Source organism: Sturnira hondurensis, unplaced genomic scaffold (genome assembly GCF_014824575.4).
Source record: "Sturnira hondurensis isolate 20B ecotype Veracruz unplaced genomic scaffold, ASM1482457v3 Scaffold0022542, whole genome shotgun sequence".
NCBI lineage: Eukaryota > Metazoa > Chordata > Mammalia > Chiroptera > Phyllostomidae > Sturnira > Sturnira hondurensis.
Window position 1 is genome coordinate 340,349 of NW_028095173.1, and position 72,089 is coordinate 412,437.

Here is a 72,089-nt window from a genome sequence, read left to right on the forward strand (position 1 = left end):
TATAATTGTAGGACATGAACCTGATTCCAGTTGCAAAGTAGTGACCGATGTATACACACAAAATCTCCAAACTGTAACCTTCCCCAGTTAACTATACACTTAACTTTCAAATTGCTTAAGATCTATTAGATATAAATTTCAAAACCATTCACTTTTATTTATTGCTTTAGTGGTGGTGCAATCTAAGTGGAGAATTCTAAGGGTTTTGGTGTAATGTGCTTACTCAACGTGTAGTTGTTGGATGCCTACTAAGTGCCAAATATGCTGCCATGAGCTTTCATGAGAGCAGTAGATAAGGCACACCTCATCTCTGCTTTCACAAAGTTTATAATCTAGCTCATGAGGCCAACATGGAGCAACATTCACAACACTTGCAAACATTGTAAGTTCTAGCAAGTTCAGCATGCTGTGACAATGCGTCATAGGAGATGTCAGCTGCCTGGAAGTTCAGGCAAACTTCCTTGGAGGAAGTTACATTTCAGCTGAAACAGGCTGCCATCTGCTTGGGGTTGTACAACTACTTCCACACCCAACATGCTGACATGTGAGTGACTCAGAGCTTGGGTCCTCATGTGTAAAATGAGGACAATACTCACCTGGCAGAGTTGTGGGTGATGAGAGAGAACACAGGTAAAGCACCTCTTGTAGTATCAGGCATGTAGTAAATACATCAATGTAGGCCTCAAAAGAAAACTGAAAAAAAAAAAAGGTCTGGCCAACAGCTAAAGATAAATGTGCAGAGAAGAAATTTGGGAAAGATTACAAATTCAAGGGACAGCCACTATCTCACACTTGTAGGAGGCTCTATGTGCTGAGTTTCAGATGTTAGAGTATTTAATGCTTCAAGGCTGTGCTAACCAGGTTTTCATGAAACGTTGATAAGGAACTTTTGAAGTGCTCTTTCCAGCTGTAGGCTAGCCAATGCCCGGGTCAAATTTTTCAGGCAAAAGTAACATTCCTGGGAAACAGCTCTCCGGACAAAGCACGTGCGGGTTAATCCGAATTTGGCAAGCTCAAGTAACGAACAAAGTTTTATAAACAGGGTGAAAGAGCAAGCGATGAATGCTCAACTGGAGATTTCAGTTAAGGGTCGAAAGACTTGGCGCCACCTGGATGGGTCGTGGAAGAGGGAAACACTGGTGTTCCCAGCGGAGCGCACGTGGATGCCGGCCGTGGACGCCCAGCGCTCCTCCCATGACGCGCCTCCCCAGGCCTCCTGGGTGTTTGGATGGTGGCCATACCAAATGGGTGTGGGTGACTTCGAAGGTGGACTTGATCACCACTGAAGGGAAGGATCGTGTGGAAGGCCGTGGCAGTGAGAGGGCGAGGCGGAGCAGTAGGAGGGATTCGGGCAGGAGGGGGAGGGTTGCTGGGTGCAGTGGGTGGGGTGAGGCGGAGAGAGCTGGTGGAAGAAAAAAGGGCGCTGAGGCGTGGGTGGAGGAAGTGCGCCAGGTCTCCAGTCTTGCTGCGCCGCTTGCTGGTGGGACAGCTAGGTGAGCCCGAGATGCTGCTGCGCTTGAAGTTGGGGCTGCAGCCGCCGCCGCCGCCACCGCTGCTGCTTCTGCTGCTCCTGCCCCTGGGGCCGCTCGGTGCCTCCTCCCCCGGAGTCCTAGCTGCACCCGCGCAAACCGAGGACGCAGTGGAGCTGGACTTTTCAACTGAGCAGCCAGTGCACCTGGTGAGCCCTTCCTTCCTGTCGTTCACCATCGACGCCAACCTGGCCACGGACCCGCGGTTCCTCACCTTCCTGGGGTAAGTGCCGGCCTGTGGGTCCCTCTCCCCCTGTGCCCTCTCCTGGCCCCCTGACATTCCTGCCTTCCCTGACAGCCACTCGCCTCCTCTCCTCTCTTTTGTCTCTTTTGCCACACGGAAATTCTCTCTCCCTCCCTCCCGCCATTCTCTCTACCTCTGTCTCTCTCATACCGTCCATACCGCTCTTTCCTCCGGACTTCATTCATTTAGTAAGCGCCAGCTAAGGGCCAGGTATTAAGGGGAAATTTAGGAAAGAAACTTCCCAATTGCCCAGCAATGCGCCCGGAAGAGGGACCCGGGCAAGTGCACCGGAAGGGCTGTGAGCGCTTGAATTTGTTCGCACCGTGTAGGACAGATAAGACTGTGGACCATTTAGGCTTCAGTCTCTTAACTCTGTTAAGAAGGGTTAAAAATTTTTTTTTGAAAAGTCAGTTGGAAAAGACCTCAAAAGAGAATAAGCTTACTTACTCCACATGTATCCTTTAAAATTATACACAAAATATAGTATGTACATTTTAAATAATTCTTTAAAGAGCAATTTTAGGTTCACAGCTAAATTAAGCACAAGGCACAGATTTCCCATATTATACTCTTTTAAAAATCTAAATATAAATAAATGAGACCTGGGAGACTATTTCAGCACCTCACAGAGCCTTAATAAAAAAAAGATGTCTCCAAGGTGAGACTACAAAATTACATTGCTTTATGGGCTGTAATTTTTTTTTTCGCATAGGAGAAAGACCAAACCTGGTGCAGGTTTACTGGCCTCTGCCCCAGGGGTGCAAGCTGATCCCAAAACAAAGAGCTACAGGGACAGTCCCAGGTCACCTAGGCCACTCACCTAGGTCATGAGAGCCTCCAGAGAAAGCCACACTTCAGCCAAGCCAGACAGCTGGGTATCTTGCTATTGCCAAACACCTACATGCTGTCCTTCCTGTGCCCACACTGTCAGCTGCCATTACTAATTTCAGTCATTTATTCTGCAAATAAAAGCAGGTAGCCTACCTGCTAATAGATTGATGGTCAGATCACCTTGGCCTCATTCCCAGACCTGCCAAAGCTGGTTGGCTTAGTTTTTACCGGTTGCTTAGCAACTTGGAGCCTCAATTTCTTCACCTGTAGAATAAAACTTTCTTGCAGGATTGTAATGAGGATTTGATGACATAACAAGTAAGTACTTAACACAGTGTTTGACACAGAATGTTCACAGTTTAAGCTAACTGCTTCTTGGAAAATGGCAAGTATTTGACAACCATTCACCAGTTCTTGCTGTATCTTTTGATCATAGTTAGCCTCCATCTTTTCACCTGTGGCAGGAGAGGGTGAATTTCTTGAGGAGGAGGAGTCCCCATTTTTTGCCCTCTTCCCTAGGAATAGGAATGTGATACAGGCAGTGGCTGGTTGGGAGACTCTGGATTACTCTGGAGAAACTCTGAAGTATAGGGCTACATATCTGAGGACCCCAAGCCTAGCTTTGGAGGGGCAGGGAGGGATGATAAGGGAAGAGGGGCTGTGAGGTACTTGAGTGAAAACAGAGGAATTAAGTAAATGACCATTTAGTGAAATGTTGGAACTCAGTTTCTATTCTGCTGCTGGTGCTGCAGCCTCTGAGAAAACAATGCTGCTTTCTCCCCAAGGAAGGGCATTTGGGCATACCTTCCTGGAGAAACAGGTCCAAAAATAAAAAAACCTATAGTATGACTTTTGGGGTCCAAATCACTCTGCAGTTAAGCTAACCAATCGCCTAGGACCTCAGCCCCCTACAAACTCAGAACTTCCAGGCTGCCCAACTTAGTGAGGATGATACCTTCTCATTTTAAACCCATCTCTTAACATCCCATAGCACTCTTTCTTCCTCCCTGGCCCCCACCTTTTTGTTAAAGACTGGAGGATAATGAAAACCAAAAAAGCCTAGCATGCAATAGACAAAACCATTTTTTGATTTATAAAACACAGTGTATTCCTGTTTATATAGGCTTCTCTCCAGGGCTGGCTTCTGGCCACTCTAGATTCCTTCTATAGCAGAGGCTATCTTCAATGCCTGCTCTCCAGAAGCATCTGCAGTCACCCCCATACTACTCCCAGAGGAGGCCTAAAAGACCACAGCTCAGAGAGACAGGAGCACCCTCCCTTTCTCATCTAAAACCTGCTTCTCAAGCAGGATCTGAGGGTCCAACTCCCCTCGATGGTTAGCACAGTGCCCAGAGTGGCCTGGCCACCTCAGAAGACAAAACATTTAGCTTCCACCTCAGAATACAACACCAAGCTTTAAGATATTTTTTAAGGCAACAGAGTAAGATGTGGACTTAAAAAAAAAGATTGTCTGGAACCAAATTGAGACAGTTGATACAGTTAAAAGAAGCACCAACCTGACAATAGGAGAATCGGGGTCTAAACCTCTCAGGTACTTCCAAGGAGGCCTAACAGAAAATAATCAGATGGCATGGCTCTGTTTCCTGTGATGGCAGATTTTTTTTTCTTTCACATTTGCAATTAGAAAACATAGAGTACACAGAATGTAAATGCCAATGATAGAACAATATAGAATTTTAAAGGACCATCTTTTCAATTTGCCTTTTTCCCAGAGGTAACTAATCAACAACCCAATCAAAAACCTCCTAAGCCTGATTCTTTGCGGAGCTCTCAAGAGGCCATGGCCCTTAAAGATGGGAGAGTTGAAACCAGCACTGCTCAATAGGCATAGAATGTGAGTCTCATCTGCGAGATACATGTGTAATTTTAAATTTTCTAGTAGCCATGTTAAAAAGAGGTAAAAAAACTGGTGAAATTGATTTTAATAATATATTTTATTTAAATAAAATATTATTTCAACATGCACTTAATATAAAAATATTAATGAGATATTTCACATTTGTTTTCAAACCAAGTCTTCAAAATCTGGTATATAGTTTACACTCACAGCACATCTCAAATTCAGACTAGCTACAGTCAAGCAGTCAGCCACTAGTGGCTAGTGGTTACCTCATTAGATGGTGGAGTCCCCGTTTCAATCAAGCCTGATTCACTAGTATAAGGTGAAAACTGAGCACTGAGTCAGTGACAGAGAGGCTGAAACTACAGGGGAGTACTGTGATGCTAAACAGTGATACCAATAACAGCTGTGCTTACTTTTCATAAGGATTTGCTTATTTGTCTTCAGCAAAGTTCATCACTTTTTGCCAATTTGATAAATATTTATTAATAATAACTTTTGATAATCAGATTCCTGTATCTCCACTGACAAACTTGCTGTCAATATTTGGAAAAGCACTTATTATCAATCTCAAGTGGAAGCATTTTTTAAGTATATTTTATTGATTATGCTATTACAGTTGTCCCACTTTTTTCCTCCTATTTATCCTCCTCCACCCTGAACAACCCATCCCTCCAAAAACTCTCGCCTTTAGTTCATGTCCATGGATCATACATATAAGTTCTTTGGCTTCTCCATTCCGTATACTATTTTTTTTAATGTATGAACAGTTTTTTTTGTTGTTCAAGTACCGTTTTCTGCATTTTCCCTGCACCCCTTCCCACCACCCCAGCCCTCCCGCCTTGTTGTTGTTCATGTGTCCTTTGTGATTCTTTCTGTAAACCCTTCCCCCTTTTCCCCCTTTATCCTCTCCCCTCTCCCCTCTGGTCACTGTCAGCCTGTTCTCAATTTCAATCCCTTTGGCTATACTTTGTTTGCTTGTTCGTTTTGTTGATTAGGTTCCTGTTAGTAATGAGAGCATTCCCTATACTATTCTTAGCTTCCCTGTCTATTTTGTACCTGCTGATTATGTTTCTTATTCCCTGTAACTTTTCCCCCATTTTCCCCTTCCCACTCCCGGCTCATTACCCTCCATGTGATCTCCATTTCTGTGATTCTGTTCCTGTTCTGGTTGTTTGCTTAGTTTGTTTTGTTTTTGCCTTTGTTTTTTTAATAGGTTCAGTTGTTGGTAGTTGTCATTTTACTGTTCATAGTTTTTAATCTTCTTTTTCTTAGATAAGTCCCTTTAACATTTCATATAATAAGGGCTTGGTGATGATGAACTCCTTGAACTTGACCTTATCTGAGAAGTACTTTATCATCCCTTCCATTCTAAATGATAGCTTTGCTGGATAGAGTAATCTTGGGTGTAGGCCCTTGCCTTTCATGATTTTGAATAATTCTTCTCAGCCTCTTCTTGCCTGTAAGGTTTCCTTTAAGAAACCTTTCCTTTAAGAAGGTTGCCTATAAGAAATCAGCTGATAGTCTTATGGGATTCCTTTGTAGGTAACTCTCTCCTTTCCTTTTGCTGCTTTTAAGATTCTCTTTATCTTTAATCTTGGGTAATTTAATTATGATGTACCTAGGTGTGTTCTTCTTTGGGTCCAACTTCTTTGAGATTCTTTGAACTTCCTGGACTTGCATGTCTATTTACCTGCCAACTTGGGGAAGTTTTCCTTCATAATTTTTTCAAATAAGTTTTCAGTTTCTTGGTCTTCCTCTTTTCCTTCTGGCACTCCTATGATTCAGATGTTGAAATATTTAAAGTTGTTGCAGAAGTTCCTAAGAGAAATCATTTTTATGATTTCTTACTTCTTCATTCTGTTCCAGTTGAATGTTTATTTCTGCCTTTTGTTCCAAATCATTGATTTGAGTCCTGGTTTTCTTCACTTTACTGTTAGTTCCCTGTATGTTTTTCTTTTTTTCACTTTGTATAGACTTCATTTCTTCCTTTATTTTGCAGCCATACTCAATAATTTCTGTGAGCATCCTGATTACCAGTGTTTTGAACTCTGTGTCTGATAGGTTGGCTATCTCCTCATCACTTAATTCTTTTTCTGGAGTTTTTATCTGTTCTTTCTTTGGGGCCATATTTCTTTGTCTCAGCACACATGTTACATAGTAAGGGGCAGAGCCTTAGGTATTCACCAGGGCAGGGCAACCCACGTCACTGCATTGTGACACTATATGTGGGGAAGGGATCATACAGGAACAATGCTGCTTGCTCAGCCTTCACCTCAATTTCAGTCACTTTCTCTGATACCCATAAGCAAATTGAACCCTCCTGGTGCTGATTCCAGGTGGGTGGTTTCGTGTGCCTTGTAGGACCCCATGGGTCCCTCCAACAGACTCTCCTATAAGACTGGGAGTTTCTCCCACCACCACAACCCCCACAGGTTTTTATAGTCAGAGGTTTTGAGGCTTTATTTCCCTGTGCTGGAACCCTAGGTTGTATAGTCTGTCTCGTTCTCCAGTTGTTCCTCCCAGTTTAAGTGCATTGCATGCAAATGTGGGACCACCCACCAGGCACCACCGCACTGCCTCACCTGCTCAGTCCACCAGCCATTGCTTTGCCACGCATCCTTTCTACCCCAGCTGCCCAACCCCACCCCTCCTACCAGTCTGGATGAATGTTTCTTCTTTAACTCCTTGGTTGTCAGATTTCTACACAGTTTGACTTTCTGGCAGTTTTGGTTGCTTTTTGATTTTAAATTGGTTGTTGCCCTTCTTTTGGTTGTGTGAGGAAGCAAGGCATATCTACCCATGTGTCCATCTTGGCTGGAAGTCACAAGGTTTAACTAATGTTGAAAGGGCCATAGGCCCTCTGTGTACCTGTTGCTGACAGAAAAACAAAACAAAACAAAACAAAGGCAGAAAACTGACAACAATCAAAGTCTATAGCCATGTATAGACTCACATTTTATGACTTCTGAGAATGTCAGAAAATGTCAGCCTTACATTTTCTACCCTTGACTGAGTGCTCATTCCCTCACACCTTCCACTGAGTTCCCTGGAGCCCTTTGGGTGTCAACCCTGTTGTTCTATCCTCCTCACAAATAGTCCTGATACCTCCTTGCCCTAGCAGAGCTGGACTCTTCTTTGAAGACCCAGTACAGAAGTAGATATGATTCCTTCTCTGAAGTAGCCTTTTGGTATAGAAGCTGGGTAATCTCTCATACCACAGTCCTTCTCCCATTGCTCAGTGTAGCTTCTAGTCAGCTGCCACTATTTTGTTTGTTTATTTTTAAATTCCAGAGAAAGAGGAAGGGAGAGAGAGAAAAACATCAAAGTGAAAGAAACATTGATTTGTTGCTTTTCATATGTGCCCCAACCTGAGACCAAAACCATGACCTAGGCATGTGCCTTGACCAGGAATTGAATCCATGACTTTTCAGTTTACAAGACAACGCTGCAACCAACTGAGCCACACTGGGCAGGGCAGTACCCACCAGTCTGAATTCCAGACTGCTGTGGTTTAAGTCCCTATTGTCTTGGTATCTGGGGCAAATTACTTAGTCTCCTTTTCTTCAGGTTCCCTGTCTGTAAAATGTGGATAATAAGGACATCACCTTATTGGGTTTTGGGGGGATTAAATGAAATAATTTATGTCAAGTGCCCAAAACATTCAGTCTATACTAATTTGGTGCATGCTAAAGATGACTGTCATGACTCCACTTCAGGTTCACTGTCTGCATGTCTGGCTCACATCCTCTGCTCCTTGTCACCACACTCTGCTCCCCTCTCAACTCACTTTTTATTGATGGAAGACAGGCCACTGATCTCAGTTTCCTCTCCTCTCCCACATTCCACCATCATCCTGAATGACTTCAGATGCCCTCTATTTCTTCACACCCACTCAGGATTCACTCTCTTAGCTCTTTTACTCTGTAGATTTCACCACAGCTATTTTTTTAAGTACCTTCACTGAGCAGCCTCCTCCTGTCTCTGCTTATTCGATATCTGACTTTGGCTTCTTGATTTATCACATGAATAGCTAGTGTGATAACATCCACAAAAAACAGCCTCATGGTTCCTGCTAAAACCCCAAACCTAGCTTAGTCTAACTATATTTTCTTTCTTTGGAATCTATAGGATGGCCATAAAGTCTAGAAATGGAAAATATTAACTAATCATGAATTGTTTTTTTTTAAAGACTTTATTTATTTATTTATCTTTAGAGGAGAAGGAGAGAGGGAGAGAAACATCAATGTATGGTTGCCTTTCGTACGTCCCCTGCTGGGAGTTGGCCTGCAGGGAACCGGCCTGCAACCCAGGCATGTGCCCTGACTGGGAATCGAACCGAGATCGTCTGGTTCGCAGGCCCGTAATCATGAATTCTAATGCATATTAACAAACCACCTTTATGTAATTACCAGTCTCATTGGCCGCCCTGTATAGCTGAGCTATGGAGTTCTTGGGGGTGGAGAGGACTCTGCCAGCCACAAGGATTGATGTTGTACTGTAAAGCTGTGGCCTCCAGACTTACTTATCCCTTAGTGCTACCTCTTAACTCTTCACTTCCCTGATTCTCTCACTCTCCACTTCCTTCACAATTCTGAGCATACTTCCATCTCATAACTCTTAACCTTAGAAATCACCATTTATTTTTCTCAAAGAAAATGAAGGCAGTATATAGGAACTTCTTTTCTTCTGGCCATCAAACCTACCAACATACCATGGCTGTGTCCAGCTTTCTTCTCTTGTCTCTTCTTAGACCAGTTCTTATATAGCTCTCCTCTGAATCCTGCCCCCACCTGCCTCCCCAAGGACTTGGCTCTATCAGTCATCTCTTCTTTTCCCTGCATCTTTAACCTCTTTGCTTTTATTGGATCCTCCCTCTCAGCATAGAACATTGTCAAGCCTTTCTCATCTCAGACTCCTCTCTGCACATGTGCCTCTGCAGTAACTGCCCTCACTCTCTCCTCCCCTTTGCAGCCTTCCTTGCTGCCCATTCTTTCCTGTCCCACCCTCATGATGTGCCCATCAGTACATTACAATATCAATCTCTCCAACATCATCAATGACCTTCTTTTATTGCAAAATCCAATAAACAACTTTCAATCCTTATCTTTTTTGGTCTCTGTCACTGGTTGAATTTATGGGGTCCTCCCAAATTTATATGTTGAAGTCCTAACTCTTCACACCTCAGTATGTGACCTTATTTGGAAAGTGTCACTGCAAACTCAATTAGTTGAGAACTGGTCACACTGCAGTGGAGAAGGCTGTAATCCAATATGACTGATGACCTTATAAAAAGGGGAAATTTGGAGACATGCACACAGAAAGAATGCCTTAGCTACTCTTGTAGCTACTACAAGGAGCTACCAGAAATGATGAGAGAGGGCTGGCACACGTCCTTCCCCAGTAACTTCAGAGGGAGCATAGCCTTGCCAACACCTTAACCTCAGATTTCTAGCCTCCAGAACTATAAGACAATAAATACCCCTTGTTTAAAACACCTAGTTTGTGGTCCATTGTTACTGCAGCCCTAGCAAACTGTTGTGAGGATTTAGCAAGGTTGATCATTGAAACACTTTTTCACTCCTTTGGGTCTGTATCACATCCATTTCTGAGGGTTTCCCCACTTCTCTAACTGTTTTTCTCCATCTTTTTTTCTAGCTTGTCTTAAAAGTTGATGTTCCTCTGCCCTTTTCATTTCACATAGTATCCTGAGTGGTCTTAACCACTTTCGTGGCTTGAGTTACAATTCATGCAGTGTTATGCTAGGAAATGTTTAACAACTGCCTCTCTAGGAGGAGGGGAAATTGCTGTAGGCTTGAAAAAAAATCCTGTGTTATAAATAGTCCCACCATGGCCAATCTCAAACTGTCAACAGCTTAACAATTGATTCTCAAACTTAACAATTGGCTTTCACAAGCTGGTATGAGCCAGTACAAGCTGGCTCCAGCACACCTTGGCTTCTGCATCAGACATAAGCAACTTATTTTCACACATAAGGTAATATAAAAATATCTGCCGACACTTCTTTTCTCTAACAAACTGCTCCAGAAATGGAATATCTGCAGCCATGTTTATGTATCCTTTCGTTATTTCCATGTCACTGTGGCAGTGGTGGGTTTTTTCCCCTTTCTTTTTCCTTACTTGATGAAAATATCTTTGATCAGTTTTGTTTTCATGACATGTTTTGCAGCTGTTTCAATCTGGTTTTTGTCACAGGACATCAATATTTTATTCTCAAAACAAGAAAATATTCCATTGCAAAGGAAACAGACAAAAAGATCCTGAATACTGATGCGTCCAAACATGTGATTTCTCTTACTTGGCAGGAGCCATAGTACTGGGCTTTAATTTTGCCCAGAAAATAGCCTTTGTCTGGCCCCACTTGCCCTTTCAGCAAGCTGGACCCAATTGTTCATTCGCTTAACAAACACTTATCATGTACAAGCTGTGTGCCAGATGCTTCCCTAGATGCTTTTCTAGGCACAGTAGAAATTCCAATGAGCCACACATGTAAGGTCCCTGCATTCACACAGCTGACATCAAGGATGGGTCTTGGATAGATAGTAAAACAAGGAAACAACGAAGGAAGCTAATTTTAGAGAGCAGTGGACGCCGTGAAAGTAATAAAGGCATGGTAACATGACTGAGAGTGACCCAAGGTGGTAGAGTCACTACTACTTGAACCTAGGCTCTGGTACTCATGCATCTGACTCTGGCTGTGCAGATATATGTCTTGTGACGCCACAGTGCCTTCTATCTGGTGCTAGTTTTCCCTCCACTTCCCAGAAAGCCCCAACCTCTCCCCAGCTTACAAATACCAGCTACACAGATTTAAATGAGGTTTCTCTATCATTAAACACAATCAAAATATCAAGGACTAGAATCAGTGCCTGGCCGAAGGCTGTGGAATAGGGTCAGCCTGGAGTGACTCTGAGGAAGTTCCTTGTATCAGTTTTAGGTCCATGTCTCCACACCTGTGGGCTGGGGTTACTGGTCACTGACTCTTAGACTGAGGACTCTCCTTTCTATACCTCACCTCTGTGTCTTCTGAACTCCAGACACACATGTGCAAGGGCCTGATGGAAATGTGTTTCAGTCTGCTGAAAAGGTAAGTGTTCTATTGGCATCTCAAATTCTGCAAAACTGAGTTCCCCCGACCTTTGTCCCCAACTTTAATCTATCACCTATTCTTCATCTCAACAAATGATATTACCTTCTTCCAAGATGCTTCCCAGGGGTAATGCTTGACTCTTCTCCAATATTCAATTAAGCACCAAATCTGGTATTTCTTCCTCCACATGTATCTTGATTTACCCTCTTCTCTCCATCCCCTCTGCTGTTACCTTACCTCAGCCCATTACGTTTTGTCTACATTAACCTCACTCTTGGTCCTTCTGTCCAGCTATTTACACCGTAGCCTCAGATTCTTTTCTAAAAGAAAAATCTAGTGAAGACACTGCACTGCTTTAAATCCTTCCATAGCTCCCCATTGCTCTCACATAAAGTTGAAACTTTTAGACATGGTGGCCTACAGGCCCGCGGTGATATGGGCCTGCTCCTTGCCGGTTAACCTCTCCCAGCAACTCCCTGGCCCCAGTGTCTAGGCTCCAGCCACATTTGTCAGCTCTTCAGTGGTATCATATGTTCTTCTGCCCCTGGTTATTGCAGACTTTCCCCGACACCTGAAACACTTGATTCAATCCCACTTCAGTTTCTCTGATCTGGATAAGATATATTTCTTTTGAATGTCTAAAAGTGGAGCCAGTTCCCCTAGAAAACCTCCAACCCTTACCTCCAGCCCAAAGTCTGGGTTAGGATCCCTTGTATGTTCTCATCGCCCATTTACTTGTTTGTCTATATCTAGGTTATTGATTACAGGAGAACAGCAGCTATTTCTGTCTTGTTGGCCATTGTACCTACCAAACTAGCATAATGCCTGCCACGAAGTGGGCCTGCAATGAATATTTATTGAATAAATTAATGGATGGCTATATTTCCTTTAAGTATTTTAGTTTCTTTACCTATTCTTAAAAAAAAACAGAAACACACACACAAAACCACCTTGTATAAATTAAAATATGTACTTATGAAAACTGGTAAAATACAGAAAAGCAATAGAAAAAGAGTCTATCATCCATCTCATCACAAAATAGTAGTCATTGTTATCTCATTCTTGTATATAGTTCTTCATTGTTGAAATTACATTGTGTCTACAGTTGTTCATCTTATTGTGGTAAAATATACCAAACATAAAATTTAGTATTTTAAAGTGTGCAATTCACTGGCATTAAGTATGTCCACATAGTTTTGCAATCACCACCATGACCCATCTTAGAATTTTTGTCTTCCCAAACTGGAACTCTGGGCCCATTATACAATAGTGCTCTATTTCACCTCTCCGCAGTTTATTTTTGTCTGGGATTGTAGCAAAGTGGAATCGGCTTTCTTCAGAATCCTCACTTAGTCCACATGAGCACTTCCATTTATTTTCTAGGGATTTCAAGGATCCCATGGTAGATACAATCCTTCCTAGAGTCCTGGTGCTATCAGGTGTTTGTCAGGGCAAGTTCCAGGTGAATGACATTGCTGCAGTCTCACTTTGTACTGTACTTCCTTGTGCCAGAACCCACATATGTGTAGGGGTCCATGAAAATATTTTAAGTTCTATCAAGATCCAGGCGCAGGTGGAAACACTGTGCCTTCTCCCACAACCAAGTTTGAATTGAACAAAGGTTTAGTAAACAAAGACACAACCAAAGAACAGAAAATTGAACTATACAGAAGTCAGACAACAACAGACCGTTCAACCCGACAGTAAGAGGGGCGGAGCCAGCATTAGAGCAGGGTCAGGCAGGAAGAATCCCCCGACCCCAGGCGCCCAGGCAGCCAGGGTAGCATCAGGCGGACCCAGTGAGGGTGCAGGGTGGTGGACTGGCCTGGGTCACACATTTGTGCGCAGATAAACCAGCAAAGGAGTGAGCAGTGAGCAGTGAGACAAACCACGCAGGCCCCAGCGGCGGACCCAGTGAGGGCACAAGGTGGCAGGTTGACTGTGGTCACACATTCACGTGCAGTGAGACAGACCATGCAAGCCCCAGCGGCGGGACGCAGCAGAAGGGACCACCATTGCTCCCCTTTGACCCTACCCCCACATACAGCGTCACAACCCAGTGACTGAGTTGCCCCGCCCTGGTGAATACCTAGGGCTCCGCTCCTCACAAATAACAGACGCAAACAGTCCAAAATATGGCTCAAAAAGAACTCAAAGCCCCAGAGCCAATAACTCTAAGCAAAAAAGAAATAGCGAACCTCTCAGATGCACAGTTCAAAATACTGGTGATCAGAATGCTCACATAACTGGTTGATTTAAGTCACAAATTAGAGGAACATATGAAGGCTAAGCTAATTGAAGTGAAGGGAGACGCACAGGAAACCAATAGTGATGGAAAGGAAACGGGGACACAAATCAATGGAATGGACCAGAAGAAAGAACGAAACATCCAACCAGAAAGGAATGAAGAAACAAGAATTCAAAAAAATGAGGAGAGGCTTAGGAACCTCCAGGACATCTTTAAACGTTCCAACATCCGAATTATAGGGGTACCAGAAGGAGAAAAGAAACAGCCACGAGTGGAAAACTTATTTGAATAAATAATAAAGGAGAACTTCCCCAGTCTGGCAAAGGAAATAGACTTCCAGGAAATCCAGGAAGCTCAGAGAGTCCCAAAGAAGTTGGACCCAAGAAGGAATACACCAAGGCACATCATAATTACATTACCCAAGACTAAAATGAAGGAGAGAATCCTAGAAGCAGCAAGAGATAAGGGGACAGTCACCTACAAAGGAGTGCCCATCAGACTGTCAGCTGATTTCTCCAAAGAGACCTTACAGGCAAGAAGGGGCTGGAAAGAAGTATTCCAAGTCATGAAATCCTAAGACCTACAGCCAAGATTGCTTTATCCAGCAAAGCTTTCATTTAGAATGGAAGGACAGATAAAGTGCTTCTCAGATAAGATCAAATTCAAGGAGTTCATCATCGCCAAGCCCTTATTATATGAAATGTTAAAGGGACTTACATAAGAAAGAGGTGATGAAAAATATGAACAGTGAAAGGACAGCAAACTCACAGTTATTAACAACCACACCTAAAACAAAAGCAAATTAAGAGGACAGCTACGTCAGGAGCGGAACCATAGAAATGAAGAACACATGGAGGGTTAGCAACAGGGGAGTGGGAGGAGGAGAAGGGGGGAGAAGGTACAGAAAATAGCATAGATGGTAGGCAGAAAATAGATAGGGGGCAGGGCGAGAATAGTGGGGGAAATATAGAATCTAAAGAACTTGAGACACGTGGTTATAAACTAAGGGGGGGAGGATGGTGGGGGAGGGAGGGTGTGGGTGGAGGGGATTGAAGGGGGGGAATAGAACAACTGTAATGGTATAATCAATAAAATATATTTAAAAATTAAAAATAAAAAAAGAATTGCTCAAATTGGAGGTACCAATGGTAGGAATTGGAATTCTTTTATGTAATTCTAAGTTATTTGACTTAAATTTAAAAGGATGGTTTTCCTTGGGAAGGGGATGGTTAGGGAAAGAAGGAAAAATCCTATCATTCATGAATTTGTCTGGGAAAATAAATTTTTGAAGACAGTCTATTTTTGAAAGAAACACAAAGTTATCTTTTCTGTACTTTCCAGTCTCTTTCTCTTCTCCTCCAACAATCATAAATGACTATGTTTTTTTGAAAGTACCGAATGATATCCTACTTGTCAAGTTAAAAGTATAAGGTTTGGCCAGAGTCAGTGCTCCAAGCTGCCTCCAGGGGCCTGGAAGGGCAGCCTTGCAATTAGAAAGGCTCAGAGTGAGATGATTCACCCCATGTAGCAGTATGACCTCTCCCTCCAGGCCCTGTCAAACTAGATATTGAGAAACAGGTCCACCAAGAGAGAAGGGAATAAACATGTTTGATTGGACTGCCCTGGGAAAAAATCATTTTAATTTCTTGCTTGTCTTCTTAATAGTTCTCCAAAACTTCGTACTTTGGCCAGAGGTTTGTCTCCTGCGTACCTGAGATTTGGTGGCTCCAAGACAGACTTTCTCATTTTTGATCCCAAGAAGGAGCCAAGCTTTGAAGAGAGAAGTTACTGGCAATCTCAATTCAACCAGGGTAAACCTTTTTAAAGATTAACCATATATTTTCATTAACTTAAGTCCTGGACATTCAATAAGAGAGTCAGGGCTCCTGAATGACCTGTGGAGGCACCCACACAAAAGAAGGAAGCAGTGGGCAGGTTTTCTCCTCCTGATGTTTTCATGAAATGTGACACCTTACAAAAAAAAGGTGTGTTTGGGCACAAGTGAGAGAGTTGTGTGTAAATAGAACAATGATAGCAGCTGAAAGACAGAACTATTTAGAGGGAGCTGTAGGTAGAAATGCCTCAAACTGAAGAGAGTATTTCCAGCTGAAGGCACAGCAATGGATTTGAAACCATTTTATTCTGGAAAAAGAATGTGGACGAAAGGTATGGGAAGAGGATGTGAGATATACTCTGCTTCTAAAATAGATTTTAAGACTTAACTTATAGGACAGTGGTTCTCAAACTTTGTTGACTATGCTACCTGGAGTGACTTTGAATATGTTGATACCTGAGTCCCAACCTTGGTTCCAAGTTCAGCAAATTTCCCAGGTACTGTATTTTGCTGTGTAGAATGCACTCCCACATTTTTAGTGCAAACTTGCAGAAAAAAGTCTTTTGTTTTAATTTTTTAATTCAATTTTTTGTTTATTTATATTTAGATACCTGATTTTTATATTGTAAAGGAATTTTAGCATTTATATTTGAACATACGGACATCATTATTGCTTTCTAGAGTTACACTTTTAATGCATAAGCATAAATAAAAGAATTAAAAATATTTATATAGATACAGAATTATTATTTTCCATGTAAAATGTGCATCCTTAGTTTTCCCTAAAAAATCTGGGCAAAAGGGTACACATTATATATAGCAAAAATTTTTTTTAAATATTTTATTTATTTTCAGAAAGAAGGGAAGGGAAGGAGAGAGGGAGAGAAACATCAATGTGTGGCTGCCTCCCACGCACCCCCCACTGGAAACTGGGCTGCAACCCAGGCATGCGCCCCTACCGGGAGTCAAACTGCGATCCCTTGCTTCACAGGCCGGCGCTCAATCCACTCAGCTACACCAGCCAGGGCAATATATGGCAAAATTTATAATATATATGGTAATTCTGACATGAGAAGTCTTTTGGCTTCACCTGAGAAACCTTCCCTGGGAAGCCATGAGGGTTTGCCACATGTTTTTCCTGAAGTGCTATACAGGCATCAAATGGAAGTTGAATCATTATCTTAATAATTATAAAAATATGTACTTTATTGAATGATAATATATGTATAATGTATATATTAATGAATAATATTTCATTTTCACATAATACATATTTTCCTGCCGTTTATTTTCTTCATTTAGCAGGTATTTAGAATAGTTGCCCCATAATTGGGTCAAAATCAATAGAACAGTAATTGGAAAAAAATTTAAAAAGCAGGAGAGTTCTCCTGGGACAATGCTTTGGAATAGTTTATGTTTAGACTTGGCCCTTTCCCATCAGTCATAATGTGTTCAGAAGGTCTCACAAGTTTAGAGCAGAAACTGTCCTTTGCTCATCAATATTCTTCATTCTGTTTGGGGTCAGGAGGTGGAGGGCACTGGAATTATCCAAATGCCTCTGAAACATCCTTTGTGAGGGTAGAGATGGAAAAGGCACTGGCTGCCAGAAAACCAGAGTGTGCAACTTCCCAGAAAGGAAGTCGTCGGTGGGTCAGCCAACCCTGGCAGCAAGTGCCTGGCAGCCCTGTTGTCTGGTGATAAGGAAGCACAGTCTGCCTGAAAGGGTACTGGTGGGTTTTCCAAGTGCACGTGTTGTGGTCTTAGAAGCTTTGACGATACCAAATTTGGAAGGAAAAAAGTCAACATTTGCTGTCCTACCATTATGGCAAGAAGATATTGCCGCAAATCAGATATAGGCCATGTAAAACAAATTTCTATGTATTTTTGAAGGTGAACCTTAGGAATACTGAAGTATGCTTTCTTCAGAGAGGTTCTCTGGTAATTTCAAGTTTCTGAGGAGCTTTCTGAACTGTAAAATGACTTGAGGTTGTGTCCAGTGTTCCTGTGTCCAGTGTTTGGCCAATGTTTCTTAGGAAACGTGCCCTTTGTTCATGGTAACTGGTTAGCCAGCAAACTTGACTTTATCTACCTAAAGAAATGTAGGGGTTTCAACTTTATCACTTTGAAACAGTTATCCTAAATTGTCTTTCATTTGCAGATATTTGCAAATCTGGATTCATCCCTTCTGATGTAGAGAAGAGGTTACAGTTGAAATGGCCATTCCAGGAGCAATTACTACTTAAAGAACAATATTACAAAAGGTTCAGGAACAGCACCTACTCAAGTAAGAAATGAATGGCACCCTGCAAGTGTCCCAGCTCCTAAACTATTTGGAGCTTGAACGTGAACTTGAATCTAATGAGCCCTACCGCAGTATGAAGCTGCATAATACTAAAATATTATTAAGACTTAATGGGAAATCCTGAACCCAAAACTTCTGGCAGGGGCGGGGTAGGGTTTATTCACCTGCCTTTACCTACTACCACACAGTGAAATATGCAAATCATTTACTCACAATCTAATAATAACCTTAGCTTCTCTGAAGAACTGGGAAATCAAGGAAGATATGGATACATTCCTCATGTAAAATACAAAAGTATAAAGAGCAGAATGTGAAAACACTCACACCTTGTTGTCCATTCTCTCTCCCCTTCAAGAAGCAACCCCTGTGAAGAGTTGGTGTATCATCAGGCTGGGGAATCCTGGGTCTCCCCAGATAGGCTTGGCCACCAAGCAGCTTTCTCTTTTTCTTTCCTCTTTGGCTTTGCATACTCAGGAGAAGCTCACTAACCAGGAATTTATTTCCATTCACTGAACCAGTCTTCAAAATGGGATGATGCTGTCATAGAGGGCTTTGAAGCAACTGAAACAAGCAAGCCTTTTTTAACTGTAAAATATATTATTTTCTAAAAGTTGATGTTTTATACTCACCTAAGGGATGATGTTGCCCCAGACCTTGGTTAAGGAAATAACTTGCTCAGATAGTCTACAACTGTCTTCTTTTGACTTTTGAAAAATAAATGATCTTGAAGTTAATTTGGAATAGACAGTATTTCTTTTTTAAAGTATATTTTATTGATTATGCTATTACAGTTGTCTCATTATTTTCCTCCCTTTTATACCCCTCTTGCCAGTACTCCCATTCCCTCCAGCATCCCTCCCCCACCCCCTTAGTTCATGTCCATGAGTTGTACATATAAATTCATTGGCTTCTCCATTTCCTATACTATTCTTAACCTCCCCCTGTCTCTTTTGTACCTACCAATTATGTTTCTTATTCCCTGTACCTTATCCCCCATTCTCCCCTCACCCCTTCTCTGCTCATAACCCTCCATGTGATCTCCATTTCTGTGATTCTGTTCCTGTTCTGGTTGTTTGCTTAGTTTGTTTTGTTTTTGCCTTTTTTTTTAGGGTCATTTGTTCATAGTTGTGAGTTTGTTGTCATTTTACTGTTCATAGTTTTGATATTCTTCTTTGTCTTAAATGTGTCTCTTTAACCTTTTGTATAAGGGCTTTGTGATAATGAACTCCTCTAACTTGACCTTATCTGAGAAGCACTTTATCTGCCCTTCCATTCTAAATGAAAGCTTTGCTGGATAGAGCAATCTTGGATGTAGGTCATTGCCTTTCATGACTTGGAATACTTCTTTCCAGCCCCCTCTTGCCTGTAAGGTCTCTTTTAAGAAATCAGCTGATAATCTTAGGGGAACTCCTTTGTAGGTGACTCTCTCATTTTGTCTTGCTGCTTTTAAGATTCTCTCCTTATCTTTAATCTTGGCTAAGGTAACTATGATGTGCCTTGGTGTGCTTCTCCTTGGGTCCAATTTCTTTGGGACTCTCTGAGTTTCCTGGACTTCCTGGAAGTCTATTTCCTTTGCCAGATTGGGGAAGTTCTCCTTCATTATTTGTTCAAGTAACTTTTCTACTTGTTGCTCTTCCTCTTACCCTTCTGGTACGCCTATAATTCAGATGTTGGAATGTTTAAAGATGTCCTGGAAGTTCATAAGCCTCTCCTCATTTTTTAAAATTCTTGTTTCTTCATTCTTTTTTGGTTAGATGTTTCTTTCTTCCTTCTGGTCCACTCCATTGATTTGAGTCCCAGTTTCCTTCCCATCACTATTGGTTCCCTGTACATTTTTCTTTATTTCATTTAGTTTGGCCTTTATTTTTCATCTAATATGCAACCAAATTCAACCAATTCTATGAACATTCTGATTACCAGTATTTTGAACTGTGAACCTGATAGGTTGGCTATCTCTTTGCTGCTTAGTTGTATTTGCTCTGGAGCTTTGATCTGTTCTTCCATTTGGGCCATTTTTTTTGTCTTGTCCCACCTATTATGTAGTGAGGGGCAGAGCCTTAGGTGTTCACCAGAGCGTGGCAACCCACACCACTGGTTTGTGACGTTGTCTGTGGGGCAGGGGTACGAGAGGGAACAATGGTGCTTGCTCTGCTCTCTGCCCCATTTCAGTCACTTCCCCCACTTCCCGCAAACAAATTGGACCCTTCTGGTGCTGATTCCTGTGTGGGTGGATTTATGTAAGTCCTGGGTTTGTGTACACCTTTCCAACAAACTGTCCTGTGGGGCTAGGAGTTTCTCCTGGCACCTCAACCTCCACAGGTGTTTTCAATTGGTGCTTTGAGGCTTTGTTTCCCTGTGCTGGGACTCTGGGTTGCGTGGTCTGTTTCACTCCCCAGTTTCACCTGGTTTATGTACACGCAAATGTGGGACTGGAAGTGCCACGCCCCTCTACAATCCACTACCTCGTTGGGTCCACCTGCTGCCACTTTGGCACTGGTGGTCCGCCAGCCACCCTGCAGGGATCTCTCTCCACCCTGGCTGCCTGACTTCACCCCTGCTATCTGTCTGGATGAATGTGTCTACTTTAACTCCCTGGTTGTCGGACTTCCATACAGTTCAATTTTCTGTCAATACTGGTTCGTTTTTTTGTCTTTAGATTGTTATTGTCCTTATTTTGATTGTGGGAGGAGGCACATTATGTCTACCTACACCTCCATCTTGGCCAGAAGTCTGTTCTTTCATTTCTCAACTAAGCTCAGTAAGTTCTGTGAGCATCTTGATTACCAATGGAATTTGAATTCCACATCAGATAGGTTGGCTATCTCCTCCTCACTTAGCTCTTTCTTTGGGGTTTTGCTCTGTTCTTTCATTTGAGCCATATTTCTTTGTCTCAGGGCTCCTGTGAAGTTGTAAGGGGGTTGGGCCTTAGGTATTCTCCTTTGCTGCATTTTGGTGCTTTCTCGGGGAGAGGGGTTAGAGAGGGGAAAATGCAGCTTGCTTTCTGGGCTCTAGCCCCATTTTCCAACAAACTGTCGTGTGGGACTGGGAGTTTCTCCCACCATGGCAACCCCTGCCATAGCCCACAGTCAGTTTTGGTCTCAGTTTCCCATTCAGCCAGCCCTGCCCGCATGGTCGGCCACCTCGCCCCAGGTATTCTTAGTTTGCCTGTCTGCTCCATCCACCTCCTACCAGTCTGGTTGACTGTTTCTTTAATTCCTTGGTTGTCAGAATTCCATGCAGTTTGATTTTTCTAGCACTTCTGGTTGTTTATTATTTTTAGATTGGTTGTTATCCTCCTTTTAGTTGTGTGAGGAAGCAAAGGGTTTCTACCTACGCCTCCATCTTGGCTGGAACTCTGATTATGCAGTGTTTTGAACTCTATAACTGATAGGTTGGCTATATCCTCATCACTTAGTTCTTTTTCTGGAGTTTTAATCTGTTCTTTCATTTGGGCCATATTTCTTTGTCTATGCACATCTGTTACATTGTAAGAGGAGGAGCCTTAGGTATTTGTTAGGGTGGGGCAACCCACTTCCCTGCATTGTGGCACTGTATCTGGGGGAGAGGTCAGACAGGGAACAATACTGTTTGCTTGGCTCTCCTCAGCTTTTAGTCACTTCTCCCACTACTCACAAGTGAATTGGGCCCTTCTGGTGCTGAATCCCAGGTGGGTGGGTTTGTGTACATTCTAGGACCCAGTGGTTCCTTCCAACAAACTCTCCTGTTAAACTGGGAGTTTCTCCTGCCACTGCTACACCCACACGTTTTTACAGCTAGAGGTTTTGAGACTTTATTTCCCCATGCTGGAAACATGGGTTATGCAGTCTGTCTTGCTCCCCAGTTGTTCCTCCCAGTTTATCCACACACGACTGTGGAACTGCCCAGTCTGCCAGCTACTGCCTTGCCATGCATCCTCTCCACCCCAGCTGACTGTCTCCGCCCCTCCTACTGTGGTCTGGGTGAATGTTTCTTCTTTAACTCCTTAGTTGTCAGACTTCATACAGTTTATTTTTCTGGCAGTTCTATTGTTTTTTAAAAATTGGTTGTTATCTTTTGTTTGATTGTGCAAGGAAGCAAAGCATATGTACCTATGCCTCCATCTTGGCTGGAAGCCAGCATTTCTAAAAGTAGGTTATTGAAAGTAAATTATGTCTGTAAGATTTTACTGTACATTATTCAGATTTCAGTGTATTCCATGGACTTTTAATTTTTGTGTTTTTTCATGTATAAGATACAGAATAAAACACAATACATAAGAAATCAGAAAATATGTTAGATGCTAATAGATAATGTAGTTTTCTAAATTTTTTTGCATTTTAAAATGGAGGGGACTTGAATTTATTTTGGTGTATGGTGTAAATTGGTGCTCAAGTTTCATTTTTTTGCACGTAGCTGTCCAGTTCTCCTAGCACCATTTGTTGAAGAGGCTATCTTTACTCCATTTTATGTTACTGCCCCCTTTGTCAAATATTGACTGTAAAGAGTTGGGTTTATTTCTGGACTGTCTGTTCTGTTCCACTGGTCCATGTCTTTGTTTTTATGCCAGTACCAGGCTGTTTTGATTACAATGGCCTCGTATACAGTTTGGTATCAGGTATTGTGATCCCTCCTACTTTGCTCTTCTTTCTCAAAATTGTGGCTGCTATTCTGGGTCATTTATGGTTCCATATAAATTTTTGAAGTGTTTGTTTTATGTCTGTGAAATATGCCAGTGGCATATTAAAGTACTAGTGTCTAGTACTAATAGGTATTGCATTGAACCTGTAAATTGCTTTGGGTAGTATGGACATTGTGATGATGTTAATTTTTCCAATCCACGACTCTCTTCATTTTCTTGAATTCTTGTTTCTTCATTATTTTTTGTTTGGTTGTTTCTTTCTTCCTTCTGGTCCACTCCATTGATTTGAGTCCCAGTTTTCTTCCCATCACTATTGGTTCCCTGTGCATTTTCCTTCATTTCACTTAGTGTAGCCTTCATTTTTTCATCTAATTTGTGACCAAATTCAACCAATTCTGTGAACATCCTGATCGCCAGTGCTTGGAACTGTGCATCTGATAGGTTGGCTATCTCTTCGTCACTTAGTTGTATTTTTTCTGGAGCTTTGATCTGTTCTTTCATTTGGGCCATTTTTTTTTGTCTTGTCCCACCTGATATGTATGAGGGGTGGGGCCTTAGGTGTTCACCAAGGCAGGGCAACCCAAGTGGCTGGGTTGTGACGCTGTATATGGGAGTGGGTTCTGAGAGGGAACAACGGTGCTTGCTCTGCTCTCTGTCAGATTTCACTCCCTTCTGCTGCTTTTCCCAAGCAAATTGGGCCTTTCTGGTGCTGATTCCCATGTGGGCGGGATTGTGTAAGTTCTAGGACCCCGTGGGTCTCTCCAATGAACTCTCCTGTGAGGCTGGGTGTCTCTCCCGGCACCTCAATCCCCACAGGTGTTTTCAATCAGTGTTTTGAGGATTTATTTCCCGGCTCTGGGATCCTAGGTTGTGCGTTCTGTCTCATTTCCCAGTTTCACCTGGTTTATCTGCATGTGAATGTCAGACCACTGGCCAGCCAGCTGCCTTGTGAGCTGTGCCTTGCTTCACAATCGCTGCCTTGCCCCAGCAAGGGGCAGACCCATCTGCCCATTGCCACCCTGCACCTGGGGTTTGGTAGCTGTTGCCTTGCATGCCAGGTTCCACTGCTGTTTTTTTTTTTTTTTTTTGCCTCAACCCCTCTGCACCCAGCTGCTCGATTCTGCCCTTGGTACGGGTCTGAATGAATGTGTCTATTTTAACTCCTTGATTGTCGGACTTCCATACAGTTCAATTTTCTGTCAGTTCTGATCGTTATTTTGTTTCCAAATTTTTGTTGTCCTTCTTTTGGTTGTGCAAGGAGGCACAGTGTGTCTCTACCTATGCCTCCATCTTGGCTGGAAGTCTGTAGTCTGAATAAATATTCTAAAATACAACAATTTCAAGTTTTTTGTGCCATAATCAACCCTCCCTACCCCTGATGCCCCTTCCCAGTCATTCAGTCTGTAAGAGGGAGAGTGGAGCCTGGAGCTCAGGACTTATGAGTCCTGACCCAGGACACTTTCTGCAATATGTAAGGCTATAATATAGCCATGACTAAGGTAGTCCCAGGGCTTTTATAACAGACCATAGTAATGACACTGCCACTGAAGATCTATGTGACATTGGGCAAAGCACTTCATTTCTTTGGGTGTCAGATTCCTCATAGAAAAATGAGTGTGGAGGTTTGGGAGGACCCAGTAATCCCAAAGGCCCGTGCTGTCTGAGACTATGGCTCTAAGATCCAGTGGAACGCTGGACCACAGGACTCAGAGAGCTTTGCACACCCTGGTGTCTATAACTCTGATGACAGGCAGCAGTTTTGAAGAAGTGGGTGACACAGCAAACATCAAAAACACCCAGAATACTTGCTTAAGGTCATTTCTGCCCCTTAGTTTTAATCAGCAATATTAAGTCTAAGGTTTCACTAAGAAATTCAGCCTGAAGACCTAGAAAAAAACAAAAAAATACAAAACCACTTTTAAGAAGAAAGGGTATAAATTTGTCAGATAGACAGACATTTATTTTCTATACTAGGAGAATTCTAGAGTGAACTTCTATTTAACAAATGACTCTAAATACATGTGAAAATCTGAAGAAGTTCTTCAGCATATGATAGCTGATTTAAAGATAATGCTAAAAATTACATGTTGCCACTCTCAAAAGGTGATTATAGACTAGCTAATAATTTAAAAAGCTGAGTTCAAAAGTTTTCAAACTTTTGTTGCACTTTAGTGACTTAGTAATTTTTTTCACAGCATATCTAGCTCCCCAAAATACCTAAGAATTTCAATTATTAAGCTGTTACTAGGTTATTATTAGGTCCTAACACACTGATAGTAACAATTCTTATTATATCCAACAGATGTGGATGTGTTTCTCTTGCAAACTTCAAAGATCTGCCATGTCCCTGTGAGTGGGGTTGACTGGTTGAATTTTGGATAAACAATCATTTTTTAATGTATTTCTCAAGCATTGCATAGGACATACACTAAAAATTATTCATTATCAATCTGAAGTTCAGTTTAACCAGATACCCTATGTTTTTATATATATTTATTAAATTTAATGGATGACATTAGCCTATAAGATTATGTAGGTTTCAAGTGTATGTTTCTATGATACATGATTTGTATCTTGCCTTGTGTGCCCACCACCCAAAGTCAAAGCACCTCTGTGACCATATATTTGGCCCCCTTTACTATCTTCCCAGCCCCCTTTTTCTCTGGCAACCACCATACTCTTGTCTGTGTCTATGAGTTTTTATTTGTTTATTATTTTTGTTTGTTTATTTGTTGCTCTCAGTTTTATATCCAACATATGTGTGAAATCATGTGGTTCTTAACTTTTTCTGTCTGACTTATTTCACTTGATATGGTATTCTAAGGTCTATCTGTGTTGTTTAGTATTTTTACTTGCTGTATTTTTATTTGCTAAATCTGGTGACCACACCAGTTAATTCACTGTGCCTCTCCAGATGCCTTGGTACACAGTTTGGCAACTGTAATTCTATAGCCCTAGGCCAGTTTTTTAATGTAAAATTTTGTATTTAGAATTAATAAATCATATGCATAAATTTTTCAAAATGTTTTAAATATAATTAAATTTACCTAAATATTTTGTGATGGGTTTGTAAATAAGGAGGTTTAGATTATGAAAAACAGGGTTTATGTTGACTGACAAAGTTCTGGCCTTTGCATGTTGAGCACTAAGCCAGTGCAGAATGATTTTTCCCCTTCACCTGAGGTCGCTTGGACAAAATCTGAGTGCCAGACCAAAGCTTCCAGTACCTCCATGGGACTTAATTCAACAGCTAAGGAAAATGAAGTTGCACTGATTTTTGTTTATTTTTCTAGTCCAATTTTATTATCTCCTAGTCATAATTATAGTTGCTCATGAGGACAATAATTCCTTTGATTTAACAGCAGAAATAGTAACTCACTATGAAGAACAAATCTGGAGACCTTCATCAATTTATAGTTAGGTGCCAGCCCAACTATTAAATTACGTTTTTCTTCTAGGAAGCTTAGTGGATATACTGTATACTTTTGCAAGTTGCTCAGACCTGCACTTGATCTTTGGTCTAAATGCTTTACTACGAACAGCAGATTTGCAGTGGAACAGTTCTAATGCCCAGCTGCTCCTGGATTACTGCTCTTCTAAGAGTTACAACATTTCTTGGGAACTAGGCAATGGTAAGTATACCTGGGCACATTTCATTAATGAGATTTCCCTTTGGCATTATTTGCTTCTATTTATGACATTCTTTTTTAACATACTTGTCGACACTTTTGTGCAGTCCTTAGCAGTGCAACTTTCAGATGGCTTAAGGCAGAAAACTCCTTTGCATATCCTAGAATTTACTGCTAATCCCAGTTTATGTTACATTTGAACTCAAGACAACTTGAAACCAGCAACTTCCACAGCTCCCAGGTTCCCTGGAGGTTTTCAGGGTCACTTAAGACTATTGTGCTTGGCAGGCTGAACTCAGCAAGACTCTAAAGGGGGAAGTTTGCTTTTACACTTCCATTCCTTTCTCTGTTCCTTGATTTGTCAGTTAATTTCAGCAGCCCCATTTCAAGCCTCATGATATGCTAAAAGTTAAAAATGCTCAAGCTAAAAGTTAAATATGCTCAAGCTAAAAGTTCCCAGTATAGAATCCAGATCGAGGTCCTGATTGTCTTCTTCTTCACTCTTTTTTGCAAGGAACTTAATAAAATCTTACTAAAGTGCAAATGACTAGCCACATTGATCCAAACATATTTATAATGTTTTCCACACATTAACCAGTGGAACCAAAGATAAAATGGGAAATGAGATGTAGTAGTGTGATGGGCATAGTTCTGAGCACTTAATAAGTATTAATTTATTTTATCTTTTAACCACCCTGAGGTGGATACAATTATGACCATTTTGACAAAAGAAGCCCAAAAAGTTTAGCTGAATAGCTTTGTGATGCTGTGCAACTCTTAGAGGATTCTTAGAGAAATTAAAATTTGATCCCAGGCAGTCTGGCTTCAGAGTAAGGTCTCTGCTCTCTTGTAACTTCCTTTCTGAAGGTAGGGAGTCAGACCAACAGGAAGACAAGCCAAGAAATGATGCGTGCCTGTAGTGGTATGTGTTATGATAAAATCTAGAAGCAAATTTTGTGCTTGAGTTGCTGAGGATAGCTAACAACTTGGAACATGAAAGCAGAATAGAAGGACAGAGGCAACTGTATCTTAGCTAGATGATGAACAATTTTACTGTAACAACCATATGAATAATAGGTCATCTGAACCCATCCATGTCCATCTCCATACATCCCTCTCTCCCTCCCTTTCTACCCTACATATGCCCAACTCTGCTCCTCAGAGTGAGATAAAAGAAAGATAATGTGTTTCCCTCTTTTAGGGCCCATTTTGAAAAGAAAAGATCTGGTTTCCAGGATGAAGCTATATTTGGGAAGTAGTTTGGACACTCTCTATGACTCCCTCCCATCTCTTCAGCTTTGCTAATTCTAGGCTCATTTGCACATATAATTTGTGAGTGAATAGGCTCAGTAAGACTTTTTTAAATCATCACTTACTGATTTTAGAGAGAGAGGAAGGAAGGAAAATAGAGGGGAAGAGAAACATTTATTGGTTGCCTCCCATATGTGCCCTGACCAGGAATTGAAGCTGCAACCTTTTGGTTCACAAGATGACGCTCCAACAAACTGAGCCACACCAGCCAGGTCATGTCTTAGTAATACTTTTTATCGCATTGTAGAAACTGCTTTTGAAATGTCTCCTCAAAGCAAAAAAAATTAGGTTATTAAAATACTAAACATAAATTTTTCAGCTATCCATTTGTTTAATGTCCCCATCATTCATTTCAAATAGTTTAAATACCCCATCATATTTGTTACATAATTTAAGGTTTTATTTTTCTACAATATCTTCTTAATAACTAGAGGTTCAACTTTCCTCACTTTGGATTCTAAGTGTTTATAATTTGAAAAATGCTTTGTTGCTTTTAAAATATGCTGCTGATATGTTTCCTGGTAAATAAGAAATCTGTACATAGCGATTATTTTGAAAATTTCTCTTTCAGAACCTAACAGTTTCCAGAAGAAGGCTGGTATTTTCATCGATGGATTGCAGTTAGGAGAAGATTTTATTAAGTTGCATAAACTTCTAGAAAAATCTGCTTTCAAAAATGCAAATCTCTATGGTCCTGATGTCGGTCAACCTCGAGGAAAGACTGTTAAGATGCTGAGGAAGTAAGAGCTTGAGGAAGCAAAGTCACTTTATATATTTATTTATTTATTTATTAATACATTTTATTGATTATACCATTACAGTTGTTCTATTCCCCCTTCATTTCCCTCCCCCTGCACACTCCCTCCCCCACCATTCTCCCCCCTTAGTTTATAACCACGTGTCTCAAGTTCTTTAGATTCTATATTTCCCCCACTATTCTTGCCCTCCCCCCTAACTATTTTCTACCTACTGTCTATGCTGTTTTCTGTACCTTCTCCCCCCTTCTCCTCCTCCCACTCCCCTGTTGCTAACCCTCCATGTGTTCTTCATTTCTATGGTTCCACTCCTGATCTAGCTGTCCTCTTGGTTTGCTTTTGTTTTAGGTGTGGTTGTTAATAACTGTGAGTTTGCTGTCCTTTCACTGTTCATATTTTTCATCTTCTTTTTCTTATATAAGTCCCTTTAGCATTTCATATAATAAGGGCTTGGTGATGATGAACTCCTTGAACTTGACCTTATCTGAGAAGCACTTTATCTGTCCTTCCATTCTAAATGAAAGTTTTGCTGGATAAAGCAATCTTGGCTGTAGGTCTTTGGATTTCATGACTTGGAATACTTCTTTCCAGCCCCTTCTTGCCTGTAAGGTCTCTTTTGAGAAATCCGCTGACAGTCTGATGGGTACTCCTTTGTAGGTGACTGTCCCCTTATCCCTTGCTGCTTCTAGGATTCTCTCCTTCATTTTAGTCTTGGCTAATGTAATTATGATGTGCCTTGGTGTGTTCCTTCTTGGGTCCAACTTCTTTGGGACTCTCTGAGCTTCCTGGATTTCCTGGAAGTCTATTTCCTTTGCCAGACTGGGGAAGTTCTCCTTTATTATTTGTTCAAATAAGTTTTCCACTCGTGGCTGTTTCTTTCCCCCTTCTGGTACCCCTATAATCCGGATGTTGGAACGTTTAAAGATGTCCTGGAGGTTCCTAAGCCTCTCCTCATTTTTTTGAATTCTCATTTCTTCATTCCTTTCTGGTGGGATGTTTCGTTCTTCCTTCTGGTCCATTCCATCGATTTGAGTCCCAGTTTCCTTTCCATTGCTATTGGATTCCTGGACATCTCCCTTCATTTCAATTAGTTTAGCCTTCATATGTTCCTCTAATTTGTGACTATAATCCACCAATTCTGTGAGCATCCTGATAAACAGTGTTTTGAACTGTGCTTCTGAGAGACTGGCAATTTCTCGGTCGCTTAGAGTTATTGGCTCTGGGACTTTGAGTTCTTCTTGCACCATCTTTTGGGCTGTTTGTGCCTGTTCTGTAGCAGGATCGGAGCCCTAAGGTGTTCACTAGCGCAGGGCAACTAAGTCGCTGGGTTGTGATGCTGTATGTGGGGGCGGGGTCAAAGAGGGACCTTGTCTGCCACCTGCCGCCTCGGCCCTCACTGGTGCCGCAGCTGCTGCCATCACCGGGCTCACACATTTAGTCCCACTGCACGCGAGTGTGCCACCGCCTTCAGCCCTTGCCCCCAGGGGCCTGGGTGGTCCGTCTCACTGTGCGTGAATGTGCGACCATGGTCAGTTTGCCCTGCACCCCAACTGGTTCCGGGCTACCTGCGTGCCTGGGTCAGGGGACCTGTCCTGCCCACTGGCTCTGCCCCTCTTACCGTCCCCGTTGAATGGTTAGATGTAGTTGGACTTCCGTATAATTCAATTTTCTGTCCTTTGGTTGTGTCTTTGTTTCTCCAAACCTTTGTTGTAGTCAAACTTGGTTGTAGGAGAAGGCACAGTGTTTCCACCTATGCCTCCATCTTGGCGGAAGTCCCAAAGTCACTTTTTTTAAAAATGAGATTTCTCTGTTGTGTAGAATTCTTAGTAGTCCACCTGTTATTAAACAGTTTGCTACCCAATTAGATGGTTTGCTGAAAGAGAAAACATTGACTGGCTCCAAATACCAGGGATCTGGGGCAAATCGTGCCTGTGATAAAATTTGTATCTAAGCTAGGAAGTTTGTGTTTGCCTGATCCTAAAGTAGTAAACATCCCATTTCTGAGGACTCAAATATACACAACATTGTGTTTATGAGAATTTAGTGATAACATAATAGATTTTTTTTTCTAGTTTCCTGAAGGCTGGGGGAGAAGTGATTGATTCAGTTACATGGCATCAGTAAGTATGTCTCCTGTTCTTAGTACTGCAAAATACTGCTAGCTGTACTTATTATTTAGTTTCAAAAAATTATTTCCATTTAGCTCCTAATAGGCTTTTTAGTTCAAGTAAGAATCATATAGTGTCTTAAACAGTACTGTACTAGAATTTTAATACTAACCAAACAAAAATTTAAACTTATTTTAAATAATGTGGTTGTTTCTACATGATCAGGGCACACTCTCCTTTAACCCATGGAGCAGATAAGTAGCTAAAGCCAATATGCTTGCCAGAGGACAAGTGACAATAAGCCACATGTACCTGCTCTGGTGACTGTGTCTTCTCAAGATAGAGTAACTGATCCCTTCATTCTATCTTGGTCTCTCTATACTAAAACTTCTGCCTTTTTTTCACCACAGGGAAGTTGGAAGGGGTAGTAAAAAGTGCAAGTTCAGCCAATGAACTCTAAAATAGAAAGTAAAGGTTGTTATTTTTTCTGTATATTTTCTAATAATTTAGCTATTACTTGGATGGGCGAACTGCTACCAAAGAAGATTTTCTAAACCCTGATGTGTTGGACACTTTTATTTCACCTGTGCATAAAATTTTTCAGGTAATAGTCTTCTTTTCTTTTTAATGTAAACCCAGAATCCTTATTCTATGGTTTAGCTGGTGCTACATTCTATATCGACATGAATTTATGTGCATTCTAATTTTAGAGAACAAGCACTAGTCTTACTCACCTTCAATTTCCCCTTAGCATCAGGTCTTATCCATGTACATTGATGAGAAATTTAAAATACATCCCCTGGCTGGAGTGGCTCAGTGGGTTGAGCACCAGCCTGTGAACCAAAGTGTTGCCAGTTTGATTTCCAGCCAGAGAACATACCTGGGTTGCAGGCCAGGTCCCCAGTTGGGGAAACACGAGAGGCAACCGCACATTAATGTTTCTCTCCCTCTCTTTCTCCTTCCCTTTCCCTCCCTAAAAAGTAAATAAATAAGATCTTTTTTTAAAAATTAAAAATGCTTCCAACAATAATAACAATAAAAAATACTTCTAATAGCCTTTTGGTAGAATTAACTTTAGTAGGCCATGAAAAGGGGATTATTTACATTTCTTCTACACCTAGTATTCCAGTAAAAGTACATTGCCCAAGTCCTAAATGTCTGTAAACATATTTTGTAACTACTTTTGACAAATGGGTCTGGGAATACAAGATTTTGAATATTGTTAATCTTCAACACCATAACTGGTCAGCTTGTTTGCAGTTACCATGGAGATGTTCTTATTCTGTAGGTTGTTGAGAAGACCAGACCCCACAAGAAGGTTTGGTTAGGAGAAACAAGCTCTGCATACGGAGGTGGAGCACCCTTGCTGTCCGACACCTTTGTGGCTGGTTTTATGTGAGTGAAGTGGCACTTGCCTCAGGGAGCAGATTGCAGCATGAGTTTTAGTGTATTAGAGTTTTAGTGTATTTGGTTGAAATAGCTCACCAGCCAAAAATCTCATCAAACATGGTTCCTGTGGATGAGCCCAAAAATTTGTGCCAGATTTTGCAAGAAAATGATTTACTAAAAGCTTTTTGGGCATCTTTAGTGTGTATTCCAAATTAATCACTGTATGAATGAATTGCTTTAGAAGTTTTGTTCCTTAATTATGGCCCATGAACATGCCAAGGATTCCTCTTCTAAAGAAGTACTTTGTAAAACAAAAATACATTGTAAAGTAGTGTATCTAGAGCCCTGACTCTAAGAAACACATTTAGTACAGGTTATACAGTATTTATAGATTTCCAGCAACATTGGAGCCTGATGTGTGTATGAGGTCACACCAGCAGGGCTTCCAGTGAATTTAAAGATTTACTAAATCACCTCCTATGCCAATCACCACAAACTTGATTGCTTTAAACAGCTGGTTACTTTGTCAGCGGTGTTAATACTATGATGGTGTCTTGCCCTTAAGATGCTTTATAATTATTAAATAAAGCTAAATTTTTTATTTTAAGTTTTTGAAAAACAACAACTGGTTAACTCGCATTTCATAATTCTTTTTCCCACTCTTAATTTATAGTTCTATGCTCTCCCATCGAGACTTATCCTCTTTCTTCTCCTACCTATATTCACGCAAACCCAGAATAAAGTGTAAATTGTTTATCATCATAGGGGCGTGATGAATAGAGAAAAGAATGGAAATGTTTGTTTTGCCATTAACTAAGGATGAAGGGCAGGAGGTGTCCATAAAAGTTTAAGTGTGATTCTATTTATTTTACATTTCACTACTGACTACAAGCAACCCTGTAGTCCTTAGACCTCACGTGGTAACTGGGGGTACACGCAAGGACAAGGAATAATTAATTACTTATAGAGGTGGGAATTTGTCCACTCTGCTTTGTGGATGTTGCCTTACCCTGAAGGGGATAGTAATGCCACTTCAGTGGCATAGTAATAGTCTTCTAGGATTTGTTATGGGAGCATGTGAAGGGAAGGGTAGTCTCCATTTCATTTGAATAACTTATTTATAATGAATGCCAGTTTTCTGGTTTCCTATCAATTCCTCATTGATGAATAAATTAGAATGGTCTATAATTAGAAATAAGTTATTTTGCTTTCAAACGCAAAGAAAGCTGGGTTTCACTCCATTGCAGGTGGCTGGATAAATTGGGCCTGTCGGCCAGACTGGGCATAGAAGTGGTGATGAGGCAAGTATTCTTTGGAGCTGGAAACTACCACTTGGTGGATGAAAACTTTGAACCTTTACCTGTAAGTGGCCACTATTCTCCTATTTCTGTGATTAGAGTATACTGAAGACCCCTTGTATTAACCACCCATGATTGTCAATCCTCTCAATAAATGCAGTGCTCTCCATAAGTAGCCAAACCTTATAGAGGTGAACAGGAGGAAACTTTAGAGATAATCCATTCCAACATTTTTTGTGTCTCAGAAGAAGAAATTGAGACCTAGGAATAATGCTTGTAATGTGGGCTATTTATGGATATGGCATGGGATTTCTTAAAAAGGAGTCATTTGATCCCTCATTGGTGGGGCACAGTGGACTGAGTGCCAGCCTGCAAACTGAAAGGTCGTTTGTTCAATTCCTGGTCAGGGCACCTGCCTGGGTTGCAGGCCAGATTCTCAGCTGGGGGCATGGGAGAGGCAACGAATAGATTTTTCTCCCACCCTTCTTCTATCTCTAAAAATAAATAAATAAAATCTTTTTAAAAAGGGGGGTGGTTGCTTGAAAATTTATCACTCTAGTTTTACAAGCTATTAAATTTGGATAAAAAATGTTTTACAAAGTAAATAAAAGTTAAAATTGTTTACAATATCCAAAGTTTTGAAACTTTTATGTCATAAAGTCATAATTTATTAAGATAAGCTGGTAGTACCATGCATTTGTTCAAAAATCTCACCCTAAGAATTGGCTATTTTGTTGATAATCTTCAAGACATTTATGAATTTAAAAAACAGGTCTAATTTCTACCCTACCTCCAACTGCATCTAGTGCTAAATTAGGTAATATAGCCTTTCCATCTAAAAAGCCACCTGGGCCCTGGCTGGTGTAGTTCACTGGATTGAGCTTGGGCCTGTGAACCACATGATCGTGGTTCGATTCCCAGTCTGGGCACATGCCTGGGTTGCAGGCCAGTTTCCAGCAGGGGACTCATGAGAGGCAACCATACATTGATAGTTCTCTCCTCTCCTTCCCTTCTTCTCTAAAAAGATAAATAAATAAAATCTTAAAAAAAATAAAAAATAAAAAGCCACCTGGAATATATATGTGACTAGAAGAATGACCTTGATTTTTATTGTCTAAAATGACATTTTAAAATCTAAATAATTAAAGTTGACATTAATTAAGAAGTATAACACCATTTCTCTCATAAAAGCAAAAAAATAAAATAAAATAAACTGACATTTGAGAATATCTGTTTTCTGGGAATAGTTCCTAAAGAAAAGGAATGCTAAGAAGGTTTGCAAAAACACATGCCAAAATATAAGCTAACCTTCTATGGTCTGTAGCTAGATTTCCCAACAAAATTGCTTTTAATATATAGTGGTCCAAGCTCGTGAAGAAGACTGTTCATAAGTTTTAGAAAATTCTTCAGAAAATGACCTTGCACAAAATCAAATCTATCTTCCCCAAGGATATTATGAACCATCTATAGGGTTAAACCAAACATGATAATTTCATTAGACAAGTACCAAAATCTACTGCTGGCCCTTTCTTTTTTCTTTGTTTAATTGTTTTTCAAGTACAGTGATCTCCATTTTCCACCTTCCACTCCTCACCCCACCCCACCCATGCCCACCTCCTACCTCATTTGTCTTTATCCATGTGTCCTTTATACATGTTCCTTAATGACCCTTCACCTATTTTCCCCATTATCCCTCTTCCCACCCCTCCTGTTATCATCAGTCTATTCTTTCATTCAATGTCTCTGTTTATATTTTGCTTGCTTGTTTGTTTTGTTGATCAGGTTCCACTTATAGGTGAGATCACATGGTATTTGTTTTTCACCACCTGACTCATTTCACTTAACATAATGCTCTCCAGATCCATTCATGCTGTTGTGAAGGGTAGGAGCTCCTTCTTTATTTCTGCTGCATATTGTATTCTATTGTGTAAATGTACCATCATTTTTTGATCCATTTATTTACAGACAGGCACTTAGGTTGCTTCCAGGCCCTTTCTTACATGGACTTTGAACAAGAAAGGTAAATAATTTCCACAAAATTTACTTAGAGTACAACACTTAGAAATTAACCAGCTTATTTTGTCACTCTTTGTAAATAGTGCCAGTTATTTATTATGTTATCTAAATCTTCTCAGTGCCCCAAAATAAACCTTTGGCTTCAGAACCCTTTTATATACATAAAATGTCCTTCCTCAAGGTGCAGAATCAGCTAGGAAAACTTGCAGGGATAAATGCACTGTGTTACTATGAAGATGATCCAAGGGAACTAACCTTAAACCCATTGTACATGTCTGTTTTCCTATTTAATTTGCATACCAATGCCAGAAGGTAGCAAGGCAGGTATCTTAGATCCATTTTTCACATGAGAATTTTGTAGTTGAGGTGTAGTCACTGGACTTGCTCAAGGTTACACAGTTGTCCCATCTTATTCTAAAGACTCCTGCCTCCCAGGCCTGTGAGTGTTCTGCTCTGCCCGTAACTGAACCATGCTAAAGTTATGTCTCTGAAACTTTCCATTAATTCCACTCTTGTCTCAAAAGGAGATTTGAATTTGAATTTAAGCATAGAAACAAAAGCTTCCCTGTTGACTCTACTTAGCTCAAGAAGGAAGAATTGAGGTATATAGAAAGTGGGTTGTTTAAAACTTCTTATTATGGAAAAATCAAAGTGAGAGAAAAGTATATGAATCACCAATCTTGTTTAATCTACAATTATACCAGATTCAAGCAAATCTCAGCTATATCACTTTATCCATAAATATTCAGTATGTCTCTCCTTTGTAAAAACATAATAATATCATTATTATACTTTAAAATATTAACAGTAATTCCTCAGTATCATCAAATATTAAGTTAGTGTTTTGTATTTTTCTTATCATCACAAATATTTTAATAGTATATTCAAATCCAGAAGGCTCACATATAGTACTTAGTTGATATATATCTTAAATCTATTAATATTTAAGTTCTCTTTCCCTCTCTTTTTTTGGTCTCTTGGAATTTTTTTTTTTAAGATTTTATTTATTTGTCTTTAGAGAGGAAGGGAAGGAGAGAAGGAGAGAAACATCAATGTATGGTTGCTTCTTGTAAGTCCCCTGCTGGGAACTGGCCTGCAACCCAGGCATGTGGCCTGACTGGGAATCGAACTGCGATCATGTGGTTCGCAGGCCCGCGCTCAATCCACTGAGCTACACCAGCCAGGCCTGGTCTCTTGGAATTTATTAATGAGAGATAGCAGGTACTTTGTTCTACAGTGTTTCCCACATTCTTGATTTTGCTAAATTTATTCATTTAGCATGCTTCTCTGTCCCCTAAATTTCCTGTAAACTAGTAGTTAAAACTAGAGGCTTGAGCTTACTCAGATTTTTTTTGTTTTGTTTTGCAAGAATTCTTTATAGGCAATGTTGTGTGCTTCCATCAACAGACACATAGTATCTGGTTGTCCTTTTTTTTTATATCTAGTGATGATTGTTGCCTAATCTATTACTTTATTAAGGGGTTTTAAACAAAGCATTTTAATCTCTTAAACAGAAATTTTATTTTAAAAGCTTGTCTTTATGTTGTGTGTGTCTAAACGTTCTGCTTTGAGGTTTGCTTTCAATTTTTAGATGATAGACAACAGACTATTTAAACTGTTTCTGAGTCATGAATTATAGTCTTGAGCTATATCTCCTAGCAGGCATGGCCCCCTGAATTGTGGAAGTATAGTCCTCTTGTGATAAAAAGCAGCAAGCAAAATATTGCCCTCATTGGTAACACAAACCAAAAGGTGAATCCTATTTAAATACCTCCAGAATAACAGGTACACTCTTTGTAGAACTACTTGCTTGGCATGGTTTTTGTTAAATAAAGAACTAAGTAAAGATCTGTTTTCATCCCTTCCCTTCCCAACCACCACAACTAGGATTATTGGCTCTCTCTTCTATTCAAGAAACTGGTGGGCACCAATGTATTAATGGCAAGTGTGAAAGGTCGAGCCAGAAGCAAACTTCGAGTATACCTTCATTGCACAAACATCAACCAGTAAGTAAGCAACACATTCTTTATGAACCAAGTTTTAATTAACAGTAGGCACATAGCTTCCTACTGTTATGCCCTGCTGTCCTCTATCTATCCAGAGGGCCTAAGCTGTGTCATCATTCTTCATTTTTTTTCTATTCATAATGATTGATGCCAGAGTCTAACTTATAAAAACCCATAGTTTAAATATTAGCATTCAAGTTTTACAATGACTTTAATTGTCATAATCCATAATTGATATATAGCCTAAACTTAAATGAAGACTAGTACCAATATATTTATTGGTACTAGTGAACAGTTACTTCACTGAATGACTATGAGTGAATATAAATATAAATTCATATGAATAAATAATTATATGAATATACTTATCCCCTTGCATCATATCTCATCAATTTAATAAGGAAGAAGGATTGAAGAACAATAACAATAACAATCTTGTTTTCAGGTTTCAATTCAGTTTCTGAGAATAAGAGATCATAGAGATTTCTGTACTTCAGTATTCAGACCTTAATAGCAAAAAATGCTCCCAAATCTCAGAGAGTTTTTTCTTCTTCTTAGTTTCAATCTGCTCTTCCTGATAGAATGATAATGAAAATACCAGTTCTAGACTAATAGCCACCCAACACTTCCAGTTTCTGGTAAGTGGAGTCAATGGGCAGGGAGAGTCCCACTGGGAAGAAGTCAGGGAGTAGTTTGGATAGATAAATTCTGAAAAGTGACAATAGATTTAATTTTCTTGTTTGCTTCACTTTTTTCATAAGGCTAGGAAGAGCCCCTGTTTATATGGTTTATAATTTGACTGCACATCAACCCACAAAATTCAACTTTCGCCATTTAACCTTCCTATATTTGAAAATGAATAAGCTGACTGGCTTCTAGCAACTCAACCTGGTGAAACAGCAAAGATTTCAGAGTACTCTGGAACAGAAAATGATGCTGTGAAGAACAATATTTATAATTATGTTTTCAAATAGTACCGCATTAGTGGTCTTACATCATCATAAAAGGAAGAGTAAAAAAGGGCCCATCATAATTATAAATACTTACTATCTATAATCATATTTGTAATCAAGTTTTTAATTGCTTAAGTGAGATCAATATTTTTATTGAGTTAATCCATCTGCTTTTAGCCCAAGGTATAAAAAAGGAGATTTAACTCTGTATGCTTTAAATCTTCATAATGTCACTGAGCACTTCCAGTTACCACATTATTTATCTGACAAAGAAGTGGACAGATATCTCGTAAAACCTTCGGGACCTGACGGATTATTTTCCAAGTGAGTCATTTTCCTTGTTCATTTTAAACTTTCACCAAATTTATCAGTGTTTATCAGAATAGGGAGTGTTGATAGGAAGAAAAAATAGTCAACTATATCAAGTATTAACAATTCTTAACATTCAGAAAGTATACACACACACACACACACACACGTTACCTATTAGTACAGGTATTACTCACTCTGAGAGTCAAAAGCAGAAGAACATGAACAGAAGCTAGCTGTTATCTTAGGGAGTAGTTTGCATTTTAAAACAACTTTATATAAATGCATTTAGATTATTTTCTCTAAAAACATATAATTGCACCCTGGCTGGTATAGCTCAGTGGATTGAGTGCTGGCCTGAGAACCAAAGGGTTGCTGGTTCAATTCCCAGTCAGGGAACACGCCTGGGTTGTGGGCCAGGTCCCTAGTGGGGAACACATGAGAGGCAACCACACATCGATGTTTCTCTCCCTCCTTTTCCCCCTCCCTTCCCCTCTCTCTAAAAACTAATATATAAATTCTTTTTTTAAAAGGCATAATTCCTGGTAGCACAGTTGCAAAAGCAAACCATACCTGTATAAAATTGCTATTAAGGGCATGGGGGTTGGTGTAAACTGTTCTGTTATGTGAGCAGGTGTGATTCTCTAATTGCATTAAAGTAGTTTTCTTAATTAATTAGAGTAAGAAAAAAATAGCCAGAAATATACTTTTAGATGGATTATTTGAAGTTGGTTCAAACACATTTTGGTTTTAAAAGCCAGTCACTGAATATGTTTCATAAAACACCATATTTAATAGAATATCCAAGAATGACTATGAGCTTTAAAGGGTTAGGCACACAAACATTGTCAGATTTCTGTTTAATCTGTATTAGAAGGAGCTCTTTTCATCATGGCAATTCTCAAATTGAAGCTTAAAAAATTAAGGGTTTACAACATTCTCACCATCTCCTCCCATCTTTGCAAATGCTGTGTGAGTGATGTTTTCAGTGACAATTAGCATCATAACCTGAAAAAGGACAGTAAGCATGTTTCTCCAAAGTCCTATCCCCCATAAACAACATTATTAACAGTGGATATCATTCCTTCATTTTTTCCCTGGGTTTTCTTTTACTACAACTGTAATTATACAGCCCCTAGTGGGGAAAAGAAAGGAGGAATCCACAAGTTTTCCTATGTCTTTCCATGCAAAGCCTTTGTAGACATTTTAAAGTGTTTTTTTTAATTGAAATTTTTGGGGTGGCATTGGTTAATGAAATTATATAGGTTTCTATAATACATCATCTGTATATTGTATTGTGTGTTCACCACCCTGTAGATATTTTTAATGGGTTGCATGTTTTATGAAACACCATGGCTTACTTACCCACTTTTCTACTGTTTAACGGTTGTTTTTTTTTCCTATTGTAAATAATACATATCTGGGTAACAGATAGTTTTCTCTGAGTTCTGACTCTTTTTGCAGTGTGTCTTTTTAGCATATTTGTGTCTGATGCTGATAAGGAAAAAGCTTTTGTAAAGTAATTCAATAAGAGCAGTAGAGTTGGAAGTGTCATAGATCATTTTAGTCCAACTTTAGATGAGTATCTGAGACCATTCATATCTGATTCCTCCTCTGGTCAAGCTCACAGCCTTTCCCAGTAACTGTTCTTCCAGGAGAGGGTAAAGGGAGCCACTCTGTGTCTTTTTTCTGATCCTCTTAGCTCTGTTTTCTAGGGCAGAGGCTAGAAACTATACCTCATGCCTGTGGACAAGGGGCTTTAGAGGATTTTCTTTTCCCTCTTTTCCTGGAAGGGGAGGTTGGCATGCACTCTGTGTTATTTTTTATTTGAAATTAGTTGTCAACATTTAACAATTGATAGCTAGTAAAAAATCTTTAAAAGACTTCCCAGCCAAGATGGAGGCATAGGTAGACACACTATACCTCCTCACACAACAAAAACAAAAACAAAAACAATTTAAAAACAACCAAAACTGACAGAAAATCTAACTGTGTGGAAGTCTAACAGCCAAGGAGTTAAAGAAGACACATTCATCAAGACTGGTAGGAGGGGTGGAGTTGGGCAGCCAGGCAAAGAGGACTTGCTGCAAGGCATTGGCTGGCAGACCAGCAAAGCCGTGGACTGTGGAACGGGGTGCATTGTGCAAGGCTGAAGCTTGCCAGCAAGGCGGCGGCTGGTGGACTGGATGGTCCCACATTCATGTGCAGATAAGGCAAAACTGGAGGGTAGAACAGACAGCACAACCCAGGGTCCCAGTACAGGAAATAAAGCCTCAAACCGTGGATTGAAAACACATGTGGGGATTGAGGTAGTTGGAGAAACTCCCCACCTCAGAGGACAGTTAGTTGGAGAGACCCACAGGGTCCTAGAATGTACACAAACTTACCCATATGGGAATCAACACCAGAAGGACCCAATTTGCTTGTAGGTAGCAGTGGAAGTGACTGAAATCCAGCAGAGAACTGAGCAAGTGCCATTGTTCTTTCTCGGACCCCTTCCTCACATACAGTGCCACAACCCAGCAACATGGGTTACCCTGCCCAGGTGAATACCTAAGACTCCACCCTTTACTATGTAACAGGCATGTCAAGACAAGAAAAAAATGGTCCAAATGAAAGAACAGATCCAAGCTCCAGAAAAAAATACAACTATGCGACAAAGAGGTAGCTGACCTACCAGATGCACAGTTCAAAACACTGGTAATCAGGATGCTCACAGAGGTAGTTGAATTTGGTCACAAATTACATGAAGGCTATGAAAAGTGAAATAAAGGAAAATGTACAGGGAATCAATAATCATGGGAAGGAACCTGAAACTCAGATCAGCAGCGTGGATCAGAAGGAAGAAAGAAACATCCAATCAGAAAAGAATGAAGAAACAAGAATTCAAAAAAATTGAGGAGAGGCTTAGGAACCTCCAGGACATCTTTAAATGTCCCAACATCCAAATTATAGGGGTACCAGAAAGAGAAGAAGAACAACAAGTGGAAAATTATTTGAACAAATAATAAAGGAGAATTTTCCAAATCTGGCTAAGGAAATAGACTTCCAGGAAGTCCAGGAAGCTCAGACAGTCCCAAAGAAATTGGATCCAAGGAGGGGCACACAAAGGCACATCATCATTAAGTTACCCAAGATTAAAATGAAGAAGAGAATTCTAGAATCATCAAGAGAAAAGGAGGCAGTTGCCTGCAAAGGAATTCCCATCAGACTATCAGCTGATTTCTCCAAAGAGACTTACATGCAAGAAGGGGCTGGAAAGAAGTATTCCAAGCCATGAAAGGCAAGGGCCTACATCCAAGATTGCTCTATCCAGTAAAGCTATCATTTAGAATGGAAGGACGGATAAAGTGCTTCTCAGATAAGGTCAAGTTCAAAGAGTTCATCATCTCCAAGCCCTTATTATATGAAATGTTAAGGGGACTTATCTAGGAAAAGGAAGGTAAAAAAATATGAACAGTAAAATGACAGCAAACTCACAATTATTAAGAACCACATCTAACAAAAAACAAAAACAAACTAAGCAAACAACTAGAACAGGGACAGAGCCACAGAAATGGAGATCACATGGAGGGTTATCAACAGGGGATTGGGAGGGGGAGAGAGTGGGAAAAGGTATAGAGAATAAGTAGCATAGATGATAAGTAGAAAATAGATAAGGAGAGGGTAAGAATAGCATGGCAAATGTAGAAGCCAAAGAACTTATAAGTATGACACGTGGACATGAACTAAAGGAGGGGGGAATGTGGGTGGGAGTGGGTGTGCATGGTGGAGGCAAGTGAAGGGGGGAAATGGGACAACTGTAATAGCATAACCAATGAAACATATTTTTAAAGAAAATCTTTAAAAATGGGAGTTCTAGCCAAGATGGGAGCATAGGTACAAACCCTTTGCTTCTTCGCATAACCAAAGAGAGGATAACAACCAATCTAACATCAGTAAACAACCAGAAGTGCTAGAAAATCAGACTGCATGGAACTCCAACAACCAAGGAATTAAAGAGAACATCAAACAGAATAACCAGACCAGTAAGAGCTCACGGTGAGGTGGTGGACCAGGTGGGCGGGGCTGGCTAAGGACAAAACTGAGACTCAGAGCTGACTCTGTACTACAGGGGTTGCAGTGGTGGGAGAAGCTCCCAGTCTCACATGAGAGTTTGTTGGAAAGTGGGCTAGAGATGAGCAGGTGAGCCAAACTGTTCCCTCTCTGGGTCCTCTCCCACAGGCAGCCCCATAGTGCAGCAAAGAGGGTTCCCCTGCCCTGGTGAATACCTAGGCCCCCACCCTTACAACTCAACAGGTGTGCCCAGATGAAGAAATATGGCCCAGATGAAAGAACAGCAAAACTTGAGAAAGGGAGCTAAGCAATGAGGAGATAGCCAACCTATCTAATGGAGAATTTAAAGGCCTGGTAATCAAAATGCTCATAGATCTGACTTAGCTTGGTTGAAAAATGAGAAAACAAAGGAAAGATACCCAAAATGAAATAAAGCAAAATATTCAGGGAACCAACAGTGACAGGAAGGAAACCAGGACTCAAAGCAATAATTTGGAACAAAAAGAAAAAAAAATAAATATTCAATGGGAAAAGAATGAAGAAACAAGAATTCAAAAAAGTGAAGAGAAGCTTTGGAACCTCTGAGACAACCTGAAACATACCAATATCCAAATTATATATGTGCTACAAGGAGAAGAACAAGAGCAAGGAACTGAAAACTTACTTGAACAAATAGTGAAGGAAAACTCCCACAATCTGGTGGAGGAAATAGACTTCCAGGAAGCCCAGAGAATCCCAAAGAAGTTGGACCCAAAGAGGAACACACCAAGGCACATCATCATTAAGTTACCCAAGATCAAAGATAAAGAGAGAATCCTAAAAGCAGAAAGAGGAAGGGAGAGAGTTACCTACAAAGGAGTTACCATAAGACTATCAGCTTATTTCTCAAAAGAAACCTTGCGGGCAAGAAGAGGCTGAAAAGAAGTATTTGAAGTCATGAAAGGCAAAAACTTACATCCAAGATTGCTCTATCCAGCAAAGCTTTCATTTAGAATAAAAGGGCAGATAAAGTGTTTCCCAGAGAAGGTCAGGATAAAGGAGTTTGTCATCATCAAGAAGGTTAAAGGGAAGGTTAAAGGGACCTATCTAAGAAAACGAAGATCAAAAATATGAACAATAAAATGACAAACTTAAACTATTAAAAAAAATGAACCTAAAAGAAAAAAAAACAATGAAGACAAAACTAAGCACACAACTAGAACAGGAATGGAATCAGGGAAATGGAGAGACATCAGTGGGGAGAGAGAAGAGAGGAATGGGGTAAAGCGTACAGGGAAGAAGAAGCATAATTGGTAGATACAAAATAGACAGGAAGAGATAAAAAATGGTATAGGAAACACAGGACTCAAAGAACTTATATGTTCAACCCATGGACATGAACTAAGCAGCTGGGGGAAAGTGGGATGGATGGGGGGTGCTGGGCAGAGGGGGTAAAGGGAGAAAAATTGGAAAAACTGTAATAGCATAATCAATAAAAAATACTTAAAAAATAAAACTGAATAAAAAAGAATGGATACTGTGGCAACTCTGACCTTATTCTTTCTATTAGATGTGACCCCATTATCTTATGCCTGTCCTACTACACTAGCAAATATAGCCTTCTTGACCCCTGAGGGCATTTGAGTTGGCTATCCTTGGTCTGGAGTAATGCCAACTACCTCATTTCCTCCAGAATATCTCTCAAATATTTGTAGGACAATTGGTTTGTCTTCCAGTCCTAGTTCACCTGAAATTTTACAAATGCGTCTTATATTTCTTCATCATCATGTTAGTGACCTCAAATATGAAACAAGTTACTCCTCGTAAGTAAAACTCTATACACATTGTCCAGCCTGATGTGGAAATCACCAACATGCTTTAAGCTTACACTGATAGTCTCTGGAAAAAGTCCAGCCATTGTTAATATACCCAGAGTGCTTTGCATAACATTGATGTAACCTGGCAGCCAAGGAGAGTGGACTAGAATGTGCATGCATGAACAATGATGACTTCACTATACTAGTCAATGGAGGGAGTAGGCGCCATTGAGTGATTGATCATGTGTGTGGTGTGGCCATTGCACTCAAAATAACTGAGCAAGTAAAGTAACAAATCTGCATCAAAATTTGTGTTAAGCCTGAACATTCCTCTGTGGAACCTATTCTGACGATTCAGAAGGTTTTTGGGAACAATGCAAAGAGTGCAGTGCAAATAAAAATGTCACACAAATGCTTCAAAGATGGGCAAGAATTTGTTCAAAGTGATTCATGTTCTGGAAGGCCAACAAGTACAATACTTGAGAATGCTGAATGTGTATGATCTACAGTCAACAAAGTTGGCAACTGACAGTGCAAGAATGAGAAGCTGATCTGGGGATTCCAAAAACTACTGTGTCTGAAATTTTGACACAGAATCTTGGCATGAACTGTGCCCTGTCAAAATTTGTTGCATGGCTTCTGCTACCAGAGCAGAAGAAACATTTTGCTGCAGTTGGGAGAATGGTGTGAGGTCGTCCCAAGCTGCCTACTTCGAAGGGAACCAGAGCATCATTGTCCTATGGACAATGTTTCTTGTATCTTCTTCAATAAATGTGTCTATTTTTCATATTACATGGCTGGATACTTTCCGGACAGACCTTATTATATTTATAGGTGATTAAACGATTTAGCCTGATGGAATGAGTATCTTGCCCATGTTTCATCAGCCTCACCCAGAGAAGTATTAATTTACAATGATCAGATTTATCTTTAAGCTCAGTAGCCTAATTCAAAAGTCTTTCTGAAACATTTTGGTGTACCCTTGTAAGTGATCCTGTGTCATGCAGAACAGTTCTTACTCCTGTCACATACAGATGTTTTGAAAATCTTTTTTTAAAAAAATATTTATTTATTATTTTTAGAGGGGAAGGGAAGGAGAGAGGGAGAGAAAGATCAATGTATGGTTGCCTCTCATGAGTCCCCTGTTGGGAACTGGCCTGCAACTCAGGCATGTGCCCTGACTGGGATTCGAACCTCGATCCTTTGGTTCGCAGGCCCGCGCTCAATCCACTGGGCTACACCAGCCAGGGCTGAAAATCTTTTTTTTTTTGTGGTTTCCTGATGATGATCATGTCATTTCCTCCTGGAGCCCATTGAAAAACTGATGTGATACAGGCATGAAAACAAACCCTGGTGCACATGGACCAAGTACAACCACAGTGCAGGCTCCTTAGCCTCCAGCACAATCATAGGCATCTTATTGCTATGTCTTAAGTACAGATAGTACAGACCCAAGAGCTGGGCCTCCAACCAAGGTTAAATGGAACACAGTTCTGCTGACTAATAGTGAAGATGAAGTGTGAAAGATCTTTAAAACTGAAATCTTTATAATAAGACTAAATTGGAAACCACCAAATGTCTTAATTGTTAAAAAAATATTTTTAATTATTAAAAATTATTTTCTCAATTTTATTTTTTCAATTATAGTTTATATTCAATATTATTTTGCATTAGCTTTAGGTGTACAGCATAGCAGTTAGATAATCATACACTTAACAAAGTGTTCCCCCCAATATTTCCTGTACCTATCTGGTACCACACATAGTTATTACAATATTATTGACTATATTCCCTATGCTATATTTTACATCTTCAGTACTATTTTGTAGCTACCAATTTTTGCTTCTAAATTCCTTCACCTTTTCCAGCAGTCCCTCAATGTCCCTTCCCTCTGGCAACCATCAGTCTCTTCTCTGTCTCTATGAGTCTGTTTCTATTTTGTTTGTTTATTTATTTTGTCTTTAGATTCTAGATATAATCGAAATCATATGGTATTTGTCTTTCTCTGACTCATTTCATTTAGCATAATACCCTCTAAGTCTATCTATGACATTGCAATGGTAAAATCTCATTATTTTTATGGCCAAGTAATATTACATTATATATATGCACCACTACTTTTTTATCTACTCATTTATCAGTGAGTATTTGGATTGCTTCCATGTCTTGGCTATTGTAAATACCACTGCAATGAATATAGGAGTGCATATATTCTTTTGAATTAGTATTTTGGGTTTCTTTGGATATATACCCAGAAATGGAAAGTGGAATCACCAGGCCATAACACAGTTCCATTTTTAATTTTTTGAGGACCTTTCATACTGTTTTCCAGGATGATTGCACTAATCTGCATTCCCACCAACAGTGTACTAGGATTCCCTTTTCTCTACATCCTCACTTGTTATTTATTGATTTATTGATGATAGCCATTCTGACAGGTGTGAGGTGATATCTCATTGTAGCTTTCATTTGCACATGTCTGATGATTAGTGACATTAAACATATTTTCATATGTCTATTGGCCATCTGTATGTCCTCTTTGGAAGAATCAAGTTTAAAAGACTATGTATAGTATACTCATTTTTTTAATGGAAATACGTGTTATACATGCATAGAAAAGAAATGAAGGAATATACATCAAAACACTAAAAGCAGTTGGGGTGATTTAACAGGTTATTTTTGTTGTATTTATTTCTGAATAATGATGATAATATTCACAGTCCTTAATATATACAACACACTCCTTTAAGTGTTCTACATATATTACATGTATTACATATCTGACATATATATAACTCTAACATTAACTAATCTCCTAAATTTTCAACAATAAAAAAGTGCTCCTTTTTGCATGATGTAAAAACCATTTGAGAAGAAGATAGTAGAGATATGAGCATCATTTAGAATTACGGAATTATTAGTGGAATTTAAAGCAGACTAAAGCTTTCATCATCCCCTCTTCTTTATATTGGCTTTGTTGGTGCAAACATGTATTCATTTGATTTCAATAACGGTAAATATGCATAAGAAATAATACTTGTTCTTAATAATTTTTCCAGTCTTTGACTCAGTTTGAATCAGAATACTATAGTGAAATGCAAAGAAAACATAATTTTTTTGGAATCTATGCTTTAACAAAACAAAACCATTTTCTTTTACCCAGCAGTATACATTCTACCAAAATATCTCCACAACATAAGAAAATGAATGCATACCTCCTGAGGAGAGGGGAGTTAGAGGGTTGTGGGCATAGTTACCAGTGGGAAATTTTATTGACTGTCATTTTTATGTAAATTTTTGAAATTTACATTTTATTTAATATGTATTTGCTCTGTATAAAAATGTTTTCAGTTATTTTCCATCAAATAAAATTTCCACAAATTCAGAAGTCATGTCATATTTATCATTTTTGTGCTTCCATCATAATACTTAGTATAGATTATGTGGGTCCCATTTTCTGTAAAGGGCCAGATAGTAACTATTTCAGGCTTTGTAGGCCATAGGGTCACTGTCATAACTAGTCAATTCTATCAGAGACCATCTAGTTCANAATTTTTGAAATTTACATTTTATTTAATATGTATTTGCTCTGTATAAAAATGTTTTCAGTTATTTTCCATCAAATAAAATTTCCACAAATTCAGAAGTCATGTCATATTTATCATTTTTGTGCTTCCATCATAATACTTAGTATAGATTATGTGGGTCCCATTTTCTGTAAAGAGCCAGACAGCAACTATTTCAGGCTTTGTAGGCCATAGGGTCACTGTCACAACTAGTCAATTCTATCAGAGACCATCTAGTTCAAATACTTAACTGATAAGAGTGTTGTAATACAAGTTATGTACCACAGGCTATCACAAAATTTTTTTTTTTGGTTTTGAAACAATCTCATGACTTTTGTAGAGTAGGCAGAGCACACACAACTTGGCTAACTTAGATGTATTTTTCCACTTTGCAGATACGTCCAACTCAATGATAAAACTCTGAAGATGGTGGATGATCAGACCCTGCCAGCTTTGACAGAAAAACCTCTTGGCCCAGGAAGTCCACTAAGCTTGCCAGCTTTCTCATATGGGTTTTTTGTAATAAGAAATGCTAGAGTGGCTGCTTGCCTCTGAAAATGAAAGGCATACAGTAGCCCTGAGACTGAATTTTTCAAGTGTATTAAGAAAAGGAAAGCAAAACTCAAGCTATAGAAAGGCAAGCAAATACATTACAAATCAACTAGTGGGAGCTTTAGAGACACTAAGACACCTTTAGGGCAGACTCGGTGTTTTGTTCTGAGTAAACTATTGCTGGTAATAAGACCTTGTGCCAAACACTGTGATTGTACTTTGCATGTACTATTTTTATTTAAGGTTATTAAAAATGTAAATGAATGCTTCTAATACAGCCAGGAGGCAAGCAAATGAGGATATATTATTAGATATAAGAAAGTGCTTAGTTGTTTTTATTTTCAAAGAAACAGTTATTAGAAGATTGTCAGATTCATTCCTGCATAGACTGGCTCCATGGGCGTCAATCAGAAAAAGGTTTACTACCATAACTTTCAAATTGTCTATAAAAGAGTGACAAAATCTCTTTGCACCTTAACAGAGAGCAAGATTCAGTTGCGGCTTCTCTTCTCTTTGTTCTGTCTTTGTCAGTAATACTATGTGAGAGGACAGATGATAGATGTGATCATATAAAATAATTAATGACAATCAATCATTTTGACAGAGGGATGGTATTATGTAAAACTCAAATGAAATAAAAAAATAACTATAAGGGGAATTGATTTATAGGAGGAGAAAATTTAGTTCAATGCATTATAACCATCTGTTAATGTTTACTTTTGTTCTACCTTTAGTTATTGTTTCAGTTGGGGAGCTTTTGTAACAGAAAACCTCTTAAGCCATTCTAATGGCTTAAGAATAAGGACATTTATAATCCTGAATAACAAGAAGTTCAAACAGGATGGGCTTTGTAGCTCAGTGAGGAACCAGGTTCCCTCCATCTTGCTCTGCCACCTTTAGTACTGGCTTCATTCTCAACCTCAGCCTGGTGGCATGATGGCTGTAGCTCTTCCATCAACCTGTTGAGACCTGGCAGCACCCAGAGGAAAAAGATGAACAATTTTTCTGTGTCTCCTTCACAGACTTGAAGAACTCTTTCACGGAGGTCCTCTCAGCAAACCTTGTGTCTCCTCATGTCTTGGTCAGGAATGGATCACATGGCCATTCTCCCTAGTCACTACCAACATCACTGAAATTCCTGTGATTATCTGCTAGTGACTTTTTGGAATGGAGTGGGAGTTGGGAAGCCCATGGTACTGACCACTACAGTTCTGTGCTTTTATTAGTGACTACATGTATTATTTTCTCCTGTTCTAATTTTTAGAAATATAATCCTCTTTATATTTATGCCAACCGTGAATATATATTGTCTCAATTAAATTTAATTATGCTTATGGGGAGCTAAAGCTAGGCCTTAAAGTTTGGGTGTGCTTGAATACCTTATATTCTACATATATATGTGGTTTTTATATTTCTAAAGTTGAAATAAAGCAATTTTAATAACCTCAATGGTATATAATTATTCTTTTAAGAAAGCTTAAGTCTACAGATCCCTACATTTGGAAGCTCATACCCTGTTTTTCACACCTCCTATTGTTATTTGTCCTTTCAGTCTCCCTGACACCAAAAGAGTTGATTTTGATGAAAGGGATCATCAGGCACAAATACAATCTCCTCCCTCAACATGAAGATCCAATCACAATCAAAGTCTTGTCCTGTCTGGTTTCTCTTTTCCCTGTCCCCTCTACCACTTAATAAAGTCAAGGTCTAATTTTTCACTTGTATAATCATCATAATCAACATTTCCAAATTGTTCTCCTGACTTTGATTGAAATTCTTAAATGGCTCCCCATTTCTTACAGGCACACAAGGTCCTCCATAACCTGGTACCTGCCTATTTCTTCAGCCCCAACTCTTGTCTTTCTCCCACAAATTCTGTTCTCCGCCCCACACACTGGTTGAAAAGTCTGAACATACAGCCTCTTTTACCTTTTGCTCCTATACCCCTTGGGTTCTGCTTCTGCTCTCCATCTGGATCATTCTAGCACTGCTGCCTATGCAGCAGCAAACTTCTACCTTTATTAGGACCCAGCTCAAATATCAGTTTAAGTACCTCTCCTATTATTCAAGTAGCTTTAGTCATATTTCTTTGCTCCTACAGCAGTTTTGACACCTAGTATGACACTTATGCTGCATCTCAACTATATCCATACATATCTTTCTAACATAACTCAAGTTCATAAGAAGGAGGTATAATATCTTAATTATTTTTGTATTCTGCTATGCTTAGCATATTTTCTGGCATACAGTAGCCACTCAGATGTTTCCTTAATAACAGAAAAGAGCATTCAAAGTTAAATCTAGCTTAGGTATTTTGATTTTAAATATACAGAAAAATTTAATGGTGTTTCAAACCTGAAAAGGTATTGTCTACTACCTTTCAAAAGTCTTTAATTATCATTAGTGATCTCTTACTAATGGTGAATAGTTATATGAAGCAATAGGGGCATGGTTATATTAAGAAAGGAATTCTCTTGGACTTCCGGCCAAGATGGAGGCGTAGGTGGAAACACTGTGCCCCCTCCCACAACTAAATTTAAAGACAGCCAAGTTTTAGAAACAAAAATGCAGCCAAAACAGTGAAAATTTAACTATATGAAAGTCTGACAACAATGAATCACTCAGCCAAACTGGTAAGAGGGGCAGAGTCAGCAGCAGAGTGGGGCTGGGCTGGAAAAATCATTCGGTTCAACCCACCCAGGAGCGGAAGCGGAGGCGGTTGGTGGATCCCAGATGTGGGGTGGTGACAGGCGGACCCAGTGAGGGCACAGAGCAGCTGGCTGACTGCGGTCACACATTCAAGCGCAGATAAACCAAGCGAAGGAGCGAACAGTGAGACAGACCACTCAGGCTAGGGCCTCAGCGACGGGAATTGGAGCCTGAAAGCACCAACTGGAAAGACTTTCTTGGGGTCAAGGGGCCGGGAGAGGCTCCCAGCTCACAGAGAGTTCATTGGAGAGACCCACAGGGTCCTGGAGAGTACACGGGCCCACACACCCGGGAACCAGCACCAGAGGAGCCCAATTTGCTTGTGGGAAGCCGCAGAGGGGACAGAAATCAGAGAGAGCAAAGAGGAGCAAAGCCCCATTTTTCCACCTCTCTGACCCTGCCCCCACATACAGCATCACAACCCAACAACTGTGTTGTGACTCCGTCTGGCTGAGTGGTTCGTTGTCGGACTTCTGTACAGTTCAATTTTCACTGTTTGGCTGTGTTTTTGTTACTAAAATTTCGCTGTCTTTTAATTTAGTTGTGGGAGGGGGCACAGTGTTTCTACCTACACCTCCATCTTGGCCAGAAGTCCTAAATGCATTCTTATTAAGATTTTCTTTAACTTTCTTAGAAGAATCCCTTGTCTGTCATGTCATTCAGACTTTTCAAGCCCACACATTTCCACTGGTACTTAATCAATCAAATATATTTATTTTCTGCAATTTATTATACTGATTCAAATTACTTATGTCTTTTACTCTGGCCCTGTAATCCACTTAAGCTCCATTGTAATGAGAATTTCCAAGTCCTGTTGTAAAACTACGTGTTCAGGGCTGGCCAATTGGTTCTGCAGTAGCATCCGTTTTCTTTTTCTCTCTTTTAAAAAAATTCTAACGTGTCTCATCGACCTGTTGAATCACCTTGTGGTTGTTAAGTCTTTTAAGTATCCTTCTAACCAAAATTTTGGTTATCAATGAAACTAACATAAATACCCTTCTGTTTATATCTGACGATTTAATATAAAATGAAAAGAGGAGTATTTAAAACTAAACTTAAATGGTAGGGGAACGAATAACTAGTTTCAATGGTACATTTCTTCAGTGACCTTTTAGAAAATGTTACTGATGATTGGCTCATGTATTATATGCCTTACAAAAACATAAAGTGCAGATTCCCATACTCACTCCATCCCTATGGCAGATATTTGGGTTTATTTCCAAGACTCTTCTCTTATCGTTCTGTAACTTAATACCATTCTCAACTTTACAGACTTATGGGTTGGAAAGCCCTGGAGCAATTTAAGTACTTAATATTTGATCTTTCCTTTTAATGACATTAAATGCTTGGATTTTTTTAAAATAATTTTTTAATTTAATTCTTGTTCAGTACAGCTTTCTGTCTTATATTCCCAACCCTGCCCGCCCCCCACCCCATGCTCCCCGCCTTCCTCCCATTTCTGCCCCCACCCTTAGTTATTGTTCATGTGTCCTTTATACTTGTTCATGTGAGTCCATCCCCTTTTCCCCTATGATTCTCTCCCCTCTCCCCTCTGGACCCTGTCAGCCAAATGCTTGGATTTTTATGACACCGTTAATTAAGTCAAATTTGTGCTTATTTTCACACATTTGATGATAGTCATTAGTTTCTGAATTGGTTTTCAGGTTACTTTGTACATACAACTTACATATTTATTTAAACTTCCATAGACTTTTCAAAGGAAAATAATGAATCTAACTGATTCTGTAGCACTCCTAATTTAATAAGGCAAACTTGCATATTTAACAGATCTTCCCTAAACACAGTTTAAAAAACCATATAACTTAAATTTAAAAAAAATTTAAAAAAATAAATAAAAAACCATATAACTTAAATGTAAGGCTTGAAACCATAAAAATTTTAGAAGAAAACATAGGCAGAGAAATCTCAAACATTTGTGATAACAATATTTTTTCTGATATATCTTCTCAGGCAAGGGAAACAAAAGAAAAAGTAAACAAGTGGGACTACATCAAACTAAAAACTTTTTGTACAGCAAAGGAAACCATCAACAAAATGAAAAGACAACCCACTGAGTGGGAAAACATATTTGCCAATGACACAGCTGGTAAGATGTTAGTTTCCAAAATTTATAAAAAGCTTTCACAACTTGCACCCCCAAAAATTTAATAAAAAATTGGGTAAAGGATCTGAATAGACACTTCTGTAAAGAGGACACAGAGATGGCCAAAAGACATATGAAAACATTCTCAACATCACTAATCATCAAAAAGATGCAAATTATCCCCAACACCTGACAGAATGGCTATCATAAATGAACCAACAAATACAGATAAGTGTTGACAAGGATTCAGAAAAGAGGGAACCCCTGTGCATTGTTGGTGGGAGTACAGACTGATGCAGCCTCTTGGAAAACAGTATTGAGTGTCCTCAAAAAATTAAAAATGGATCTGCCTTATGACCCAGCAACTCCACTTCTGGGAATATATCCAAAGAAACCTGAAACACAAACTCAGAAGAATATATGCACCTCTATGTACATTGTCACATTATTTACAATAGCCAAGATTTAGAAGCAACCCAAGTGACCATCAGTAGATGGGTGCACAAAAAAGCTGTGGTACATTCACACAATGCAATACCATTCAGCCACAAAAAGAAGCAAATCCTACCTTTTGTGACAACATGAGTGAACCAAGTGAAACAAGCCAGTGAGAGAAAGACAAGTACCATATGATTTCACTTAGATATGAAATCTAATGAACAAAATAAACAAAAAAATAGAAACAGACTCATAGGTACAGAACACAGACTGACAGCTGTCAGAGGGGAGGCGGGGTGGGGAGCTGGGTAAAAAAGGTGAAGGGATTAAGTAAAGAAAAATAAACCTCATAGACACAGAAAACAGTATGATGATTACCATAAGGAAGGGGTGGAGGGAGAAGATGATAAAGGAGAGGAAAATGGTGACAGAAAGGGACTTGACTTTGGGTGTCAAACACACAATACAATATACAGATGATATATTATAGAACTGTACAGCTGAGACATATTATTTTATTAACAAATGTCACCCCAGTAAATTCAATAAAAAGTATAATACATAAAAAAGAGTAAAGAAAATTTAAAATTAAAAAAAAAAACTTCTTACACATCTAATAAATCATATACAGATTTAGTAGATTAAGTTCCCTAAGCATGTAAACATCGTAAGAAAAACAAATAGTTATAGTAAAAACTATTTAAGTACTACTCAAACAAAAATATTATTTGTTCTTCGCAAGTTACAAATTTACTGCTATAGCCAGACTTAACAGAATTACCAATTCAGGTCCACTGCCGTAAGTCAGGTAGTAAGTAGGTTTTTAAAGAGAGAGTCTAGAAACAGTTGTGTTTGTTAGGACCAATCCCTTCTTATGCTGAGATATCGGTAAGGATCATCCAAAGAAAAGCCTGATACAAAGACTTTCATCTCTCTCCCCTCCCCTCCCCTGACATAACCAGTCACCAAGTTATTAATATTTTTAAGGGCACCAAAAGTTCTGGTATCTTCTATCTCTTCTATCTCCCACATCTCTTAACTGTGATCAGCTGCTCACCCCACATCCCTTTTAGACTTCTTCCTCCACTGTGGCATTCAGGACCTGAAACAGGCTGTGTATTTTGCCCCTAAAAATGTTCTCTGTGTCTGGCGGTTCTCTCCTCTTACCTTGCTCCCTTCTCTGCTGGAGCTCCAACCTCACTATGAGCAGCTGTTCAAGATCATTTCTTGGCTTCTGGGATCCTCCTGGACAATTTGCCTGTTGATTAAGGAAAGTTTCTTCATTCTGTTAGTCGCTTTAAGGAAAATTTCATCATGAAGTAGTTCTTAAATAGCTTATAGACAGTGAAGTCTTCACACCTGAGATTTTGTGTAAATGAAACATAGTGGTAACATTCATCCTCAGGTTGAACATAACCAGTCATAACCTGACATAACCAGTCACCAGGTTATTAATGTCTTTAAGGGCACCAAAAGTTCTGGTTTCTTCTATCTCTTCTATCTCCCACATCTCTTAACTGTGATCAGCTGCTCACCCCACATCCCTTTTAGACTTCTTCCTCCACTTGTGGCATTCAGGACCTGAAACAGGCTGTGTATTTGGTCCCTAAAAATGTTCTCTGTGTCGGGGGGTTCTCTCCTCTTACCTTGCTCCCTTCTCTTCTGGAGTTCCAACCTCACTATGAGCATCTGGTCCAGTTGTTCAAGATCATTTCTCAGCTTCTGGGATCCTCCTGATGTGGATTCTCCTGGACAGTTTGCCTGTTGATTAAGGAAAGTTTCTTCACTCTGTTAATCACTTTAAGGAAAATTTCATCATGAAGTAGTTCTTAAATAGCTTATAGACAGTGAAGTCTTTACACCTGAGATTTTGTGTAAATGAACCATAGTGGTAACGTTCATCCTCAGGAAAACTTTCTGAGGTTAGTGGTATGTTCATCATTTGCAAGTTATCCATACTTCTCTCTACAGTTTAAACTATAAATCCCATATATTTTGATATTCCTTAGTACCAATTTTGCTACTGATCTTCCCTAGCAACCCCTTGTTAAGGTATTTGTTAACTCAAATGTGTTTTCCATTTGTTTGTAGATGTTTAAAAAGTCTACATTAAAAATTTTAAAAATTAGTATTTGTTTTTTGCTTTTTGGATTGTTTGTTTGACCTCCTTGACTTTGATGGGGTATTTCTTTTTTTTTTTTACGATTTTATTTATTTATCTTTAGAGAGGAACGGAAGGAAAGAAGGAGAGAAACATCAATGCATAGTTGCCTCTCGTGAGTCCCCCGCTGGGAACTGGCCTGCAACCCAGGCATGTGCCTTGACTGGGAATCAAACTGCGATCATGTGGTTCACAGGCCCGTGCTCAATCCACTGAGCTACACCAGCCAGGGCAATGGGGTATTTCTTAATAAACACTTTTAATTAGTCTTGCTTTCCATAGTACAAGTCCTGCAGGTTTACTACTAAGCTTAATGCCCATGATAATTACACTTAACACCCAGAAACACTAGGTTGATTTTTTTTATACATTTACCAATTTTAGTTTAAGTAATTATTTAAAAAAATATTTCTTGTCAGCAGGAGCATATCCAGATGTCCCTTTAGTTCCGGTGGTCCTGGCTAGTGGGGAGAAAGGGGAGTGACTGCTGATGGTCTGGGAGCTTGAGTCAGTGATGAAATGTTCTGAAACCAACTGTGGTGGTGACACAACTCTAAGTACACTAACAGACACTTAATTGCACATTTTAAATAAGTGACTTGTATGATTATTTAGTCTAGATCTCATTAAAGCTGTTATGTTTAAAATATATATGGCTTCCCTGCTTGTTCTTGCAACACTCGGGGTACAAGAGCAGACTTGCTGACATGTGTCCAACTGCATAAATGAGCGAAGAAGAGAGCCGTGATGCTGATGGAGAGAGGGTGCTGGCAAGATGGAGAATGTGTTGCTCTTGTCTACCCACCAGGTAAAACGGCAGGACCAGCAACTGCATGAGACACCTTACTGCGCATTTTGGAGCTTGATGACTGGAGTTGCTGTATTGTCACCAAGAAATTGCTCACTTGCTTGGTTACTCTACCACTTGCAGGAACTACACTGCACGGTGTATGGCTTTTAGGGGCATAAATGACATGATATTTCACAAAGATTTGTGTATTTAAACTTGTTTTATTAAATATCTGAGATAATCAATTGTAGTTAAGTTCTTAACTACTAAATTGATAATCATGATATTGAGTAATTCCTTAGAGAAATGACAGAAATTTCATTTCTGAAATTTAGGGGCTGCTTTGGAATTTAGGAATTTCATTCCTAAATTTAGGGGCTGCTTTGGCATCTTGTACTTAAAACAACAGATCAGCCCTGCTCAGTTAACTCAGTTGGTTAGAGCATTGTCCCAATACACCAATGTTGTGGCTTCCATCCTGCTCAGGGCACATGACAAAAATCAACAGATCTACAAACCCTCCAACCTGGACGTGCTGGCCAACCAACCTGGGTTTCAGTGTGTCCACAACTGGAGTGCTAGCTGGAGTGAAGTTGACAAGTGCAGTCTGCCCAATGTGCAGTGAGCCCTCGCAGTGATGGCTAGTTACATTGTGTGCAGTAGAATTTTTGCAGGGACACGCAGTGAACTATGGAATGAGGCTTACGTGTGTGTTTCATCCAAGCTATAAAATGTGTTGGCCACTTTATTCTTTCCAAATGTTCCAACTTTCTTTTTTTAAAATGTAAACACAACCTGACTAGTCCTTCCTAAAAAAAAAAACAGTTTCTGTATTTCTTTTTTGGTGGTTCTCAAATTCTAATTTTCTTTCTGCTATAAAACTGTACACTATAGTCTCTTGGTTTTTAACATGGGTTGCATTGCGATTTGCCAGATTGCTGCCCATTGGAGCTTCAATGTCTCCTTTTCCTACCAAAGAATGAGACTACTCTGTGTCCCCAGAGGTAGGGTCCTCCAGGCTCAGGGGAGGACCTTATCAAGGATATGTTAAATTTTCTGAAGCCTCAAGAAGCCCTTTCCCTCTTATGTGCCTCTGGGGTCTGACTGCTGAGTTTTCATAATTTACCTTATTTCTCTTATTCTGTCTACTCCAACTTTTCTTACTGTAGTAAAATATACATGACATAAATTTACCATCTTAGCCAATTTAAGTACACAGCTTAGTGGTATTAAATACCTTCAAAATGCTGTTTTGCTGTTACCCCTATCCACCCCCAGAGCTCTTTTGTTCTTGTAAAACTGAAAATTTGTCTTCATTAAACACTAACTCTCTACCACCCTCTCCCAAACCTCAGAAATCACCATTCTTTTTGTCTCTGTGATATTTATACTCTACATACCTCATATAAGTGGAATCATACAGTATATGTCTTCTTGTGTCTTTTTTCACTCAACATACTGTCCTCATCTATGCTGTAGCATGTGTCAGAATTCCTTTCCAAGACTGAATATTATTCCATTGTGCCTACACACATTTTGCTTATCCACTCCTATCAGTGGATGCTAGCCATGCTTGCACATTTTAGCTGTTGTAACTAAAGCTGCTGTGGATTTAAGTGTGCATATATTTGAGACACTACTTTTAGTTTTGGGGTATGTACCCAGAAGTGGAATTGCTGAATCACATGCTAATTCTATTTGTAACTTTCTGAGGAACAACTGTACTGTTTTACATGGTGTCTGTACCATTTTACCTTCTCACCAGCAGTGCCCAAAGTTCCAAATTCTTGTCATCCTTACCAACACTTGTTTTATTTTAAAAGTAGTCATCTTAATGGGTGAGGTTCTATCTCATTATAGTTTTGATTTGCATTTCCCTAATGATTAGTGACAAAGAACATCTTTTCATGTGATTATATCAGCCATTTGTATATCTTCTTTGGAGAGATGTCTGTTCAAGTCCTTTGCCCATTTTAAAATTTTGTTATTGTTGTGGAGTTTTAGAAGTTCTCTATACACTCTGGATATAAATTCCTTATCAGATACGTAATTTGCAAATATTTTCTCCCATTCTTTGTGCTGTCCTTTACTCTGTGGATAGTGTCTTTAGTGCACAAAATTTTTAAATTTTGATCAAGTTCAATTTTGTCCATTATTTGTTGTTGCTACTTGTGCCTTTGGTGTCACAGCAGAGAAAACATTGCCAAATCCATTATCATAAAGATTTTGTCCCGTGTTTTCTTCCAAGAGTTTTATTGTTTTAGGTCTTACATTTAGGTCTTTGATCCGTTTTCTGTTCATTTTGTTTATGGTGTCAGATAAGAATCAAACTTCATTCTTTTACATACAGATATGCAGTTCTCCTAGAAACATTTGTTGAAAAGGTCCTCCTTTCCCCATCAAGCAGCCTTGGCACACTTGTAAAAATTGTTTGACCATATATAGAATGGTCTATTTGTAGGCTTTGAAAAATATTCCACTGTTTTATCTGTCTATCTTTATGCCAGCACTGCACCATTTTGATTGTTATAGCTTTGTGGAAAGTTTTGAAATAAGAAAGTGTGGTGGGACCTCCAGCTTTGTTCATTTTCAAGATTGTTTTGGCTATTCAAGTTTCATTAAAATCCCACAGAAATTTTACAATGAGCTTTTATATATCTGCAAAAAACAATATTGAGATTTTGATAGAAATTGCATTTAATCTGCATTGCTTTGGGTAATATTGATGTCTATGAATATGGGATACGTTTTCATTATTTATGTGTTTTTAAATTTGTTTCAGAAATGTTTTATAGTGTTCTTTGTTCAAGTCTTTCACCTCTTTGGTTAAATTAGTTCCTAAATATTTTATTATTTTTATGCTATTGTAATTGGGAACTGTTTTAATGACCTTTTCAGATTTTTCATTTAGTGTATAAAATGCAACTAATTTTTGCATGTTGATTTTTTTCTAGTTACTTCGATGGATTCATTTATAATTTTTAACAATTATTTTGTGGACTCTTTAGGTTTTTTTTTACATATAAGGTTATATCATGTGAGCAAAAATAATTTTACTTCTTCCTTTCCAATATTGTTGTCCTTTACTCATTTCCTCACCTAATTTTGTAGGCTAAAACTTCCAGTATTATGGTGAATGGAAAGGGACAATGTGGGCATCTTTGTCTTATTTCTTACCTTAGAGGAAAAACTTTGTCTTTCACAGCTGAATATGCTGTTTGCTGTGTGTTTTTCATGTATTACTTTTATGTTGAGGTACTTTCCTTCTATTCCTAGGGAGTTTTTATCATAAAGTGATATTAAATTTTCTCAGATGCTTTTTCTACAAAAAAATGAGATGATTGTGTGTGGTTATTCCCTTCATTCTCTTAATGGGATATCTTACATTTATTAATTATCATATGGTGAGCCATCCTTGCACTCTAGGAGTAAATCCCACTTGGTCGTAATGTATAAGCCTTTTACTGTGCTGCTGAATTCCATTTGCTACTATGCTCAACTACTATGTTGATGATTTTTATCCTAATGTTCATAAGGCATATTGATCTATAGTTTAGTTTTCTTACAGTGTCTTCATCTGATTTTGGTATCAGAGAAATGCTGACCTCATAGAATGAGTTAAGAAGTATTCCCTTATCTTCAATTTTTTGGAAAAGTTTGAGAAGGATTGGTATTAATTTTTCTTTAATGTTTGGTAGAATCTTCAGTGAAGCTATCAGGTCCATAGCTTTTCTTCATTGGAATTTCTTTGTTTTTTCCTCATTGGATATTTTTACAAATTTCAGGTTTAGTCAGATTTTGCGTTATTCATAATCTAGTCTTGGTAAGTTTTGTGTTCCTTGTTGATAGTTTGTATATAAAATGTTATGAAATAGAATTTCTGTTTCTTATAGTTGTGTGATTTGTTGGTGTACAATTGTTTATAGCACTCTTGTAATTCTTTTTATTTTTGTAGAATCAGTAAAATGTCCTAATTTTTATTCCTGATTTTAACAATTTGAGTATTCCCACTTTTTTCTCAGTAAATTTTGCTGAGCTATTCAAAAAATATACTTTTGGTTTTATTAATTATCTCTACTATTTTTTAATTCTTTATTTATCTTGATCTAATCTTTATTATTTTTCTACCCTTCTGCTAGTTATGGGTTCAGTCTGTCCTTTTTCTCATTTCTTTTGTTCTTTCTTTTTATTATATTTTATTGATTATGCTATTACAGTTGTCCCAATTTTTACCCCTTTGCCCTCTCACCAGTTCCTCAGGCAATCTCCACACCATTGTTCTTCTCCATATGTAAAGTTCCTTGGCTACTCTATTTCTGGTACTATACTTTACATCCTCATGGATATTCTTTAACAACCTGTTTGTACTTTTTAATGCCCTCGCCTCTTCACTCATACCCCTAAACCTCATTCCCATATGACAACCATCAAAATGCTCTCCAAATTTATGGTTCTATCTCTCTTCTTGTTTGCATAGTTTTTTAGACTCAATTGTTGACAGATATGTATTTATTGCCATTTTACTTTTCATAGTTTTAATCTTCTTCTTCTTTAATAAATTCCTTTAATATTTCATATAATAATGGTTTGGTGATGATGAGCTCCTTTAGGCTTTTATCTTGTCTGGGGAGCTCTTTATCTGTCCTTCAGTTCTAAGTGATACCTTTTCTGGGTAGAGCAATCTCAGGTATAGATCCCTTCTTTTCATGACTTTGAATATTCCTTGCCAATCCCTTCTAGCCCACAAAGTTTATTTTGGGAAATCAGCTGACAGTCTTAGGGGACTGCCCTGTAGGTAACTAACTGTGTTTCTCTTGCTGCTTTTAAGATTCTTTATCTTTAACCTTTGGCATTTTAATTATGATGTATCTTAGGGTGAGCCTCTTTGCATCCATCTTGTTTGGGATTCTCTGTGCTTCCTGGATTTGCATGTCTATTTCCTTCACCAAATTAGGGAAGTTTTCTTTCACTATTTTTTCAGACAGATTTCAATTTCTTGCTTTCTCTTCTCCTCTGGTGCCCTAACAACATAAATGTTGGAATGCTTGAAGTTGTCCCAGAGGCTACTTATACTATTCTCATTTTTTAAATTCATTTTCTTCTTGTTGTTCTGATTGGTTGCTTTTTGCTTCCTTATGTTCCAAATCATTGATCTGATTCTCACCTTTATTCACTCTACTGTTTTTTCCCTGTAAATTGTTCTTTATTTCAATTAGTATATTCTTAGTTTTTTTAAGTGACAGCTCTTCTTCCTTTACTTTTAAGTATATTTTATTTATTATGCTATTACAGTAGCATAATTTTCTCCAATTTTCCCCCTTTATCAATCCTCTGCCCTGCACCCCCCAACCCTCCAGCATTCCCCCTTTAGTTCATGTTCATGGGTTGTAAATATGAGTTCTTTGACTTCTCTGGTTCCTACACCATTCTTAACCTCTCCCTGTCTATTTTATGCCTACCAATTATGCTTTTTATTCCCTGTACCTTTCCCCCCTATTTTTCCCCTTCCCTTCCCCACTGAAAACCCTCCATGTGATGTCCATTTCTCTGATTCATTTCCTATTCTAGTTGTTTGCTTAGTATTTGTTTTCATTGTTGTTGTTCTTTACGTTCAGTTGTTGATAATTGTGAGTTTGTTGTCATTTTACTGTTCATAGTTTTTGAACTTCTTCTTCTTTTTAGATAAGTCCCTTTAACATTTTGTATAATAAGGTCTTGGTGATGGCAAACTTCTTTATCTTGACCTAATCTGGGAAGCACTTTATCTGCCTTTCCATTCTAAATGATAGCTTTGCTTGATAGAGTAAACTTGGATGTAGGTCCTTGCCTTTCATGACTTCAGATATTTCTTTCTAGCTCCTTTTTGCCTGCAAGGTTTCTTTTGAGAAATCAGCTGATAGTCTAGTGGGAACTCCTTTGTGGGAGTTCCTTTCCTCTTAGTGCTTTTAAGGTTCTCTCTTTATCTTTAATCTTGGGTAACTTGATGATGTGCCTTGGTGTGTTCCTCCTTGGGTCCAACTTCTTTGGTACTCTCTGGGCTTCCTGGACTTCCTGAAAGTCCATTTCCCTCACCAAATTGGGGCGGGGAGTGGGGGTTCCTTCATTATTTTTTCAAATAGATTTTCAATTCCTTGCTCTTGTTCTTCTCCTTGTAGCACATATATAATTTGGATATTGGTGTGTTTCAGGTTGTCTCAGAGGTTCCAAAGCCTCTCTTCACTTTTTTGAATTCTTGTTTCTTCATTCTGTTCCCATTGAATGTTTATTTTTTCTTTATGTTCCAAATTGTTGCTTTGAGTCCTGGTTTCTTTTCCTGTCACTGTTGATTCCCTGAATATTTTGCTTTATTTCACTTTGGGTAGCCTTCATTTGTTGTTTCATATTTCAACCAAGCTCAATAAGTTCTATGAGCATCTTGATTACCAGTGTTTTGAACTCTCTGTCAGATAGGTTGGCTATCTCCTCATCACTTAGCTCTTTTTCTGGCATTTTGCTCTGTTATATCATTTGGGCCATATTTCTTTGTCTTGGCACACGTGTTAAGTTGTCAGGTGGTGGGGCCTTAGGTATTCACCAGGGCAGGGCAACCCACATTGCTACATCATGGTGCTTTCTGTGGAGAAGGGGTCAGAGAGGCAACAATGCAGCTTGCTTGCTGGCCTCTAGCCCCACTTTCCAACAAACTCATGTGAGACTGAGAGCTTCTCCCACCATAGTCCACAGTCAGCTCTGAATCTGTATCCTATTCAGCCACGTCCATCCGCAAGGTCCATCACCTTGCTACAGGTTCTCTCCATCTACCTGTCTGCCCCATCTCCCTCCTACCAGTCTGGTTGGTGTGGTTGGCTGTTTCTTTAGTTCCGTGGTTGTTGGAGTTCCATGCAATTTGATTTTCTGGCACTTCCGGTTGCTTATTGTTTTCAGATTGGTTGGTATCCTTCTTTTGGTTGTGTGAGGAAGCAAAGGGTTTCTATCTACACCTCCCTCTTGGCCAGAGGTCTAGTGTATCCTTAGTTTCTGACTGGATCTTTTTTATGCTGTTGAGGTGAGCGCACTTATAAACAGTGTTTTAAACTGTGCATCTGACAGATTTAGTTTAATTCTTTTCTGGATTTGTTCTTGACAGATTTCTTTAGTTCTTTTGGTCTGTTCTTTCATTTGGGCAATGTTTCTTTCTCTCTTTATTTTGGCAGCCTCCCTGTGTTTGTTTCTATGTATTAGGTAGAGCTATTTTGAGTCTGTGTTTTGGTAGTGTAGCCTAATGTAGTAGGGTCCAGAGGCATGGCATCTCCTATCACCCAAGCTGAGTATTCAAGGTATACCCTCTGTGTGGGCTGAATACACCCTCCTCTTGTAGTTGAGCCTTGATTGCTTTTGGCAGGTCAATGGGAGGGATTTACCCAAGCCAGTCAGTTGCAAGGATTGGCCATGACCACTAACTACCAATCTTCACCTTCTGTGAAAGATCACCTGTGGGCAGGGTGGTGGTGCTCTGACAGGCTCTGTAGCTGTCCACTAGGTACACATGCTCTGGGGTTTCCCAGATGGTGCAGGCAAAGGTCAGCCCCCACCTCTGTTTTCCCCACAGCCACCCTGCCTGAAATATAAAGCAATCTGAGATAGCTGCTACTTGTGCTGTGCTTGGAAACTTCCCAGATGAAGCCAAACTGTGAATCTAGGCTGACTGCTGCTAGTGCTAGGCCTGAGGCTACTTAGCAAGAGATACAGGTACTGGGGGCTCACAGAAGAAGGCTGCTGTTAGTTTGTAAGAATTTAGGAAGTTTTGAAGCATGATCTAAGACCAGTGATTCATATGAAAAAGCTACAGTTAGCAGCTATAAGTTGGGTAGGATGGAGCCTCAGGGGATTTCCAGGGCTGGGCAAACAGCGTTAGCCAGGTTGATGGAGTCTCAGAAATGGCATCTGCCTGCCAGCTCTGTGGCTCTGCCCACCTTTTTGTCTGGAAGAAAGCTGTTCCCCAGGCCTCACCTTGAAGCCAGTCACTTTGGTTCCTCCCTATATGCCACTGATGCCTTCCAAGCTGCCATCACTGTGCTAGAGCTCAGAGGGAGTGAGTCTGAGTAAATACATGTGTGGGTTCTTTAAGAAGAACTGGTTGGGACTCCAGAAGTTTCTTCTACTGACTCAGTCCTAACTGGTTTTTGCAGCCAAGAGTTATGGGGTCTTATCTTCCTGGCACTGAACTCTGGACTGGAAGGCCTTGTGTAGGGCTGAAACTCCTCACTCCTGAGATATCCCTTCAAAATTGTATCTACCACACACATGTGTGGGATTAACCCATCATGCATCAGCCACCCTCTTACTAGTCTGGATGGACGTGGTTTCTTTAATTCCATAGTTGTCAGACTTCCATTCAGCTCTATTTCTGATGGTTCTGAATGATGGTTGTTCTATGATTTAGTTGAATTTTTGATGTGGTTGTACAAGAAGGGCCATGTTTATCCTTGCCAACATTTTGACTGGAAGTTCTTTTTTCTCCTCATTTCTTAACTTGTATAGTTAGGTTGTTGAGGTGAGATCTTTGATTATAGTCATTAACAGCTATAAATTTCTGCCTTAATACTGCTTTTCCTATTTGCCATAAGTTTTGTTATATTGTGTTTTCATTCTTATTTGTGTGTAATTATTTTCTGATTTTTCTTGTAATTTCTTCTTTTATTCATTGGTTGTTTAAGAGTGCACTGTTAGAATTCCACAGATTTGTGGGTTTTCTAGTTTTCCTCCTATTACCAATTTCTAACTTCATCCTGCTGTGTTTAGAGAAGATACTTTGTATATCTATCTTTGAAAAGTTATTGAGTCTTAGTTTGTGTGCTGAAATATGGTTTATCCTGGGAAACTACTCAAGGACTTGGAGAAGAATATATGCTGTTGTGGTTGAATAGAGTGTTCTGTGTGTCTCTGACATACTGCATTGTCTTAGAGTTGTACTGTGGTAGTGTGTTGTATTGTTTTGTGTTGTTTTATTTTGGAGATTTACAGATTCATATTATTTTTTATTTTCTTTTTAATATATTTTATTGATTATGCTATTACAGTTGTCCCAATTTTCCCCCTTCACCCCCTCCACCCTATACCCCTATTCCCTCCATCAATGCCCTTCCTTAGTTCATGTCCATGAGTCATGCATATAGATCACTCAGTCCTGCAAAGCTCCCATTTAGAATTCAAGGTCAGGTAAAGTGCTTCCCTGACAAGGTAAGCATATTTGCAAATATCCTTATTTTGTAATGTGATTATCAGCATCCTCTCCTTCGTTTTCTGTAAAAGATAACCACCTAAAGCAACCTGTGCACAGTAAATGAGGACCATCATGTAATGTGCTGAGAAACCTAATAAAGGCCGGTTGGCAAGGGCCATGGCTTTTGCTCCCCTTGAGAGAAAAGCCATGCTGTCCATTTTCCTCCACCAGACTCGATAGTCTGTGTGAATGCCTCATTTCACCTATAATGATGCAGACACTGTGGGCCTGCAAAACTGCAAAACAAAAAACTGTATCACTATGAACTTCCCTCTCAGGACTGCCTTTGCTGTGTCCCATGGGTTTTTGGACTCTTGTGTGTTCATTTTCATTTGTTTCCAGAAACTTTGTGATTTCTCCCTTATTCTCATTATTAAACCATTCATTGTTTAATAGCATGCTATTTAATAGCATGTTTAATAGCATGCTATTCAATTGTTTAATAGCATGCTATTCAATCTCCATGCATTTGAATTTTTTTGTTTTTTCCTTGCAGTTGGTTTCTAGTTTCAGGCCCGTGAGGCCCAAGAAAATGCTTGCTATGATTTCTTTTCTTTTCTTTCATTGTTGTTCACCTGGATATGATTTGATTTTTCTTGAATTTTTTGAGGCTCATTTTGTGCCTTATCATGTGGCCTATCTTTGAAGATGTTCCATGTGCATTTCAAAAGAATGTATTTTTCTTCTTTGGGATGAAAAGTTCTATATAAATCAGTCCATTTGATCTGGGGCATTGTTCAATGCCACAATATACTTGCTGATATTTTGTTTTGAAGATCTATTGTTGACAGTGGGGTGTTAAAATCTCCTGCTGTAAGTATGTTGCTCTCTATACCTTTATTGAAGTCCTCCAAGATTTTATATATTTGGATGCTCCTATGTTGGATGCATTTATATTTATAATGTTTATGTCTTCTTGATGGATTCTTCCCTTGAGTATTATGAAATGAACTTCTGCTTCTCATTTTATGTCTCTTGTTTTGAAGTCTATTTAGTCTGATACAAGTATTGCTGCTACCTTGGCTTTTTTTTTTCCCTGTCCTTTTGCTTGGAATATTTTTTTCCAACCATACTCTTTCAGTCTGTGTAGGTCTTTTGTTTTGAGGTGGGTCTCTTATAGGCAGCATATGTGCAGGTCATGTTTTCTTATCCATTCAGCTACCCTATGTCTTTTGATTGGGGCATTTATTCCATTTGCATTTAAGGTTATTATTAATAGGTACTTAGGCATTTTGCCCCTCTGTTCCTGTGTTCCTCTCTCACTCTTCTCCTTCCTCTCTTATAGCAGTCCCTTTTGCATATTTTGCAGTGCTGGTGTGATGGGGGTATATTCTTTGAGCCTTCTTTTTCTAGGAAACTCCTTATTTTGCCTTCCATTTTAAATGAGAACCTTGCTGAGCAGAGTACTCTTGGTTTCAGGCCTTTGTTTTTCATTAGTTGGAATGTTCTTGCCATTCCCTTCTACCTTATATTGTTTCCACTGAGAAATCAGCTACTAACATTATCAGAGTGCCCTTATATGTTACTTCCTGTTTCTTCCTTGTTCCCTTTAAGAGTCTCTCTTTCTTTTTATTTTTAAACATATATATTTTTATTGATTATGGTATTACAGTTGTCCCATTTCACCCCCTTATTCCTCTCCACTCTGCACACCATCTCCTACCCCCATTTCCCCCCTTTACTTCATGTCCATAGGTCATACATACAAGTTCTTTGGCTTCTACATTTCCTATACTATTCTTAACCTCCCCCTGTCTATTTTCTACCTACCATTTATACTACTTATTCCCTGTACCTTTCCCCCCTCTCTCCGCCTCCCACTCCCCCACTGATAACCCTGCTTGTTATGCCCATTTCTCTGATTCAGTTCCTATTCTAGTTGTTTGCTTAGTATTTGTTTTCATTGTTGTTGTTTTTTAGATTCAGTTGTTGATAGTTGTGAGTTTGTTGTCATTTTACTGTTCATAGTTTTTGATCTTCCTCTTTTTCTTAGATAAGTTCCTTTAATGTTTTATATAATAAGGTCTTGGCAATGACAAACTCCTTTATCTTGACCTTATCTGGGAAGCACTTTATCCGCCCTTTCATTCTAAATGATACCTTTGCTGGATAGAGTAATCTTGGGTGTAGGTCCTTTTCTTTCATGACTTTGAATACTTCTTTCCAGCATGTTCTTGCCTGTAAGGTTCCTTTTGAGAAATCAGCTGATAGTTTAATGGGAATTCCTTTGTAGGTATCTGTCTCCTTTTCTCTTGCTGCTTTTAAGATTTTCTCCTTCACCTTAATCTTGTATAATGTAATGATGATGTGCCTTGGTGTGTTCCTACTTGGGTCCAACTTTTTTGGGACTATCTGAGCTTCCTCGACTTCCTGGAAGTCTATTTTTTTTTTTTTTTTGCCAGATTGGGGAAGTACTCCTTCATTATTTTTTCAAATAAGTTTTTAATTTCTTGCTGTTCCTCTTCTCTTTGTGGAACCCCTATGATTCATATGTTGGAATGTTTCAAGTTGTCCCAGAGGTCCCTGAGCCTGTCCTCATGTTTTAAAAAAATGCTTGTCTCTTTATTCTGTTTTGGTTGACTGTTTATTTCTTCCTTCTGGTCCAAATCATTGATTTGAGTCCCAGTTTGCTTCCTGTCACTGTTGGTTCCCTGTATGTTTTTTTTTTAATTTCACTTTTCATAGCCTTCATTTTTCCTCTATTTTGCAACCATACTCAACCATTTCTGTGAGCATAGTGATTACCAGTTTTTTGAACTGTGCATCTGATAGGTTAGCTATCTCTTCATCGCTTAGTTGTATTTCTCCTGGAGCTTTGGTCTGTTCTTTCATTTGGGCCATTTTTGTTTTGCCTTGGCGCACCTGTTTTGTATGTAGTAAGGGGTAGAGCCTTCCGTGTTCACCAGGCTAGAGCAACCCACGTCACTAAGGGAACAAAGCTGCTTGCTCAGCTCTCTGCCAGCTTTCAGTTACTTCAACAACCACCCACAAGCAAATTGGACCCTTCTAGTGCTGATTCCTGGATTGTGTATGTTCTAGGACCCTCTGGGTCTCTCTAATGAACTCTCCTATGAGGCTCTGAGTTTCTCCTGCTGCCTCAACCTTCACAGGTTTTTTCAGTCAGAGGTTTTGAGGCTTTATTTCCGCACACTGGAACCCTTGGTTGCACGGTCTGTCTTGCTCCCCAGTTGTTCTTCCCAGCTTATCTGCACTCAAATGGTGTACATCTCAGTCCTCCAGCCACTGCTTTCCTGCGAGTCCTCTCCACCTGGCTGCCCATCTCCACCCCTCCTACTGGTCTGGATGAATGTTTCCTCTTTAACTCCTTGGTTATTAGACTTCCATACAGTTTGATTTTCTGTCAGTTCTGGTTGTTTTTGTTTTTAAATTTGTTGTTGTTCTTCTTTTGGTTGTGCAAGGAGGCACAGTGTGTCTATTTATGCCTTCATCTTGGCCAGAAGTCCTCTCTCTTTGTCTTTAAAATTTGGTATAACCATGATGTGTCTTGAGTGGGCCTCTTTGGGTTCATCTTGTTTGGGACCCTCTGTGCTTCCTGAGCTCCTTTGGCATTTCCCCTCTCCAGGTTACGGAAGTTTTCTATCATTATTCTTTCAAACAGGTTTTCAATCCCTTGCTCATTTTCTTGTCCTTCTGGTATTCCTATGATTTGAGTGTTGTTGCATTTCATGTTTTCTTGCAGTTCTCTTATGCTATCTTCATATATTTTTAGTCTTTGTGTGTGTGTGTGTGTGTAGCTCCTCTACTTCAGTACTTCTTTCTACCTTTTCTTCTAGCTTCCTGATTCCGTCCTCTGCTTCATCCAGCTTGCTTGTAATTCCTTCAAGTGTATTTTTTTATTTCATATACTGTTTTCTTTATTTCTACTTGGTTCTTGTTTATAGTTTCTAGTTCCTTTTTCATGCTGGTGTAGTTCCCATTCAGTGGCTTGTGGCTGTTACTGATTTCCTTGTTCATTCAGTTTTTTCAAAGGTTTTATTTATTTATTTTTAGAAATAGGGGAAGTGAAGGAGAAAGAGAGGGCGAGAAATATCAATGTGTGGTTGCCTCTCACATGCCCCTTACTGGGGACCTGGCCTGCAACCCAGGCATGTGCCCTAACTGGAAATCGAACCATGACCCTTTGGTTCACAGGCCTACACTCAACCCACTGAGCTACATCAGCTAGGCCCTTGTGCATTCTTATAACCACCCTTTTTAATTCTATGTCTGATAGTTTGCATGTCTCGATTTCATTTAGCTCTTGTACTAGAGAATCTTCCATTTCTTTTTATTGCAGTTTCTTTCTTTGTCTTCCCACTTTAGGTATCTCTTTTTGTTTGTTTCTGCAATTCTTGATACTCTGCTTTGCCAACTGTCTTCATGGGGTGAACTTCTGTGTTAGGGGTTCTGTGGGACTCAGTGGTGTTGTCTCTTTGATCTCCTTGTTTGGATGCTCTTGGGTTTCCCTTTCTTCCATTTGCATGGGCTCTTTTGTCATACTTGGTTGGTTGTTCCTTTGTTGGTGGGTTCTCCCCTCCAGTGGGTCTACTGATAGTTTTAACTCCCATCTTGTCTTGTATACTGTTGTACAGGTATTGGTTAACAAAGCAATATTATCAGATGACCAAACCTATGCCAGCAAATGAATCCCCCCTACCACAACAGCAATCTCAATCTCAAATGAACTAAGATTAATAAAGGTGAAGACAAATTGCAGATATTATCAGAAATGTCAAAGGGAATATGAGATGACTAAAAGAGGGCAAAATATTATTATGTGGTAACAGGGAGGAAAATTGATTAAGAGCTGAGATAGAGCCCTGGCTGGCGTAGCTCAGTGGATTGAGCGTGGGCCTGCGAACCACACAATCGTGGTTCAATTCCCAGTCAGGGCACATGCCTGGGTTGCAAGCCAGTTCCCAGCAGGGGACTCACGAGAGGCAACTGTACGTTGATACTTCTCTCCTTCTCTCCTTCCCTTCCCCTCTAAAGATAAATAAATAAAATCTTTAAAAAAAAGAGCTGAGATAGAACCAAGGCAAAGAAAGGGAGACAGCGAAATTCAAAATGTAAGTAAAACATGAAAAGGCAATGGGAACAACGGAATAACAAAAGGGAAGGATATAATATGTAGTTTGAAGTAAAATTGAAAAGGTACTGGACCAGTGGAAGCAAAATTGTACAAAAACCACAGCAGGGTCTATAGCAAAGAAAGTTGAATGAAGTTTAATAAAGGTGGGATGGGAATGGGAATATTGTATAAAAACAAAAAGTGATGCCTACAGTAAATAAAAATGATTTTGAGAGGATGGGGGGAGCAAACTAATAAGAGTAAAAAGTAAACCCCATGTTGAGAGAGAGGGAAAATAAAAGAAAGAGAAAACAATGAAATAAAATTCCTCCCTCAAATGATCAGGGCAGGAGGAAGGCAAAATGGAGTTAGACAGTGGGAGAGTATTCTGTGAGATTTAAAGTACATACAAGTAGTAAACAAATAACTAGAAGATCCTTTGGAGAAGAATAGTAATAACTATGGTAGTTCGCCCAACTAACAACTGTTTATAAAATGTAGAAAAGAATGTGAGCTGACCTAAGAAAGATAAGCACTTATGTGAGGTTAGATGGAGGAGAAGTAGTGAAAAAAAGGGATAGAAACTTGGCATAGTTTGAAAGAAAATAAAGTTTACAACAACAGTAAGAAAGCTCAGGAAGATGGAGAAATGGATTAAGACCAGGGAAGGGTGCTGTGTGGAATCTGGAATAACAATCATATGGTAAGAAATATATAATCTAATTAAAAAGAATAAAAAGTGAAAGACAAAGAGTAGTGTGTTATTTGGAAGAAAAAGAAGAAAAAGAAGAAAAAATTAAAATGCAATATGAAAAGGAGAATAAAAAACAAACACACAAAAAGCGGAATAAATGGAAAAAAGAAAGAGAAATTTTAAAAAAACATGCAAGTTTTGATGAAGAGCAAAGTGAAATTTGTCTCAGCTGTTGGTATTCCCCTTCTGACTTTCTGCTTCTGTCTCTGGTTTTCTCTCAGCTCCAGGTCTTACTGTCTTACTCTTGAAAAAAAGAAAAGAAGTAAAAAAAAAAAAACAAAAAACTTATCCAGCGGGTTTTGCAGGTCTTCCCATTTCCTGCAGGCAGAAGGGTGTTGGGCTCCATTTTCCCTTTCTTGTGGTTCACCCAGAACGGGGCAGGGCGGGGTACTGGCGGGGGGGGGAGGGGGGGTCAGTCTAGGCTAGACTGATTCAATAATCACAGGCGCCCAGTTTCCAGCCCAGGCCTTCAGAACAC

At 39.4% G+C, this 72,089-nt stretch overlaps 1 protein-coding gene across 1 annotated transcript; it reads left to right on the forward strand.

Moving 5' to 3' along the window:
• The first annotated feature begins 1,399 nt into the window (after window positions 1-1,399).
• HPSE (heparanase) lies at window positions 1,400-49,732 on the forward strand. Its single transcript, XM_037035625.1, has 12 exons — window positions 1,400-1,752; window positions 15,490-15,635; window positions 17,817-17,942; window positions 26,037-26,210; window positions 28,090-28,258; window positions 30,346-30,393; window positions 30,892-30,985; window positions 31,670-31,776; window positions 33,018-33,132; window positions 36,972-37,090; window positions 38,221-38,367; window positions 48,166-49,732. Exons 1-12 carry the CDS (start codon window positions 1,505-1,507, stop codon window positions 48,323-48,325), a joined length of 1,653 nt encoding a protein of 550 aa, XP_036891520.1. The 5' UTR covers window positions 1,400-1,504; the 3' UTR covers window positions 48,326-49,732.
• The last annotated feature ends 22,357 nt before the right edge of the window (window positions 49,733-72,089 follow it).

Bases quoted from the DNA above. Each gene is read 5' to 3' on its own strand.
- HPSE (XM_037035625.1), top strand. From the start codon at position 1,505: ATGCTGCTGCGCTTGAAGTTGGGGCTGCAGCCGCCGCCGCCGCCACCG. The intron at 17,943-26,036 runs GTAAGAAATGAA...TTTTTCTTCTAG, and splicing joins CAGGAACAGCACCTACTCAA to GAAGCTTAGTGGATATACTG. The intron at 31,777-33,017 runs GTGAGTGAAGTG...ACTCCATTGCAG, and splicing joins ACCTTTGTGGCTGGTTTTAT to GTGGCTGGATAAATTGGGCC.